Source organism: Rhinopithecus roxellana, chromosome 8, assembly GCF_007565055.1.
Source record: "Rhinopithecus roxellana isolate Shanxi Qingling chromosome 8, ASM756505v1, whole genome shotgun sequence".
Lineage (NCBI taxonomy): Eukaryota > Metazoa > Chordata > Mammalia > Primates > Cercopithecidae > Rhinopithecus > Rhinopithecus roxellana.
In genome coordinates, this window is record NC_044556.1 from 47997320 (window position 1) to 48068986 (window position 71667).

Sequence of the window (71667 nt, forward strand, 5' to 3'; positions counted from 1 at the left end):
CCATATAAGCTTCGCTGAGGAAAAGAGTAGATGAAAACAGGGTGAAACTGGATAATCGCGGGGCTTTCTTCTTCAGAGTGTCCTCCCCAGGCCTCCAGAGCTAACGACTGCCATGGCCTCCCCACCACTCTGCTTCAAGAGAAGCATTAAAAAGAAACCCTTGGACAGAAGATTTGCCTGGTGGAGTGTAAAACAAACAGGGGTGATAGAAATGAGTTTTGGGGACGTGCTGCTCTCCACTCGGGGCCCATCCTTCATTTTGCCGAGATCACCAAAGACTGGGCCTTCCTTGACAGGAAGGTCCAAGACCCCTCTCTGCAGCTCCCCTCATCTGCACCGGGTTCCTCCCCACACGCCTCCCGTTTCCCTGGGTTCCAGTTCCCCATCACTGTGTGTGTCCGCCCAACCCCACTGCTTCTCTCCTTTCGGGAATGCCATTTCTTGAGCCGCACTCCATCGCAAGATGTGCTCCAATGGTCTATCCAAGGTCCAGGCAGATAATTAGTGACCAGCTGACTCTTTGTACTGCAGGGATCCGACAGCAGAGATGATAAAAGTCGCGCTGGTTTTAGTGCCAAATATGTAGAAACGCAGAGACCAACTAGACTCACTTGCAGCTTCACAGAGAGTCTCTGCAAAGTCTCTGCTTAGATAAATTCCGCTCTGGGGCCAGCTCATGCCTGTAAAACCAGCACTTTGGGAGGCCGAGACTGGTGGATCATGTGAGGTCAGTAGTTCAACATCAGCCTAGCCAACATAGTGAAACCCTGTCTCTACTGCAAATACAAAAATTAGCAGGAAATGGTGGCACGTGCCTCTAATCCCAGCTACCTGGGAGGTTGAGGCCTAAGAATCGCTTCACCTAGGAAGGTGGAGGTGGCAGTGAGCCTGGATCGTGCAGCTGCACTCCAATCTGGGTGACAGACTGAGACTGTCTGTAACAAACAAACAAAAATAAATAAATAAAAGAAAAATAAATTCTGCTATGGAAAGAACCGGAGGACTATACGGTGGTTCCCCCATCAACCCTCCCCTCCATTTTTTTTTTTCTCTGTTAGCATGGCACAGCAAGTAACTGTAAAAACCACAGGGCACAAAGACAGGACGGTGCATTTGCCAGAAATGAAATCCAGGTCTCCCCTGTGGGAGGTGAGAATCCTACCACTGAACTGCCAATGCCTCCTGACCCCAAACTCTGCAGCCTTGGAAACAGTTGAGATACAGACTTGGGGAAAGGAGTCAAGATTTTTACCATGTTCTCTTTGGAAGATGTGACTAACAAAAGAGACACCCAAAGCAAAGGCTCACGGTGGAGATTTGCATTGGGCAACACCACAAGGTTACGGCTTCACATCAAAAGAGTTGACTTGAAAAAGCCTTATTCTGAGTAGGCTCTGTGCAACTGGGTAACAAGCCTCTGTAGGAAAACATCAGAAATTCACCCAGCTTTTTGTCTCTGGTCCTGTATCCAGTGTGAGCCTGTGGAAAGTTCTTGCCTTGCTTGTTGATGTGTTCTCTTTGCCTCCCCATTGCTTGGTGCCTCTCAAGCCTCCCAACCTTGACATAAACATCAGTACTTTCCTCAAAAAAGGCCGTCAGAACCCAGGAACTCGAGTTTGAAAAGCTGAACTCTTGGGACTCTGCCTGGGATACTCCAGAAGACCAAGGTGACAATTGAACTTCCCTCCTCCTACACCTCTTTCGAGTTCCTGGAAAACGCCATGGATCAGATCTTGCTTTTAACTTCTTATGCCTTACAGAGACCTAAACAAGAGGGAAGAAATGGACATTTCACACCAAGATTTCTTCCCTTCACCTCTCCCTGGTCGGCCACCCAAGGAGGCCAGTTCAGGGAAAAACAGTTCCATTTGATTCTAGGTAGATGCCTAGCCAACATGGTGAAACCCTGTCTCTACAAAAATTACAAAAATTAGCCAGGCATGGTGACGCATTCCTGTAATCCCAAATACTAAGGAGGCTGAGGCAGGAGAATTGCTTGAACCCAGAAGGCGGAGGTTGTAATGAGTGGAGATCCTGCAATTGCACTCCAGCCTGGGTGACAAAGCGAGACTCTGTCTCAAAAAAAAAAAAAAAAAAAAGAGAGAGACAGAGAGAGAGAATACAATAGTGCCACCATTCTAAAATACTGTCTGATAGTTTCTAATACAGTTAAAAATATACCTACTTCATGACCCAGCCATTACATTACTATGTTTATACTCAACAGAAATGAAGGCACAGGTCCATAAAAAGGCCCATAGTAGGGCCGGGCGCGGTGGCTCAAGCCTGTAATCCCAGCACTTTGGGAGGCCGAGACGGGCGGATCACGAGGTCAGGAGATCAAGACCATCCTGGCTAACACGGTGAAACCCCGTCTCTACTTAAAAAAATACAAAAAACTAGCCGGGCGAGGTGGCGGGCACCTGTAGTCCCAGCTACTTGGAGGCTGAGGCAGGAGAATGGCGTGAACCCGGGAGGCGGAGCTTGCAGTGAGCTGAGATCCGGCCACTGCACTCCAGCCTGGGCGGCAGAGCCAGACTCCGACTCAAAACAAAACAAAAAAGGCCCATAGTAGAATATTTGTAAACACCTTATTCACAATAGCCAAAATTAGAAATATCCCAATTGTCCATCAACTGTAGTATATTCACATGTTGGAATAACACTCATCAATAACCAAAGAACTGAGATACATGCCATAAAACGGAAGTATCCCATACCATTGTTGCATTAAAAAAAAAAAAAACAGTTAAAATCAGTATGGTCCTTTATGTGATTTCTACACGAAGCACAAGTAAGTCACAGAGACAGAAGTCAGAATGGTGGTTGCCTAAATGGGGATGGGGTGAGGATTGACTGGAAAGGGATTCTAATGACTTCTTGGTCTGTTGAAGTTGTCCCATAACTTGGCCTAGGTGATGGTTTCTTTTGTCAAAATGCACTGGGCTGCACACTTAAGATTGGTGCACTTTGGCCTCCGTGGATTATACTTCAGTCATTTACTGATAGCAAAAATAAATAAATAAATAAATAAAAACAAAATTAAAAATTAGAGTTGGAGAATGTCATGAACTTTAGATTTTATTGTATTCTTTAGGTTTTACTTAAAATACCCAGTGGGAGTGCGAACTCTCGTCTTGTGTTGTCTATTTCTGATTTGGCCTGAAAAAGGTCCCACGGATTTTTGAAATATCTGAGCCAGAAAAATGGGGGCGGCCACATCATGTCAACAGTAGAAGATTCCAATAAGGCTGACTGAGAGGGGGCACCTCTCCTTTTGGGTGTTGTACTTGCTTAGAGAGGGGGCAAAAATCTTTCAAGATAACCAGACCCTTAGGTGTGCAGGGTAGGGGTTCCTTCTATTCGCGACACTACAGAGAGTTCCAAAGTCACAGAAAAGTTGTGACCTCTCTAGCCGCAGGTCAAGGCGCAGCCATGACTCGCGTTGGAGCCCAGGCTGCTACCGCCACAAAGTAGAGCACTAACCACAATATGATCACCGCGAACCACAGGAGCTGCTTCCGTTTTGGAGACCTAAGGGTCCGCGTAGATTTCGTTCTTTCTTGGTGTCTCTCCGTTTTTCCTCCCTTTCTTCCCCATTCTGCTACAATAAAAAATAAAAATAAAAAAACAAAACAAACAACCAACAACAACAACAACAAACACTTCTCATCTCTCCCCTGTGCAGTCCTTACCGCTGCACAAAGCTACTGGGAAGTTTCGTCTCCCTGGTCCAGGCCTCTACCGACTTCCTTGCCCTCCTTCTGCCACTCTCTGGTGGATTCACCCCTTGCTCGCCTCCGGCCTCCTGCCCCAGACAGGCACCCAAAAACAACGCAGCTGAGCCCTCGCAGCTCACTGGCTCAGAGTGGCAAGAGAGGCCACGGGAGGCCTCACCCCTTGCGCGCCCCACAGAATGCCGAGAAACCAATCGGAATAAATGCTTTTTAAAAAGAACTTACTTCCCCTTGGTGACGAGCCTCGGCAACATGTCAAAATCTTGTCTCTACAAAAAATACAAAAATTAGCCGGGCATGGTGGGGAGCCCCTGTCGTCTCAGCTACTTGGAGGCTCAGGCAAGAAGATCAATTGGCCCCGGGAGGTCGAGGCTGCAGTGAGCCTTGTATGCACCACGGCACTCCAGCCTGGGCGACCAAGTGAGACCCTGTCGCAAACAAACAAACAAACAAAAACTTCCCCATAGAAAAATAGTTCATGATTTACATTCTCAGGACTCTTCAAAGGACTAAAAGCTAAAGGCGACCATGCATTCACTAGACAAGTCCTAGTCGTGAATCCTGGTGAGTGACAGTCCCTGCTCCCCGCGAGGGGACCACGAGAGACTCTCACCACCATCCCTGCCCTGGTGGAGCCCCGCTAGGGACACAGGATCCGAAGACGGCGGCAGCGGAAGCTCGTAGCAGCCCCGAAAGTGACTGGGCAGGGTGGGCACAGGCTCCTTCACTGGGTGAACGCGGCGCAAAGGACAGAAAGAGCCATCCTGGGAGCCCACCTGGCGTTCAGCTTCCCTTGGGCCCCCAGGTGGCTCGGGCCGGGGGCGTTTCCGGGGGCTTCTGAAATAGGGGAGGGGCGGGGGGGAAGGCCATTCAGCTGTCCTTCCCGCTCCAGAATCTCGAAACCCACGGGTGTGCAACGTGATCAGCGCGACTCACCGCTCTAATCTCTCCGGTTTTCCGTCCTGCCGGGCAGGCCCTCAGGACAGAAGGGATGGGGAGAGTTTGGTGAGTGTGCCCTGCGTATAGTGCCAGGTAGAATCAGTAGTAGCGGTCTCTGTGGCACAATCAATTAGCGCGTTTAGCTGTTAACAGAAAGGTTGGTGGTCTGAGCCCAACCAGGGACTCCTGGCTTTGTTGTTGTTGTTTCTGTTGATACACAATCAACTCCAGCCTAATCCAGAGACACACATGTCCTCTTCCCCACCTTCTTAGGTCTGAGGCTTGGCAAGGGCCATGGTGCCTTGTACCTGTCAAACTCAGGAATCCCAGAGACTTCAGACAGGAACTCACTTCTAGTGTGATAAAAATGTTCTTTGCTCCTATGGAAGACTTGGGGGAGTAAAATGCCTCGAGATTTTCTTGTTTAATAATAGGAGACCTATTACAGTAGTATCCTATCCCCAGGATGTGCCTGGGTTTACTGATTGCTCTATCGATAATGTGACCAGTAGAATCAGTAGAATCCGCCTCATGGTGATCCTCACCACTGTTTGTGAAAACAGTGTTTCTTCTTCTATTTGTGCATGATTTAACGCTTTTTCAAGATGTTTTTGAAATGAGGTGGGTTTCATGACTTTCATGCTGCAGTCTCCACTATTCTTGTACACATATCTTTGGTCACTTGTGCAGATATTTCTATAGTGTAGAGAACAGGATGTGCCAGTTTTACATTACAGCATTTATTTAACGCTTCTAATTTGAGTACATTCTGCAAATTTATCTTCCATGGGAGCGGTAGCAAATCATATTCCAATGTGTTTCCCAATTCTATCAATGTCCCTTTTGTCATTACTTGCCGGCACAACAAACTTTCTACACATTGATGTATGATATTCCACTGAGGGGAGAGGTGTCCTTCTGGCTTAACTGAGGGGGTGCACAACCGAAGGACATGGTGGACATTACACACAGATATTCTGTGGCATAGGATGAGCTGCTAAACTTCTAGGACATTTTAAAGTCCTCCAACGTCTGTAATTGTTTTCTCTGGTGACCAAGTTATGTAGGTCTGGAGAAGATGGGCCACAGTGACTTCTTTGACAGCTTTCTGTCAAGTCATTAATCCAAGGGGAGCAAAATCACAAAGTTCCCAGATGATTTTTTTCTTCTCCCCTTTCCTCTTTTCTTCATAAATCTTGGTTTTGCTTTTATTTGACCAAACCAATCTAATGTCCGTTCTTCCTCCTATACAATGGTAAATGAACATGCAAATCGCTATCCCCTTATTTTTCTTTGATAGATTTCTGAAGCGGTTATGTCCATAAAAATTAGCCCATTTGAGATTCATCATTGGAGCCAACAGAACCCTGCACCCAACAGGCACCTTGTGCAGAACTGGACCCTTAGGGCTATTGGCTCATGTTCCTTTAGTTCTTCTATCAAATATCATTAGTAGAAACTGAACTCTTTGGCTTTTACCCACTATTATGGCTATAGTACATTTTCTCTCTCTCATCTCTCTCATTTTTATATCATGATTTTTTGCCATCAGTGGCACCAGTGTGGGTTCCTGGTTTTGATGTTATCGAGTGAACTTCTGGGATCGTTTTATGACTATATAACAGTCGGTATTAAATTCTTCTATTGGTGAAGATTTGTGTTGTTCCCAGTTTTTCCTTAGTATAAATATGAGGTTAATAAGAACATTTTTGGTAGAAGCCTTGTTGCATGCATTGTTCATTTAATGTGAGTAATCAATACAAGTAAGTGTGCTTCCTTTTCAGGTAGGCTTAACTTAGTGAGAAACTGCCAGTTATTAGAAAATCTGTTGTGCTAAATTGCAGTCCAACTAACATCACACAGCAATATCATACACACTCTGTATGAGGAAGTGATAGAGGAAATATCTGTGCCTCTCTTTGCAGGTGCTGTGTCGCTAAAATCAATTGCTTGCATTTATTTTGTCAAAGATAAAGTCAGACATTAGTCAAAGCTGTGAAAACAGATTTTATTCTGTAACTACTGACCAAAACTCATGCGATGGGCTGAGCTCCATTGCATTTGGGCAGAGGTGATGGCATTCTAATAGGAGTGAGGCAGGGGATAGGGCAGGGGTCAGGGCACAAGTGAAACATTACAAAATATTGGTCATTGTAAGCTTCTGCCTCATCCCGACAGCTGTATCTGCCAGTTGGCAATATTAGACATTAGAATTCTAACCTCCCACAGAGACCGGGGGACAGAGATTCAGTCCTTCCTGAGGATGACACCTCAAAGGAATGGCTTTCAAATCCTGCAGAAAGACACACTGGAGTCCCTAGGAGATACACACATTTCTCAAAGGGATGGAGGAAGGATTTCCTTCTTAGTAAGTGCTATAAGAAATAACCTACCATCATCAGCAGGTATTGGCCAGAATTAAAGTAAGTTCCCCTGGCAGCCTTGAGCTTTTCTAGGTAGGCATTGTCATGGGAGCCTAGGGTCATCCATGGGACATGGTCATATGCTATTAGAAGCCATGATAGAGTCTGATCATCTCTTAGCGCAAAGGTTTAAACTGAGTCTTTGTTTGCTGAGTTTGGTGGTTCTCACTTTTCATCCCTCCATTCCATGGCCAGGATTTTACTGGACTCTGACAGATGGACACGGAACGGGCCATTTCAGTGACGTTCGAGCAGCCTGTGCATTTCTATTGTGATCTGAATGAAAATAAAGAAAACCATGAGATTGAGAGTGGGCCCCACAATAGGTATGTGTTACCAATATTCAGGAGATAAACAAAAATATTTCTACGCTTTGTCAAAATGGAAAGTGACTTATGCAGCCAGGATGAAATTCAAACCTACATTAGCAAAGTATACAGCTTATTAATATTATGTATAAGAAAGCCATGGCAAAATGACAATCCACAAGTGGCAATTGTAGGTGCGGGTAGGGAGAGAGACTCCGTAAGGTCAAAATTATCCTCACGTGAAATGAAACTCCTACGTGTTTCTACAGTAAGGGAACGGAAGCCAATGTTATGCTGGAATATATTAATTGTCATGGGATAAACAAGTAGGACATGATGCTACATTTATTAGTCACTTCTATTGAGAGTATTTGTGAAGGTTAATTTTTGTGTCAATTTGACTGGGCCAGGGAGTGCCCGGATATTTAGTTAGACATGATTTCTCACTGTGTCTATGAGGGTGTTTCTGGAGGAAATTGACATTTGAATCAGTAAACTGAGTGAAGCAGATTGCCCTCCCGAGTGTGAGTGGGCCTCATCCAACCCGTGGACGGCTTGAATAGGATGAAGGGTTAAGAAAGAAGTTTTTTCGCTCCACTGTCTTTGAGCTGGGACATCAGTCTTCTGCCTTTAGCCTTGGACTTGGTCTATTTTCATTTAGAATAAAATTTTCCTGGTTCTTGGTGTAATGAATGATTTTCAATTGAAACTTGGACTTTTGGATATTATGTTATCAGACTCTCGATTTTATTGAAACCTTCTGTTTTAACTACCTTTTTCTGAGTCTGCTTCTGTAGGGGAAGGGGAGTGGCGCCATCTCATTGTAGCCAGGTGTGTGTAGAAATCCAGGTTTCTCACCTGACCTACCTGTGTTGACACCCTGAGTGGGGGGCCGGCCAGGACTGAGCGCGGGGATGAGGCCCCTTGGCTCGGTTGAATGGTTGGCAAGGCGGGTCCTACGGCTCCTGGGAGAACCAGAGAGGTCGGTACCCTGTCAAAGCCAAGAGCCCTGACGGCTGGCGTCAGGGATAAGGCCCCGAGGCGGGGTCCACAGCCCTGGAAGGGCGGCGTCCAAAACTCCTGCGCGCCCGGGACTCGGAAGATCAAAACCTGCCGGCTGCTGCAGCTTCTGGGACCCGGAGAGGGTCAGCCTGGCGAATCCCGCATACTGGCGCTTAGTTCTGGAACTGGATACCCCGCGGAAAGAATCGGGATCCCGGATCCCGGTTATGGGTCTCCAGGGTCTTCATTTCCGGAGCAGGCGGGGAACTCTCAGCCCGGGCCTATTGCGATCTGCAGTTTTCTTGCCTGAGGGATCTCAGGTGCTGCCCTTTTGCCAACAATTTGCTGGAGGCGCGGCAATGTGGAGATGCAGTTGAATTTCATCTGTCATAGGCAGCAATATGCAGTTGCCCAAAGCGGCGCCCAACATTTTCGTGGATGTGTCCTCAAGGGACAGTGCTCGGCTCGTTTAGCTAGAGTAGGGTCAGCAGGTTCTCCTCACACACGAAAGGTGGCTTTCATAATGACTCTTTTCTTTCTTTCTTTCTTTTTTCCTTCCTTCCTTCCTTCCTTCCTTCCTTCCTTCCCTTCCTTTCCTTCCTTCTCTTCCTTCCTTCCTTCCCTTCCTTCTTCCTTCCTTCCTTCCTTCATTCTCCTTCCCTTCGCTCTCGTTTCGCTCCCCCCCCCCTTTCTCCTTCTTTCTCTCTTCTCTCTCTCTCTCTCTCTCTCTCTCTCTCTCTCATCTCTCTCTCTCTCTCTCTCTCTCTCTCTCTCTCTCTCTTTCTTTCTTGGGGAGGAGAGGGGAGGGGAAATGAGGGGTGAGATGGGGGAACTTAGCTGCATCTTTGATCAGAAGAAGCACAGGAGGTGTTCCATTACTACCTGAAACCCTGCCGAGTTTCAGGAAGCAGGCCTGGTTTGCCCGCCTTGAGTTGGATCGGAGACGAGGGCGCCGGATCAGGTGGACCTCATGTTGGCTTTAGATCCAGAAAATTCCAGTCTTCTCATCTATCACCCAAGCTGACAGCTACAATATCTCTGAAACCAAGGAGGTCTGTCCTGTGAAGCCCACTTGGCTTCTTCGCTCCGGGAGCACAGTTGCGGAACCGATTGAATTGCGTGACAGAACAAAAGAAAACGAACCTAAATCTGCACCTGGAGCTCAAGCCAAAGACCGCTCAATTCAGAGTTTCATGCTCTGCTAATTGCGCTAGTTGGAGGCAAAAGGGGACCCCTACACATGTCTTTATCGGTGGAGCCCCTTGAGCCAGCTCAGAGATCAGGAACCAGAAGGACTGGGCTCATCACTCACTGAGAGCCAAGTCTGCACTCTGGTGGCAAAGAAACTGAGGCTCAGAAAGAGAGCAAGTGCTTGGCTCTGCCTCACACCGTGCTACAGCTAGGCTAGAATGGAACACCGCTCAGTTTCCTTGTGGCCTGGCCTCAATACAGCCCAAGGCAGCGGCCAGGCTGGCAGAGGTGAGAGGTGTTGAGCAGCTGTGCAGTGACTGCTTGGAGCCCTGCAGTCCTGCAGCCCCGCTTGGTTCACAGACACTTTCACTTGGGCTCTCCTCCTCTTAGAAAGTTAATCTTTACCTTTTCTTTTTTCCTCTGACATGGAGATTGATGCATCCGTCTTCTTCCCTGGTGGTCTAGTGGCTAGGATTCGGCGCTTTCACCGCCGCGGCCCGGGTTCAATTCCCGGTCAGGGAACACGTTTTGCAACATCCCCAAATTGTGTGGGAAGATTTGATAGAGAAACACACAGGTGATGATTAAAATGCAGAAATATGTTCCCAGCAGTAATGTTTGTAACAATAAATGTTCACCACTTAGGAAACGTTGTATGTTGCAATCCCTCCATACCCTAAAAGAATATGCAATTATTTCAAAGATGGATGTAGATAATGATAATAGCCACCATGAGGCCACCGATGATGATGATAGTAATAATGGCTAATGCTCTTGGAGTGTTTACTATGCATCAGGGCAGGGGTTCAGTGTTTTACTGCCGTGTCTTATTTAAACTTGGAACAACCCATTCAGAAACCCATTCCTATTGGGCCCATTTTACAATGTGGAAATGGAGGCACAGAAAACCTGAGTGACTTCAGAATCACACCGCCACAGAATGAGGCTATCTGCTCGCGTCTACGGCTTCATGAAGAGAAGAGTCCAAAGTTCTCCTGTTCTTCTGCTAGGGATTGTCATCTTCTCAGAGATGTGCAGCCTGAAGAATCAGCGAAGGCAGGTGTGAGGAGGAGGGAGGGAGAGAAAGGAGGTGTGTATTGGGCTTGGGATAGGCAGGTTCTGGAGCTCCAGAACTGAGCTTTTGCCTAAAATGCTTTTGTAAACAACATTCATTTTTCTAACAAACCCTTAAGCCTTCAGGCAGGATTTTCATCATCTAATTTGAAGTAGATGGGCAACAAAGACCCCCATATATCTGGACATGGAAGAATGAAGGTCAGAAAAGAACAGTTACAAGGTTAACTACGCCTCTGGATGGAACAGGATGAGTCTTTAGTTTTTTGCCGATGACTGCCCTGATTGCTCCACAAAGAGACATGTAGCACCTGGAAATTTGAGGACATCTGCCTCAGACACCTGTCTATTATTAAATGCCCCCATCCCCAGGGTGTGCATCCTCACTTCTTTGTGCCATTGCATAGGTTCTAGATGCCTGAGGGCATGATGACACAGAGGCCAGAAGTCGTGTGGTTGGGCACATTTCTGAGTTGACACCAGGCTGCGAGAGTTGGGGCAAGATGCAGAAATGCCAGATCCACGACATTCTCCCCGGCCCACACCTCCTTTTGCACTTCCCCTATCAGAAGCGGCCCCACTGCACGTGACCACCATAGCCTCCTGGTCTGAAGTCACCCACTTCCCCATCCTTCGCTATGCTTTATTTGTCGTGCTCACCGCTTGTGTTCCCTGTGCCCGAATGGGGAAACGCTCGTGAGGAGGACACGAGCCGGTTGTGTTCCCACTGCCCGGTCCCTTCTTGATGCCTCCAGATGTGGGCTCGGTGGGGCAGGACTTGCTCACCATGCAGCTACTCACCTAGAGCAAGGCTTCACACCTCGTGAGCACCCAATGCTCGGTGAATGAAGGTGTTCCAATGCAGGTTTCTGAGAGACATCAAGAATTCTACTGGACTTCCCACTTTTAGTCCTTTGAATAATTCGGGTAATGGGAAGATAGAAAAAGCTTTTCAAACCTGGGTGTTCTTTGTAAGGTTTATTCCAAGTCTAGAAGGCACCTTCTGGAATGAGCTCCCCTCTCTGTAAGGGGACACTCCCTCAGCCTGTGGGACTCTGTAGGTAGAGAGGAAGGTAAACCCTGAACATTGAAGAGGAGGAGAAGAAAGTGGGTAATACTAGGGACAGCCTGGAGTATGAGAGACAGACAGACAGACACAGGCACACAGACACAGATGGAGAGGTTGGAAAGGCTGGGCTGGGTCGAGGAGGAGTTGGGAAGCAAAAGCACCTGTATGTCCAAGAGCCAGATTTAGGGTGTAAAAGTCAGAGTTCAGTTTTGCTGAAGAGAGTCAACAAAAGAACCAAGGCAAAGGGAACCAATAACTCCAAGAATCCAGGTCTGCATAAGAAGCATGGTCAGGTGCAGGATCCTATGGCCCCAGAGATTTGTCTCCAGTGAGATGAGTTTTACAGAAAAACAAAACAAAACAAACACCATCAAGGAAGGAATAACACAGAGGTAGTTATTAGCATGCTAATGCACCCTTGTCTAGAAGGGAGAACAGTCCGTAGATCGTTTGCATTCAACAAAAGCAGAATGCAACTCATAAAGAAAAGAGAAGAGGAACAAATGTCTAGAAGGAGCCATTCTTTCCTCTCCTATTTGATAAGCCTCTTGACAAGAAGCAGTTCAGGGTCCCTCCAGCCAGCTTTCTCTGTATTCAGTTAAGTAAATCACCGGAGGAAACAATTACAATTATTGAAAGATTTTCTAAACATCTTGGAGGTTTGGCTGTGGAGCATGTGCCAGAGATTATCTCTGGGCAATGTCCACCATGTCTTTCTGCTGCGTCTCCTGCTTAGGTAAGTCAGGCAAGGCACCACCCCCTCACTGGTACATCAGACTGATGTATGGAAACTTTGCTGTGCTGGCAAGAGCATTAAGGAAAAGGCTGTCTCACTGAGTTGGAAAAATGTATTGGAAGATAAATCGGCACACCTGTTGAAGTCAAACTAAGAACATGTAAAGAGATGCCTTCGGCTCCCGCAAAACCGAGTAACAGATGCCCGAATTACTCTCCTGCATGAAGTCTGCCCACTGCTCCTCTCTGCAAACAAACAGGTGCCCGTAATCCCAGCAGTTTGAGAGGTCTAGATGGGTTGATCTCTTGAGCTCAGGAGTTTCAGACAAGACTGGGCAATATGACGAAACCTCATCTTTACCAAAAAAATTCAAATAATTATCCAGGCATGGTGGTGTGTGCCTGTAGTCCCAGCTACTCAGGAGGTTGCAGTGGGAGGATCCTTTGAACCTGGGAGGCAGAGATTGCAGTGAGCCAAGATTACACCACTGAAGTCCAGCTTCGGCTACAGGGTGAGACCCTGTCTCATGAAAGCAAGGAAGGAAGGAAGGAAGGAAGGAAGGAAGGAAGGAAGGAAGGAAGGAAGAAAGGAAGGAAGGCAGGCAGGCAGGCAGGCGGGAGGGAGGGAAGGAGGGAAGGAAGGAAGGAAGGAAGGAAAGAAGGAAGGAAGGAGTCAGGTGCCATGGCTCTCAACTGTAATCCCAGCAATTTGGGAGCCTGAGTCAGGTGGATCACAAAGTCAGGAGATGAAGACGATCCTGGGTAACACGGTGAAACCCCCACCTCTACTCAAAATATAAAAAATTAGCCAGGTGTCATGGCACATGCCTGTAGTCCTAGGTACTTGGGAGGCTGAAGCAGGAGAATCACTTAAACCTGGGAGGAGGAGGTTGCAGTGAGCTGATATCATGCCAAAACCGTGATATCAGAGATGATAAATTCGCTGGATGGGATTAACAGCAGATTAGACATTGCAGAAGAAGTGATCAGGGCACATGGAACCATGAATAATTGAAAATACGCAAAATGAAACTCACAGACAATAGAGATTTTTTTTTTTTAATGAAATGATTATCAGTGAACTGTAGAGCAGACTTTAGAGGTCTAAATTATGAGTAATGGGAGTCCCTGAGAAGGAGCAGGGAGGAAAGGAAACATTTATTTTCTTTCTTTGTTATTTTTATTAGGGATGGGGTCTCAATATGTTGCCCAGGCTGGTCTTGAATTTCATTCCTCACTCAACACTTCCCTACTTGGTCTCCCAAAGGTGTGAGTGAGCCACTGTGCCCGGTCAATGTCTGAAGAAACAATAGCTGAAAACTTCTCAATCATAACAACAATTATAAATCCAGTGACCCAAGGAGCTGAGGAAACCAAAGCACAAGAAACATGAAGAAAACCACTCCAGTTACATCAAAATAACATCGCTCAAATCCGGCCAGAAGAAAAAGACATTGCACATACACAGGAACAAAGATGAGGATTGCATCAGTTTCCTTTCTGCTCTTGCCGGCCTCTACCAGGAGCAGCAATGCACGAGAGCAGAGAAGCAACATCTTTAAGGTACTGAGGGCAGGGGAAGTTAGCCTAGAATACTATGCCAGAAAAAATAAATTCTCAAAAGTGGAAGTGAAATAAGGACATTTAGAGATGTACAAAAGCTGAACGAATTCACTACCAGCTGACCCACACTACAAGAAACGTCAAAGGAGTCCTCCAGGCAGAAGGAATCCAATACCAGATGAAAATCCAGATCTACACGAGGAAATGAACACCAGAAATGGGTAACTATACTAGGTATTTTTTTATTTTGTAAATTTCTTTTGTAAAAATTTGAACATTTAAACAAAAGCAATAACAATGGATTGTGGGGTTTATAACATGCATAAAAGCAAAGTGCATGTCAGCAATAGCGTCAAGGCCAGAAGGCGAGGTTTAATATCACTTGAAGGTTGACTGTGATCAGTTAAAAAGGTTTGCTCTAAGCCCTAAGGCAATTACTAAAATAACAAAAGAAAGAGTTATAGCTAATAAGCCAACAGAGGAGAGAGAATGAAATTATATAAAAACCGTGTGAACACTATGATAGAGCAATTGCTCTTCCTATAGTAATTGCACCTCTAGTGACTGAAAATGCCTGTACAAGAATGACTAGAGCATTATATGTAATAGTAAAATCACAGAACCAATGTAACCTCGAAAGTGTATGGAAAGGGCTAAATGAATGACAGTGAGAAAGAGGGGAGAGAGAGAGAGAGAGAGAGAGAGAGAGAGAGAGAGAGAGAGAGAGAGAGAGAGAGAGAGAGAGAGAGAGAGAGAGAGAGAGAGAGAGAGAGAGCACTCCAGCGCCAGGCGCGGTGGTTCACGCCTGTAATTCCAGCACTTTGGGAGGCTGAGAAGGGCGAATCACGAGGTCAGGAGATCGAATCCACCCTGGCCAACATGGTGAAACCCGTCTCTACTTAAAATACATAAATTAGGGCCGGGCGCGGTGGCTCAAGCCTGTAATCCCAGCACTTTGGGAGGCCGAGACGGGCGGATCACGAGGTCAGGAGATCGAGACCATCCTGGCTAACACGGTGAAACTCCGTCTCTACTAAAAACTACAAAAAAAAAACTAGCCGGGCGAGGTGGTGGCGCCTGTAGTCCCAGCTACCCGGGAGGCTGAGGCAGGAGAATGGCGTGAACCCGGGAGGCGAAGCTTACAGTGAGCTGAGATCCGGCCACAGCACTCCAACCTGGGTGACAGAGCAAGACTCCGTCTCAAAACAAACAAACAAACAAACAAAAACCAAAAACAAACAAACAAACAAAAAACAAATAAAATACAAAAATTAGCTGGGCGTGGTGGCGCGTGCCTATAAGCCCAGCTACTTCGGAGGCTGAGGCAGGAGAATTGCTTGAACAAGGGAGTCGGAGCCGAGATCTGGCCACTGCACTCCAGCCTGGAAACAGAGGGAGACTCCGTCGAGAGAGAGAGAGAGAGAGAGAGAGAGAGAGAGAGAGAGAGAGAGAGAGAGAGATCCCAGAACGTAAATTGATTTACGTTCTCTGTTTCCATGAGATCATGTGCTGGATAGAAGAAAGTTACCAGCGGTTTAAGCCTTTTTAAAATGCAAGAAACATTCCACAGAACAGGCTCGAACCACCCATCTCCAGACTTGGAAGCAAGTGCACCACCCGACTGCGACACAGGAACAGTCGGCTGTCGCTCTGGTATCACCACGCAGAGCAAGCGCCCATCCAATGTTAGGTGGAGCCACCACCTTTTGTAGAACGATTGTGCAGGCTCCAAAGCTTCGGAAAACCGGAGAGGCGCATCTTGCCGGCTACGGTTGAAACCCGTGCATTGGGTGATTCTGAAGCTGGAAGGGCAGCGGAATGGCCTTCGCCCCGCCCTGCCCCTCGCAGGCGTCAGACCCAGCATCCCAGGAAACGCCCGGCTCGGCGACTCCCTAGGCCTGAGCGCGTCGGTCCCAAGGGAAGCAAGCAGAACGCCCCGTGGGCTCTAGTGATGGCTCTTCCCGTTCTTGCCTCCGCCTTCACTGACTCTCTGTGCTGTTTGCGCTCTCCTCTCTCACTTCGGCTTCGGTCGGTGGGGCGGGGGAGAGGAAGGGTGGAAAGTAGAAATACGGAGAGGCGGGAGAGAAGCAGAGGACGTGCGGACGAGGACAGAGACCTCCCGGAGAGAGGCTGGTGCAGGGAGGCCCAGGCTGGAGTGGAAGAGATGTGAATTGTTCTCATCACCTATGAGGATTGGGAGGAAGGGAGGGAAAAGCAGAGCCGGCAAGAAAGAAAGAAAAGCGGGAGCCCCCTGTGGCTGTCTGGGAAGAAATCCGCCTAATAATAGAAATCTATTGACGTCAAAGATACTAGAGCAAGCCCCAGAATTGCCACTTGGCCTGTGGCTCGCCGTGATCGTATAGTGGTTAGTACTCTGCGTTGTGGCCGCAGCAACCTCGGTTCGAATCCGAGTCACGACATCGTCGTTTGTTCAGGTAGTCAGTTGTACCCTTTTGCTGGAAGCCCTGGACATACTCTGTCCTGTTTCTTAGACTCACGCAGCAAATAACACAGTCAGCCCTGTTGGTGGCTTACAAGGAGGCAATGGTGTGCTCAGAACCGTTTTTCCGGTCACTGGGGGCAGGTCAGGGGAAGGAAAAGAGACCTCACCTCACAGCTTCATCAACCTGGGGAGGAGTCCAAGGGAAACCCTGGACATGCACCCTCCTGTCTCAGAGCCTCACAGAGCAAATAACCCAGTCAGCCTTGGTGGTGGTGGCTTACATGAAGGTAATGGTGTGATCAGAACCTGTTTTCCAGTCACTGGGCTGTTACACATGAAACGACAACAAGCTTTTAATGACTTTAAACTCGAAACTCTTTGTTGTGGCCTACAGTGGCTTGTCTCCAAGCCTATGGCCAAGTTTGTATGCCAACAGGAAAGTGTGGGGAAAGACAATCTCGTGCCAGGAGTCTTTCCACCTCCACTCTGCCTGGTGGAAATGGGCCTTGGGCCTGGAGCACTTCCTTCCCAAGAGACAAGGGGTCCTCACAGCCGGTGCTGGGCTCACCTCCTTGTGTGGGAGTATCTTTCCCGGATCAGACTTAGTGTGTACCCCTTTGTTCCACTTAAACATGTGCAACTGGCACCTGGTCAGCTGTTGTATCTGCCCTCCCCCACCCCCACCCCCGAGGGGAGGGGGCAGGACCCTTTCTTCTGCTTCTCAAGAGGCTGTGTGTGCAGGCCAAATGGAGGGACCTGCTGACCATGGGGAACCAACGCTCACGACTGAAGCAGAGCCCACACCCCGCTCTGTCTCCTCTCTGTGTGAATAATGCATTGTTCTTCCGTCAAGTGCTTAATTACATTGTATTTTCCTTGGTGACTCTGATACCAAAAGACTGTGACCAGAAGTGTTCTGACTTCTACTCCTGCTGATAAGAAACACATTCCACTTGCTGGACAAGATGAACGCAGATTCTTCTTGCGTGAGTCTTTTTGTGGCCACGTGTGTTCATTTCCCTTGAGGAATACCAAGTACTGGAATTGTTGGGTCATAGGGTAGATGTAATGTTTACTTTATTAGAAATGGCCAAATGGTTTCTTCCAGAATGGTTTCTCACCAGCAAGGAGAGTTCCACTGGCTGCACACCCTTGACAGCACGTGGTGTTTATTGTCTTTTAAGTACACCTGTTCTGGTGGATGTAAAACGGTACCACATCATGGCTTCAATTTGTGTTTCCTTTAATGAGTAATGCTGTTGAGCAAATTTACTAATGCCTTTCACCATTTAGCAATCCTTCTTTGCAAAGAGAGGCTATCGAAGCAATTTCCCTAATTCAATTGTGTTGGCTTTTTATTACTGATTTCTAAAAAGTACTCTCTACATTCAAGATTTGAGGTTTTTTTGTTTTGTTTCGTTTTGTTTTTCAGGTAAACACAGTGCAATTATCTTCTCCCAGTCTCTGGCTCGCCTTCTCACTTTCTCATGGTGATTCTTGATGAGCAGAAGTTGATAACTTTGGTGAAATTCTACTTTGCTTTGTTTTTTCCTGTTATCTCTTAAGGTAGAAATGTATTCTGCTACATTCTCTTCCAATAACATTCTGGTTTCGTTTTAATGTCTAAATCTATGACATCTCAAATTCATCTCCTGACCACAGCAAGCTTAGCATCTGCTAATGTCCTGATCGCCAGAAAACTTCTTAATATTGTAAATACACTATTTCCTTTGCCCCATTGAATGGCTTGTATTGAAAACCAGTGACCGGTCATGGTGGCTCATGTCTGTAATCCCAGCACTGTGAAAGACTGAGGCCAGTGGATCTCTTGAGTCCAGGAGTTGGAGACTAGTCTGGGCAACATGGCAAAGCCTCGTGAGTACTAAAATGCACCTGTAGTATGAGCTACTTAAGAGGCTGAGGCAGGAGGATCACTTTAGTGTGGGAAGCAGAGCTTGCAGTGAGCTGAGATCTGGCCACTGCACTCCAGCCTGGATGACAGAGTGAGATCCTTTCTCAGAAAACAAAAAGAAATTAACAAACAAATGAAAAACCTATGAACCTTATAGCTGTGGGTCAGTTTCAGGTCTCCCAAGTCAGTCTGTTGAAGTATTTGTGTCTCCCAATGCCGCTTGCACACTGCCTTGTTTATAACAGCTTAGAGTGAGTCTGAATGTCAGGTTGTGCAAGTCCTCTGGTTTTGTTCTTTTTCACACAGCATAATAAGCTTGGAAATAGGTCATAACTCATGTAACCATCACATAGATCAAGATATGCTGTCACTTCATCCCTCTCATTTCAGTGTGGGACGCAAGTCTTCGCTCATCTATGCTGATTGCCCCCTTGGGGCCAAGGATCCTTGTTACCAGAAGTCAGGGACCTGAAACAGAGGGACCAGCTGGCGCTACAGCAGAGGAACATAAATTGTGAAGATTTTATCTTAATATGGACATTTATCAGTTTTCAAATAATACTTTTATAATTTCTTATGTCTGTCTTTAATCTCTTAATCCTGTTATCTTCATAAGCTGAGGATGTATGTCACCTCAGGATCACTGTGATAATTGTGTTAATTGTACAAATTGATTGTAAAATGTGTGTGGTTGAACAATATGAAATCAGTGCACCTTGAAAAACAACAGAATAATAGCGATTTTTATGAAACAAGGGAAGACAACCATAAGGTCTGACTGCTTGTGGGGTCGGGCAAAAAAAGCCATATTTCTCTTCTTGCAGAGGGCCTATAAACAGACGTGCAAGTAGGAAACTTATCACTAAATCCTTTTCCTAGCAAAGAATATTAATATTAATACCCTGGGAAAAGAATGTGTCCCTTGGGTGAGGTCTATGAATGGTCACTCTGGGAATGGCTGTCTTCTGCAGTTGAGATAAGGACTGAGATAAGCCTTGGTCTCCTGCAGAACCCTCAGGCTTACCAGGGTTGGGAAAACTCAGCCCTGGTAAATTTGTGGTCAGACCGGTTCTCTGCTCTGGAACTCGTTTTCTGTTGTTTAAGATGTTTATCAAGACAATACACGCACCGCTGAACACTGGAACTCGTTTTCTGTTGTTTAAGATGTTTATCAAGACAATACACGCACCGCTGAACATAGACCCTTATCAGTGGTTCTGCTTTTGCCCTTTGCGCTGTGATATTTGTTGGACCCTTATCAGTGGTTCTACATTTGCCCTTTGCCCTGTTCCCTCAGAAGCATACGATCTTTGTTACACCCTTATCAGTGGTTCTGCTTTTTGCTCTTTGAAGCATGTGATCTTTGTAGCTACTCTCCATTCTTACACCCCCTCCCCTTTTGAAACCCCTTAATAAAAACTTGCTGATCTGAGACTCAAGTGGGCATCATGGTCCTACCAATATGTGATGTCACCCCTGGTAGACCAGCTGTAAAATTCCTCTCTTTGTACTGTCTCTCTTTATTTCTCAGCCAGCTGTCACTTACAGAAAATAGAAAGAACATTTCTATTTGAAATGTTGGGGGCATGTTCTCCCAATAGATCTTCTCTTCTACCCTCCGGAGAGAATAAATCTTCGGTTGTCTACAGGGAGGATGAACATGCAAAAAGTTCATAACACTCAGCACAGAGTCCAGATTTTAGTGGTGGGATTGGTTGGGAGGAAGCTCACATTTTAGGCCTTTTAAAATCTTAGAAAAAGTTTTCTTTATTTCAAAGCTTTGGGTTATTTATAATTTCTTTGTTTCAAAGCTTTGGGTCATTTATAATTTCTTCTTCTTCTAGAAAGATCACAGGAGACCTAATGTTTGTGTCCCCCCAAAATGCCTTCGTTGAAACCCTAAGTTTGCCCCGCCCACCCCAGGAAATGTGTTAAAATTAGGAGGAGGGGCCTTTGGGAGGTAATTAGATACACATGGTGGAGTCCTCCTGAGATTAGTGCCCCTATAAAAGGGACACTGAAGCACTCTCTCCCCCTCTTTCAGCCACCTGAAGATACAGTGGGAAGATGGCAGCCTACATACCAGGAAGAGGTTCCTCACCATAAGCCTTCCATGCTGGCACCTTCATCTTAGACTTCCAAACTCCAGAACCGTGAGAAATGTCTGTTGTGGATGAGCCACCTAGTTTATGGTACATTGTTATAGAAGTTCCAACTAAGACAGAGAAGGAGTCCCATGGAGGGTGTCTAATTTTTGATGCTAGTCATTGCGTTCTTTGAGTGGGATGTTGCAAATTAGAAAGTGAGGGAGAGCTGAACTTTCCTGCATATGAAAGAAGAGAGTGGAGGGGCAGAGATACAGAATGGGGAAGAACAAACTGGTGCCAGAAAACTGATTTCAGGGTCTGGCACTTGAATGTCTTTGGAGAAAGAGAAGACACTGACAGGTGTATCCAGAGAAGAAGACCTTCAGCGGAAACAGCAGATATTTAAAAGCCATTTGATTACATCTTTCACTTGTTTGTGTGTAGTCCCTCTTTTCCCATCTTTGTAAGTTTGGCATAGGTGAACTGGATGTGTTTGTCCAATGTGTTTTTGGAATGCACGTGTAAATAAAAATGACTGTGTTATACTTCAACTATTCATCCTGGAAACTCCTAGAGTTCCCTTAGGTTCTGACAACTGTGCATTGAAAGCACAACTGGCCCAACGTGGGGACTAATTTTCATTGCACACTTCTAGGAAGAGGGAGGAGGAAGGAGAATGTGACAGTCTCAGCAACAGTTACTATACTCTTACGAAAGTGGTTTTCCTAAGTGCTTCTCAACATATCAGCCCTTTCTTCAAATAAGAGCAGATGGAACAACAAAAGCTCTTTAGTTGTACCGTTGGAATCCACGGAAATCCTGCGTAAGAAAGCTCCAGTACCACCAACTGGAAAGACTGGGGATGCCTAGTAGCTGGTACTGGCCGTTGTCGTAGGCTTTGTCCACTTTGACAAACTGAAGATGGGGACTCGACTCACCATTGCCAGCCACAGGAGGACCTCCAGACAAGGTTAGGTCAACTTCATGTTAACTTTAGATCCTGAAACCTCACACGATTTTTCTTCTCTTTCCTTTGATCTCTCTTCCTCTTCCTCAACAGGACAGGACTCCTGTCAGAAAGGGATCCCTTGGGGACAGGACCGAAGTGAGTAGCTGGTTTCCCCTATGTGTCCTTCCGGGCCTGGGTGTCTCGGGAGCTCAGGCAGACGGAAGACCTAATTACCAGCAAGTTGGACCAGCAGGAGCCTGGGTGAAGGTTTGGCGCCAGGAGTCCAGAACAGCAGTCAAATCCTCTTCTTACCTGTGCACTGTGCACCTGCTTCCCCAGGATGTGGAAGGAAGTGGTCCCTAATGTTTCTCTGCAGGCCCAACCTAAACAGGCCTGAAGCTCTAGGAGGGGCCAGAGGATCCTCTTTGAGTGAAACCACCCTTCTGCCTGGCTGGCCCTGGTCAACACACTCAGAAGAGGCCGAATTGGCAGACAGAACGGAAGAAAAGACCTAAAGGTAGAATCTCATGATGTTCAGATGTTAAAACCTTCCAATTTTAAGGTCCGACTGTGCGGGGGAGTGAGGAGTTCTAGAGCTGGATGGACCCCTGAGCCTTTATCTGGAGAGTCCTCTGCACAAGCTCAGAGGGCAGGACTATGTATACCAATGGTTTTCAACAGGCGGCAACTTCACCCTCACATGCCTCCCCCATCCCTGCTGGGACACTAGGCCACGACTAGGGAAAGCCGGGAGGGAGAATGTTAACCCCTGGCATCTCTCTAGTCAGCGGAGGAGGCGAGGGATGCTGCTAAACACCTTACAATCCACCGGAGGGCCCCTCCCCAACCCCGAAGTAGCCATTCCGGGGAGGTGGAGAAACTCGCCTGTAGATCAGTGCCTACCCACTTGGCCAATGGGAAATCACGAATTGGCGACCAGTTGGATCTTGGATATGAGGAAAAAACTCCAGCATCAGAGGAAACTCTCGGAGTTTTGCCCAGAGTATAAAGAAGAGTAGCATTGCCTTCGCCTAAGATGGGAAAATGGCAGGTGTCACTGATTGCAGGGGAAGGTCAGAGATCAGTTGAGGGCCACGGAGTCTCTCCCTGGAAGGAGTTTTCCATGCAGCCCGTCTCGGTTTCCACATGCGTGTGAGTCCTTTATGATGTTGGGGATGCCAAGGTCTGAGTCCTTTTTGATGTTCGGGGTGACCGGGTCTCATCCCAGGAGCCTCCTCGCTCCTGCCTGCTCCTGGCTACCCGGTGCGGCGCTCTGGCCCCGGCCACCCACGACTGTTTCTCCAGGCGCTGCCGCTTCGCAAAGGTACATCTCTAGGTCAGTGGTCAGGTGCAGCCTGGACGCTGCAACTCGCTCCAGAACTCGGGACTCGTGGCCTTTGCGGACCTCGCGGAGTGCTGGGTGCATCGCCTGCTGGCTTCTCTTTTGGAGAAAGGAGGAAGGGAAAAGCCTTGTGAGAAGACTCCAGGAGCGACCAACGACGCCCACAAGTCCCAAGTCCTCCCAGCGCACAGGGAAACAATCACTAATATGGCAAGAAGTTTGAGAAAGTCCCTTCCGTGCGCCCCTACTGGTCTAGTGGTTAGGATTCAGCTCTTCCACCACCGCACCCCCAGTGCGATTACTGGTCAGGAAATTGTTTTGCACTGACCGCCCACCCCCAGGAATCTTTCTTTACTCGGCTGTCAGCCAGCTTGCTCCAAGGGCCAGAGGCAGAACAGTCTCGCTGCGAGGTGCAAACCCTGGTGAAGGAGGGCAAGTCCAGCTGAACGGCCTCTCACGACACACCGCTTTTATTTATCTCCGTGTCCATCATCCGCAGAAGGGGCTTTAGAGAGCGTCTCCCTCGGGTGTACACCGCCGTGCAGGGTTGCCAGCCCTCGTGGAGCTGCACCCAAGAAGCCCACCGTCTTTGCCGCCTCCGCCTTCCTGGAGGCGCCGATTGGGCTGAGCTGCAAATAACTAAGAGAGAGGCTAAGCCCAGCTGTGGCGTTTGTGCGTGCCATACATTGTCAGCTGGCACAAGCGGTCAGCTGAGCCTCCCCACCTCCGTTCGTACTTGTGCTTCTTAGGCCTTAGGAAGAGGCGAACGGAGGAGATGTCCGCAAGGTTGGGAGGGGGGTGAGCGGCCGGTGAGGTCCTCCAGGACCGCCAGTTTGTTGATTTAGCGGTAGAGGGGAGCGATGTTCCAACAAAGACAGCAGGTGGAGTTGACACACATGGAAAAGTGTGGCTGGTGCCCTAAGCAGAAGGCAGGTGTAAAAATCACTATGACGTCAAAGCGATGGTACCACAGTCAAATCCCGCAATGTCTGTCACACTCTACCAAGCAACTGCGCACGCTCCCCCTTTTCCATTCAGTACTCCCAAGAAGGGTTGGGACGAACCCCGTGTTCACTGTAAGCTCAGGAGAGAGCGGGAGCCAGGGAGGTGAAGTGCACAGACTCAGCAGAGGCCGCGGGCAGAACCGCGGGGGTGAGAGGGCGCGGTGGCTGCCGGGCGGGAGCCGCTGCTGAAAGGAGGCCTGGGTTGTCCTGTGGGTGACTGCCGGTGGAATCTTTGGCAGAGAGTGGTTTGGCAGAATGGTGACGGGCAAGCAGAGGGGAAGGTGGTGACCCCGAGCGTCCGGCTAGGGCAGAGGAAGCTGTGCTGTCTTTCCTCTCCCCTTACCTGGTGGGGGACAGACCATAGTCAGGAAGGGGGTTCTCCCTGAACAAGGCTAGTCCACCGCACTCCGGCTGCGCTGACCCCTGCGATTTCCCCACACGCCGAGTCCTAGTCTGCGGTGGTGTCGATGCTACCCGGGGCCTGGGTTCACACTCTCTTCTGACGCAGCCAGAGACCCTTCGCTGCCCTCCTAGGGATCTTGAGGGCCTTCCTTGTTGTTCTCACTGAAGCTCACGAACAGACAGATGTGAGCTCACTGTGTTTTACACCCTGAATTTGTCTATTGGCAAAAAAAAAAAAAAAAAGCCTGACCCAGAGCTTGGGTCTCCTTCAGGCCTGCACACAACTTCCCGACTCCTGCCTCCTAGCGCGGCTCTTGGCTTGCGAGCAGGAAGCCTCCACCCAGTGTGAAACAGCTGCAGCCCCAGGCCCCTCAGGCTGGCGGTCAGACACTTGCAGGAAAAGGGACACAAGGCATCCGTGGTGGGAAAGCATGGGAGATGTGTCTTTCCCACCGGATGAGAAGGTCTCCCTACAGTCTTTGGAGACAAGACGGATGGAGACGCCGCTTCCAGGAACAAGGCAGCTGCTCCTGAGGCCTGGCTCGGCATGGAGGCTCCTGAGTCCCGCGCGCCCTCTCCCTACCGCTGTGGCCAAGAGCTGCTTCACACATCTCAGCCGGCTTCCTCTTCCGCCTCTGCCTCCTCTTCCTCCCCAGTCTTCCTTGGGACAGCAGGCCCCCAGCCCATGGGAAAGACCTAGCCTCCTCTCCAGTACTTTGTAGATAGAGTCGGATGCACCTCTCTTAACCCCAGGAAGACAGAGACACTGAGGCAGGAGGGGACCCCTTTTCTTACCAGGAGAGGGTAAGGAAGTGAGTCAAGGACATACTTTTCTTCAGCAAACAGTATAAGGGGAAATCTGGGGACGCTAAGAATTTTTAAAACCTTTGCACCGTTACCGAAGTAATGTATGATTTTCCACTACACAAATCAGCACTCCTACTCCTTCCTCCTTCCCCACCCCCAATCCTGATTCCTGTTTACAAAGAATGCTCAGCCGGGCGCGGGTGGCTCAAGCCTGTAATCCCAGCACTTTGGGAGGCCGAGACGGGCGGATCACAAGGTCAGGAGATCGAGACCATCCTGGCTAACACAGTGAAACCCCGTCTCTACTAAAAAATACAAAAAATTAGCCGGGCGAGGTGGTGGGCGCCTGTAGTCCCAGCTACTCGGGAAGCTGAGGCAGGAGAATGGCGTGAACCCGGGAGGCGGAGCTTGTAGTGAGCTGAGATCTGGCCACTGCACTCCAGCCTGGGCGACAGAGCGAGACTCCATCTCAAAAAAAAAAAAAAAAAAAAAAGAATGCTCAAAAACACAGAATTATGTATAACAGTTCCCAGTTTACTCAGGAAATTCTGAGATTACAAAGAGACTTTACATATAAACAAGTGAAGAGAAGAACGTTGGTGGGTCCAACATAGTATGACCGTGGATTTATACTCAAAATATAGAAAGACAACCTCAGAATAAGGAAACTTTTAGAATTGAATTACTCAAGTTTATCTTTAGAATGCAGAGAAAAACAACTCTCCAAATGTTGATCTTCTGTTTTAAACTACTGTTGGACTGGGGAGCGGGAGAGCACGGGAATCCGCCAAAGATTTTTGGATGAGAATTAACCACCCCTTGTCCACCATAGTCACACCCCAGTGTTCCTCAAATTGGAATCCTTTGGAAGGAGCATCCAAGAGGTATAAAGCAAAACCAGAATAAAAGCAAAACTCACCAATTCTGTAGTTTGTTTTCTCTCATTAAAAATACAAATATCAGGCTAACACCTGTTGACACACAATACCAGGAACACAGAATCCCTCCAGGAAGACCGACGGACCCACGGAAGGTGCTGATGACAAGGTGGTTGACAAGGTTAAGTAACTAGGTGTTTGGGCACACCTCTGGGTGAGACTGTCTCCACCGCGCCATTCATCTCTACATGGATACCCCTCTACAGGCTTCCCTTTTCCTTGGTTTGCATAGGAAATTCACCCAGGCCTTTGTCTCTGGTCCCGATCTGGCGAAAATTTCTGGAAATTTCATTTCCTCACTGATGAGGTAATCTTCTTGCCAACTCCTGCCTTGGTGCTTTCCAAACCCTTTCTTCCCAACCTTGAGACAAACCAGCTTTCAAGGACCCAGGAGCTGGAGATTTAGGGATGTGTCCAGGATACTCCAGAAGATCTGTGGGATGAGCAAGCTTCTCTTCATCTATACCTCTTTTGAGTCATGTGAAAAAGCCAAGTATCTTGCTTCTAAACTCATGTTTTTAAGAAAACTATAAAAGTGGGAGTGAGTGAAAGTTCACTCCAATATTTCTTTTCTTAACCACACTCTCTTTGTGTGTCAAGTGGCATAGTCATCCCAGAGTGGCATTTTCTCCTCAGATGCGTCTTTGGAGTATCTAGTAAAGTCTAAGAATCAAAATGACTGTCATCCAAACTTTTGTGCCTAACAGAGATCTACACAAGAGAGAAAGTGAAAATTTCACTCCAATATTTCTTCCCTTGGCACACAGTGGAAGGTTTAGGGCAGGCCTTTGCTTCAAGTGCCTGTTGCTTTGTTAGCTCTGTTTTCCAAGACATCTGTGTAAGCCTATTATAGAACTTTCCCACCTCCACCCTCCCTGTCCCCTCATGCCTGCCTATAGCACTAGAGATTCTCTTTTTAAAAAAGCAACACAAAACAAACAAACAAACAAAAATGATAGGTTATACCACATGGAGCATTGCTGGTTCAGTAATAGAATTGTTAACTCCCACGCTGGAGACCAGGGTTCACCTCATAGGGTGAATGCATCTCATGTCTGAATCTCCTCTTGCTCCCTTCTTTCTTTCCTCCCTCCCAAGCTTACATATCTTTGTTACCGGCTGGTGTTGTGAAGTACCAGGTTCTTGGTGTCTGGAACAAAGAATTGGACGTGACACGCACACACATAGCAAAGCAGCAAAAGACATTGAGCACAGTAACAGTCTCAGAGAGGGGAAAATGGGATAACTTCTGCAAAATGAGATCAGCCTCAGTTTGGTGAACTTTGGGCTTTGGGTCTTTTTATATGTTTTTTTTTTGTTTGTTTGTTTTGTTTTGTTTTGTTTTTCTCCTCTTCCTGGAGCTGCCTAGTCTCTACCCAGCATGTGCCTTCTGATTGATAGGTGGGTTGCTTAGTTATTTGGCCCCTGTGTGCTTCCGGGTCACCTCCATCCCATAATTTTAAGTACACCCATGACATGCAGTCCATATGTATTAGCTTTAATGAGCTGATTATCACATGGGGTCATTTTAAGGCTACTTTTTCTCTCATACCCATGCCTATCTCTGAGGAGCTGCCCCTTACTGGTTTGCTCTGGATCCTGCCAAGCTTTTACTCACTACTCCATCTCACTTTTGTTTTTGCTCCTCAACTTCTGCTTATCTTGCTTCTCGCTCACCCATCTCTTTTTTATTTTATACTTTAAGTTCTAGGGTACATGTGCACAACGTGCAGGTTTGTTACATATGTATACATGTGCCATGCTGATGTGTTGCACCCATTAACTCGTCATTTACATTAGGTATATCTCCTAATGCTATCCCTCCCCACTCCCCCCATCCCACGACAGGCCCCGGTGTGTGATGTTCCCCTTCCTGTGTCCAAGTGTTCTCATTGTTCAATTCCCACCTATGAATGAGAACATATGGTGTTTGGTTTTTTGTCCTTGCGATAGTTTGCTGAGAATGATGGTTTCCAGCTTCATCCATGTCCCTACAAAGGACATGAACTCATCCTTTTTTATGACTGCATAGTATTCCATGGTGTATATGTGCCACATTTTCTTAATCCAGTCTATCATTGATGGACATTTGGGTTGGTTCCAAGTCTTTGCTATTGTGAATAGTGCCACAATAAACATACGTGTGCATGTGTCTTTATGGCAGCATGATTTATAATCCTTTGGGTATATACCCAGTAATGGGATGGCTGGGTCAAATGGTATTTCTAGTTCTAGATCCTTGAGGAATTGTCACACTGTCTTTCACAATGCTTGAACTAGTTTACAGTCCCACCAACAGTGTAAAAGTGTTCCTATTTCTCCACATCCTCCCCAGCACCTGTTGTTTCCTGACTTTTTAATGATCACCATTCTAACTGCTGTGAGATGGTATCTCATTGTGGTTTTGATTTGCATTTCTCTGATGGCCAGTCATGATGAGGATTTTTTCTTGTGTCTGTTGGCTGCATAAATGTCTTCTTTTGAGAAGTGTCTGTTTATATCCTTCGCCCACTTTTTGATGGGGTTGTTTCCTTTTTTTCTTGTAAGTTTGTTTGAGTTCTTTGTAGTTTCTGGACATTAGCCCTTTGTCAGATGAGAAGATTGCAAAAATTTTCTCCCATTGTGTAGGTTGCCTGTTCACTCTGATGGCAGTTTCTTTTGCTGTGCAGAAGTTCTTTAGTTTAATTAGATCCCATTTGTCAATTTCAGTTTTTGTTGCCATTGCTTTTGGTGTTTTAGACATGAAGTCCTTGCCCATGCCTATGTCCTGAATGGTATTGCCTAGGTTTTCTTCTAGGCTCACCCACCTCTTTATCCTGCTTCTGCTCCTACTCAGTTCACCCTTTATCCAACTTCCACTTCCCTCTGCTGTTCTCCTGCCTCACCTTGACTCCTCGTTGCTTTGCCTGTTGCACACTGAATTTACTGCAAATAAAACTGTCTCTGAGGAGGATGCTTCTGCGCACTGCACCCTGCATCCTCCATCTTGTACTCCACCTGTGGAGTTCCGCAGTATGAGCAGTAGAGTAGCAGGAGCTGGAGCAGAGGTGGTGTTGGGTGAAACTCACACAGTGAAATTTCCCTTATGCAAATGTTCAAGCACTTGTGAGAGGTTAGAATTAGCTCTTTCTTTGGAATGAGCTATTTCAGTGAGATGTTAAAGTGTAAACTCTTTCACCAAATAAATTGATGTGCTCAGGGTGAGTGAAAGAAAGGGGTAAATCAGGATTAGTGATGCAGTGTCGGTGCTAATGACACAAGCTTCTCTCCTCAGGCCTATTCATTTGAGATACATCTCAGGCACTTAAGCACAGCAATGCTAAGTTGGTGCCAATTATATACATACACACATATAAATACATAAAAAGCATATAATATAAATATTACATATGTAAATATAAATAGTAGCAATAAAATCAACACCAAGCTTGTTTTTAATCATTCACTCAAAATACATTGAACAGCTACTGTGCAGTGTTGGGACTGCTTAGAAACCTAAGACAAAATTATTGGGTGTGATAGTGTGTGCCTGTAGTCCCAGGTACTCAACATGCTTAGGCAGGAGGATGGCTTGAATTCAAGAGTCCAAGTGCAGCCTGGGCAACATACTGAGATTCAGTCTTGTCTTTTCTTTCTTTCTTTTTTTTTTTTTCTGAAATGGAGTCTGACTCTGTGGCCCAGGCTGGAGTGCAGTGGCACAATTTTGGCTTGCTGCAACCTCTACCTCCCAGGTTCAAGCGATTCTCTTGCCTTGACCTTCCAAGTAACTGGGATTACAGGTGCGTTCCACCACGCCTGGCTAATTTTGTATTTTTAGTAGAGATGGGTTTCACTATGTTGGTCAGGCTGGTCTCAAACTCCTGACCTCAAGTGATCCACCCACCTTGGCCTCCCGAAGTGCTGGTATTACAGGCATGAGCCACCGTACCCGGCCGAGACTCAGTCTTTAAAATAATGAAATAAAATAAAAACACAAACCTCAAACAAACTAAAAGACAAACTATGATTTCAATCATTGTGAAGCTCTTGATCTAGTAGATGAGATATATATACACACACCAAAAATATCATAATTTCAGAGAAGTGCTATGGGGTCTAATGTTTAACAACTTCTGGCATTTGACTGATGGTGTTTAAAGCTCTTCCACCATTTCCCAGGGGCATAAATCGAGGCAAGTTGTTTGGTATTTACTACATTTTGGCTTCTTCATATGCAAGGGGGTTATGACAATAATACCTACTCCATGAGGACGGTATGAGGACGAAACAAAATCGTGTATGTATAGCCTGGGCTAATACCCATAGACACTGAGTACTCAATCAGGTGTTAGCTAGTAGATTTTAAATGTGTATTTATTCTTATAGTTTTTAAGGTAAAATTTACATTCATTGAAATGTTAACTGTACTTTTTTGGCAAATGAATACACTTACATAACTCATATCCCTATCAAGACAGAGACCATTTTTACCAACCAGAAATTTCTCTCATGTGCCTTCCCAGTCAATCCCCTGCCAGCTGGAACCAGTTATGATTTTTTCACCACAGATTGATTTTCCCCTTTCTAGAATTTCAAATAAATGGGAAGGTATGCGCTGCTTTGTGTCATTTATCTTCACAGACTTTAAAATAAAAAAGTTACAGTTTTAAATCTTTTGGGCATTTAGTAAAAATCTCCTTCCCACCAGTTGCCACCAGACACCAGTCTTCATTTCTCTCTCTCTCTCTCTCTTTTTTTCTTGAGACAGGATCTTGCTCTGTCGTCAGGCTGGAGTGCAGTGGCATAATCATGGCTGACTGCAGCCTCAGTCTCCTGGACTCAAGCAATCCTCCCACCTCGGCCTCCCAAATGGCTGGGACTACAGGTGCCCGCCACCACACCTGGCTAATTTTGCTTGTATTTTGTGTAGAGACAGGATCTCACCAAGTTGCCCACGCTAGTCTCAAACTCCTGAGCTCAAATGATCTGCGGGCCTTGACCTCCCAAAGTGCTTGGATTACAGGCATGAGCCACTGTGCCTGGCTCAGTCTTCCTCTCTTGAAGCAACCAATGTTATTAGTTTTATGTGGACCATCCCATGGCTTACCATTATTAATTCAGGTGTTTATACAAGGCTCTTTGAGAACTCGGTTTTAAAGATTACCCAAAGCATCCTGTGACAACCCAGTCTAAAATGATATAAAATCAGTTTTAATATAACTGAAGTTTCTACATTCTGACTCCAAATGTCAGATTGTGACATTTTACCTTTCTCTGACTTTATGCCAGATTTACTTCAACTTCTACCATCTGTCATTCTCATTTATGAACAAATATATATTTAACAAATGTGGAAATACAAACCATGAGCCAAACAAAACCAAATCCTGGGCTTAGGTAGCTGATAGTAAAAAATTCCCCAGAATAAACCACCCAATTACAGTTTCATGCAATGTGATGGGAGTAAGGGACCATCGTAGGGAGGTCAGAAGGTGCTTTTCAGAGGTGGAGACTACAGCTGTTTTCATAAGGATAGGGGTTAGAAGAACCTTCCAGGCACAGAGTAAAGCATGAGCAAAGGCCTGTGGAGGCCAGGAAGCTGGTAAATAGGGACTAAAATAGGCCAGTTTGGCTGGAGCAGAGAGAACAGAATGGAATTGGTCTGAGTAGTGAGAAGAGATGGAGGGCAAAGCGCCTGGCCATTCAGGGCTTGGTTAGTTAGGAGGTTTGTCTAAGACAATGGGAAGGTGTTGAAGTGGTTTGGGCTGGGAAGTGACAGGGTTACATTATATTTTGAAAAAGCCACTCTGCCTGTTGTGTTGAGATTAGAAAGGCGATAAAGGGGATATGGGTAAACCACAAGGAGACTAGGTCAGTAGTCCCTCCACCCCCACTCCCCAGGTGAAGATAGCCTAGACTAGGGTGGTGATGGAGGAGATAGAAGAGGACAGATTCAAGGAAATTTTGGAAGGTAAAAACCAGTAGGATTTGCTGATGGATGGAATATAGGAGGGGTGAGGTAGAGTATCAGGGATGTATCTTAGTTTTCTTATACAAGATGGATTCAGTTGCAATGAAATTGTTTATTGAAATTGACTTTAAATAATGGCATGACCTAAAGTTATGGAAACATTTGCCTTAGATGAAATTTCAAGCTTTCAAAGTTTTTAGCTGCGTGGATAGCGTGGCTTTACTTCCTATTTCTTGGTATTTCCTAATCTTGTTGGAAAAAAAAGTTTCTATTTTTCTCAAAGGGTTTGTTCATGGGAATCCCATGTGCCCAATCGGTCTAAATTTAAATTAGAAAAATAATTGCAAGTGCCATTGACACGTTTGTGATTGTTTTTGCAAGTGACTTAAGGCCACCTCTCAGGGGAGCTGGGGGCTGCCTTGTGAAACCTGGGCGTGTGCACCGCGTGCCCGGGCCTGGAAGTCAGACTTGAGGTCGGTGAGGCAGCGCCAGGCCTGCAGTCCTAAGCGCTGGGTTGCTCCGGGCCCCCCTAGGGGTGTGTCTCCAGCCTCTTTAACCTGGCATGGGCGGTTCAAGTAGCCAGGGAAATCAGCAATTTGCAGGGTGGAGTGCTGGTGCTTTGAAAAAGAGGCGGAGGGGAGAGAGGGATTTCCTGGTCCCCGCTGCACTCGGTGCATCCTCTGGGTTACTCCTTTTCTTGGCCCGCGCTGCCCCTAACCTTTGTGCGGTAGAGGCGACCGGGTCCTTTTAAGGCCCTGCGGCGCCTGCCCCTTGGGTTCTCTTGATGCGGCCAAGCGGGACGCTGAGGAGCCAGTGGGCCGCGGGCGAGGGGTTAGGTGGCGGTTGAGGCAGCAGCGGTACTGGGAGGGGTAGGTGGGGATGGCGAGGCTGCCTGAGCTTCTGAGTGAGGGCGGTGCTTTTGGGAACACTGGACCGGCGACGTGCTGCGCCAGGAGCTGGGCCAAGGTGCGGCCGCTCGGCTGCCGGCTGCAGTCTTGATGGGAAGTTATGGCAAAGTCCACCCAGCATGTCCGAGGTTCAGGGCGCCGCGCCAGGCTGGGCGGGCGGTGATCCGGGACCCGAAGGTGCACAGCTGGGTCAAGGCAAGGCCGTGTGGCAAGTTTTGTTGCGCGAGTGGCTGGGGGGGTGGGGGCGCGCACCGTGGGGGCCTAAGTTCCCTGCGCGCATTCTTCGCCTGCCGCTGCCGCCGGCAGTCCACCTCTCGTGGGCGCTGGGGAGGAAACTCGCTGGCGGGTGTTCTGTGGCATCCCAGGGGGTGGAGGGACGGAGCAGCTTTGGGGTGCGTCCTCGAAAATCCTGTGGAGGACACCGACCCCATACCCCACTCTCAAGGCGAGAACCTGAGGGGCAAGAGCGCTCACGCCCATGACTTGCAAAGTTGGGGTCTCTATTGGCCTCTGGCATTCTGCTCCTGGCGGAGTCTCCAGGCTGGTGATGGGCAAACCAGGTGTGCCAGGTCCAGGATGCACATGAGGAGCGTTTGTAGCCATCACTGAATCACCTCATGACTAGCGGGACAAGCCTCAAATTAACCGCAGGATTTCCGGTAGGTTGGATTGTGGGGTTGGTGTTTGCACTCCAAAGAGTTACTGTGATTTCCCTGTGTCTGTCTGTCTGTCTTTCTGGCTTCTTAGATCATCTCATTTGGCGTCCTTTCACCGAAGAGTTAACCAAGACGTTTGGCGTAGTTTCCTTGCTTTCCTCCTGTCTTTTGCTGCTACAGCTGCTTTGGAAAAGAAGTCTTTTCTTGCAGTGGTATCTTTTCTTTGGGTTCCAGTGTTGTTCATCCTTTCTTTGCCGAAAGAATGAATCCCAGTGCGTCAGGAAGTTAAAGAAAAGATCTGCTGGTAGTGTTTGTTCTGAGCTGACATGCATTAGTAGCTTTATTTTTGTTTTTAAATTTTATTAGTAAAATTTCACCAGTGAACCAGAAGCTCTTTTTTTCTATTCTGAAATACTAGCTTTAAGATTTCTGAGAACGTTGTGTCAAAGAAATCTTTGAAGAGTTACTGGAGTATATAGAAGAAGTTCACAATTTTAAATGTGCAGGTGGTCCGGGCGCCGTAGATCACACCTGTAATCCCAGCACTTTGGGACGCCAAGGTGGGCGGATCACTTGAGCCCAGGATTTCTAGACCAGCCTGGGCAACGCGGCAAAACCCTATCTCTGCTAAAAACACAAAAGTTAGCTGTGTGTGGTGGTGTGTGCCTGTAGTCCCAGCTACCCGGTAGGCTGAGGTGGGAGGACCACCAGAGCCAGGGAGGTTGAGACTGCAGTGAGCCGTGATCATGGCAGTGCACTCCGGCCTGGATGGCAGAGTGAGACCTTGTCTCAAAAAAAAAAAAAAAAGAAAAAAAAAAGAAAAAGGTACAGATAATGAATTTTTACCAAGTGAACCACCACAAATCAAGAAATAGAACATTACTAGACTGGGGTATATTTCTAGGAGTGGCATTGTTGGTTTTAGAGGTACATGAATGATAAAACTTTAGTATCACATATTGTTGAACATTTTCCCAAAGTGGTTGTACCATTTAGCAGGGATATTCTGGTTACCCCACATCCTTGCTGATGCCTGTCAGTTAAAAATTATTTTGTTATTCTAGTTGGGGTGCAGTAACATATCAGTGTGGTTTCATTTTGCATTTTCCTGGTATTGAGATTGAGTATCTTTTATATCCATTTATATGTCCTCTTTTATGAAGTGCCTGTTAAATCTTTTTATCCAGTTTTCATTGATATGCTTGTTTTTCTGTTGATTTGTAATACTTTTTTCTGGATATGTATCCTTTCTAGGATATATATGTATTGTATTTACCTTTTTTCAATTTGCAGCTTGCGTTTTCACTCTTTTAATGGTGTTTTTTCATGAATGGAGATTCTCTTTTTTTTTTCTTTTTGAGACAGGATCTCGTTCTGTTGCCCAGGCTGGGGTGCAGTGGCACAATCACAGCTCACTGCAACTTTGACCTCCCAAGGCTCAGGTGATCCTCCTGCCTCAGCCTCCAAGTAGCTGGGACCTATAGGGGAGCACCACCACACTCAGCTCTTTTCTGTATTGTTAGTAGAGATGGGGTTTGGCCACATTGCGTAGGCTGGTCTATCAGACATTATTAAGCACCCCCACTGCTGTTAAATTTCAAAGTTAAGTTTTTGTTTTGTTTTGTTTTGTCTTTTTGAGATGGAGTCTTGCTGTGTGCCCAGGCTGGAGTGCAATGGCTCCATCTAAGCTCTCTGCAGCCTCCGCCTTCTGGGTTCAAGCAATTCTACTGCCTCAGCCTCCTGAGTAACTGGGATCACAGGCATGTGCCACCATGCTCATCTAATTTTTTTTTTTTTTTTTGTATTTTTAGTAAAGACGAGGTTTCACCATGTTGGCCAGGCTGGTCTCGAACTCCTGACCTTGTGATCTGCCCGCCTCGGTCTCCCGAAGTGCTGGGATGACAGGCATGAGCCACTGTGCCCAGCCTCAAAGATTCTTATGAGTCTCGCAGATGCCAGAGAAGATGCCATGACCTACACTTGCAAACTCCCAGAAGACTTAAAGCTATTGTTTTGCAAATGCACAGATAAGTATAAATAACATGACGCTGTGGATGAGCATGAAAGTTTTTCTCTTACTCCTAATTATGATGTTTTCTATCTTACCACTTTGCCCTGCTGATGGAATTCAATAAAGGAATCTCTACCAGCAGGCACTTGGTTTTTACCCTTCCTAGGACCTTTAACAGATATCTTGTTATTACTAATCTTTGATCCTTGCTTGTTTAACCTCCTTGTAAAGTTTGTGTCTTCTAGATTACAATAATTTCATGTAAAGATGATGCTGGCACAAGGCTTCCAACCCATCCCCACTTCTGACCCAGAAAATAAAGACATCCTGCCTTTGGGCCTTTTAGAACAGGTATCCAGAGATTATACTTCTCCAATGCTAAGCAGGGTCTACGCCCATAACATCAACAGGAAGCAGTTACAGAAGATGAATCTCTACCCTTCTGCAAGCCCATTAAGATTAAGGAGGAGTGTATAATCTCTGACGGGGAAATGAGGTAGGAGACCAGTAGGACTTATTTTCCAGTCACAACCCCATTGAACAGAGCAGGATCTGGTCAAAACAGGGCGCAGTGAAGAAGCCTGCTGAAACCAGCGGATGATGATGAAAGTGACCTCTAGTTGCCCTCACTGCTTGTGAGCATAAAGACACTACCACTGGGACATGGCCAATTTACAAATGTCATGGCAACACACCTTGGCAATGACCTGGAAGTTACTTTATATGGTTCTGGAAACTCCCTGTCCCTTTTCCAGAAAGTATTGAATAATCTACCCCTTAATTGGCATGTAATTAAAAGTGGGTCTAAATACAACTAGCTAGCAGCCCACAGGCACCAACTCTGGGCACACTGCCTATGGATTAGCCCTGCTCTGCAAGAAGCAGCACCAGTTCAATAAAAGTTGCTTTCTCTCACCAGCAGCTTGCTCTTGAATTCTTTCCTTGGCAAAGCCAAGGAAACTGCAGTCGGGAAGAAATTTCCCAGGCTACGAACCAGTTTTGGGGGTCGCCTGCCCTGCCAATCAGAAATTACCCCCATCAGCCTGCAGAGACCTGGCCCACAGGGCACTCTCCCAGCGGCCCCTCAGCCAGCACCATGGCCCAGAACCCCCAGCCCCACCCCAGGGCCTGCCATCCAGTTTTCCTTCCACTGGTAGAATGGCTCCAACCCCATACACAGATGGAAGGCCAGGAGCCCCTGGTGGGCTTGGAAGCAGCAAGGGTGAGTGCCTTAAATTGTCTTCTGCTGCTTATAACAGAATACCTAAAACTGCAAAATGTATAAAAGAAAGGAATTTATTTCTTACAGTTATGGAGGCTGAGAAGTCCAAGGTCTAGGGGCCACATCTGGTGAAGGTCTTCTTGCTGGTGGGGACTCTATGTAGAGTCCCGAGGTAGCACAGGGCATCACATGGCAAGGGAGCTGAGGTGCTAGTCCAGATCTCTCTTCCTCATCTTGTAAAGCCACTAGTTCCACTTCTATGATAATCCATTAACCCATTAATCCATGAATGGATTAATCCATTCATGAGAACAGAACCATCATGACCCAATCCCCTCTTAAAGGCCCCACTTCTCAATACTGCCACATTGGGAATTAAATGTCAACATGAGTATGGAGGGGACAACTATTCAAACCACAGCAGAGGCTTCCTCTGGGCCCACCCCTTAGAATTCTTTTCCAGCACAGGAAGCCCTTGATCAAACTCCCCTACAGCCCACCTCCATCCTTCCCACATGCCAGATTTGCCTTCTCAGATCCCTACTGTGACCCTGTCCCCTGTCTGCTCAAGAGCCTGCAAGGACTCCCCAAAGAGTGGGGGGTAAAAGCCACATTTTAAACCTGGTATTCAAGGTTCTTTAGACCCGCTCCCAAGCTGTCCTTGGGGTCTTAGCCCACGTCACCAATGTAGTTGCTCTTGACACCTTTCTCTCTGCCTGTCACCTCCCTACTCACCTTAACCTAAGGAAGCCCTTAAGGACAAGCTCAAAATCTATTCACTCTGTGCAGCTTCCCATAAACGATGAAGGCCTTCCCATAAGCGTCTGCAGCCCTTAGCCACCTGCCTCTGTGTTCCACCTGCCCGGGCACATCACTTAACTTCTCCACAGCCCACTGCCTGCAATTGGCCTGTAAGTCCACAGGACAGGGACCTGGTGCCCTTCGCTCCAAGATCCCCAGGCTGGCAACAAGGAGAAGGTACAGAATCATCATCATTATTGTCATGTACATCTGTGTGAAGAGACCACCAAACAGGCTTTGTGTGAGCAATAAAGCTTTTTAATCACCTGGGTGCAAGCAGGCTGAGTTCGAAAAGAGAGTCAGCAAAGGGAGATAATGGTGGGGCCGTTTTATAGGATTTGGGTAGGTAAAGGAAAATTCCAGTCAAAGGAGGTTGTTTTCTGGTGGGCAGGAGTGGGAGTCACAAGGTGCTCAGTGGGGGAGCTTTTTGAGCCAGGATGAGCCAGCAAAAGGAATTTCACAAGGTAATGTCATCGCTTAAGGCAAGGACTGGCCATTTTCACTTCTTTTGTGGTGGAATGTCATCAGTTAAGGCGGGGCAGGGCATTTTCACTTCTTTTGTGATTCTTCAGTTACTTCAGGCCATCTGGGCGTATACATGCATGTCACAGGGGATATGGTGGCTTGGCTTGGGCTCAGAGGCCTGACATTCCTGCCTTCTTATATTAATAAGAAAAATAAAACAAAATAGTGTTGAAGTGTTGGAGCAGCGAAAATTTTTGGGGGGCAGTATGGAGAGAGAATGGGTGATGTTTCTCAGGACTGCTTCAAGCAGGATTAGGGGCGGCGTGGGAACCTAGAGTGGGAGAGATTAAGCTGAAGGAAGATTTTGTGGTAAGGGATGATATTGTGGGGTTAGAAGAAACATTTGTCGTATAGAATGATTGGTGATGGCCCTGGATATGGTTTTGGATGAATTGAGAAACTAAAGGGAAGATACAAGGTACAAATAAAAGGAGAAAAAACAGGTATTAAAGGACTAAGAATTGGGAGAACCTAGGACATCTAATTAGACAGTGCCCAAGGAAGCTCAGCATAGCTCTGCCAGCAAAGATTATTTATTTACTTTAAGAGGGAATTTTGAGTGGCAGTTTGGGATAGCACCAGGAGATATGAGCTGTGATGGCTTGGAGAAACAGTATAAACCAGCAGTGTAAACGTGAGCAGGGCATTTATGAGTATTTGAGCATGGTGAATAGGAGTATGACTACACAGAAGATAGCAAGGATGACAAGTTTTTTGGGGTGCAGTCCAAGTTGGTCTGGTGTCTGGAATGAGACTGGGACCTAATAAAAAGGAGTGTCCACCCAGGAGCTCAGATGGGCTGGAACCTGTCGCATTCCGAGGACAGGCCTGAATTCTGAGAAGGGAAAGTGGTAAAAGTATTGTCTAGTCCTTTTGAAGTTGGTGACTGAGCTTGGTGAGATGTGTTTTTAAAAGACCATTAGTCCGTTCTACCTTTCCTGAAGACTGAGGATGGTAAAGGATATAACGGTTTCACTGAATACCAAGAGCCTGAGAAGCTGCTTGGGTGATTTGACTAGTAAAGGCTGGTCTGTTATCAGATTGTATAGAGGTGTGAAGGCAAAACCACCTTCTCAGACCTTGTGGGAAAGGCCCCTACCTATCCAGTGAAAGTGTCTACCCAGACTAAGAGATATTTTAGTTTTCTGACTCGGGGCATGTGAGTAAAGTCAATTTGCCAGTCCTGGGCAGGGGCAAATCCCTGAACTTGATGTGTAGGGAAGGGAGGGGGCCTGAGAAATTCCTGAGGAGTAGTAGAACAGCAGATGGAACACTGAGAAGTGATTTTCTTGAGGATAGATTTCTAGGATGGAAAGGAAATGAGAGGTTCTAAGAGATAGGCTAATGGCTTGTAACCTAGATGGAAGAGGTTATGAAATGATGACAGAATAGAATGGGCCTATGAGGTTGGAAGGAGATATTTTCCTTGGTCTAAGAACCATTTGCCTTGTGTGGGAAGAGATTGATAGGTGGGAGTTTCAGCGGGGGAGTAGGTGGGAGTGACCAATGTGAAGGAGGAAAACTGCCATGAGGTATAGAAGTCGGAAGGCTAGCTGCTTTTTTAGCTAACTTATATTAAGCATTGTCCTGAGCGATGGATCTGATGCCTTTTGATGGCTGCTTTTTTAGCTACCTTATCAGCATAAGCATTGTCTTGAGCGATGGTTGGGGGAAGAAAATAGATTTTGGAAGTTACGAGAACTGTAAAGAGTTGAGCATAGTTTGTGATTTTTAGGGCCTCTAAAAGTATTAAAGCAGTGGCAGCCATTGCATGCAGACATGAGGGCTAGGCTAAAACAGTAAGGTCAGGTTGTTTGAACAGAAAGGCTACAGGATGCGGTCCCAGCTCTTGTGTAAGAATTATGACTGCACTAACCACTCCTAGGAAGGAAAGGAGTTGTTATTTTGTAGAAGGGTTTGGGGTTTGGGAGATTAGCCAGACATAATCAGCAGGGAGAGCACGTGTGTTTTTATGAGAATTATGCCGAGATAGGTAACAGATGAGGAAGAAATTTGGGCTTGACTGAAGTAATGGGGCTGCCTGTGAAGTCTTGTGACAGTAGAGCCTAGGTAATTTGCTGAGCCTGGTGGGTGTCAGGGTCAGTCTAAGTGAAAGCGAAGAGAGGCTGGGATGAAGGGTGCAAAGGAATAGTAAAGAAAGTATGTTTGAGATCTAGAACAGAATAATGGGTTGTGGAGGGAGGTATTGAGGATAGGAGAGTATATGGCTTTGGCACCATGGGATGGATAGGCAAGACAATTTGGTCGATAAGGTACAGATCCTGAACTAACTTGCAAGCCGTGTCTGGTTTCAGGACAGGTAAAATGGGGGAATTGTAAGGAGAGTTTTTAGGTTGTAGGAGCTCATGCTGTAGCAGGCGAGTGATAACAGGCTTTAATCATTTTAAAGCATGCCGTGGGATGGGATATTGGCGTTGAGTGGAGTAAGGGTGATTATGTTTTAATGAGATGGTAAGGGGTGCATGATCAGTTGCCAAGGAGGGAGCAGAGGTATCTTATACTTGTGGGTTATACTTAACACACAAAAGTATAAATATACTTAACCCACAAAAGATAAAAGTATAATGTGGGGGGATATGAGGGGAGGATGTGAAGGAGACTTTGAACTGGGGGAAAAGGCAGCAATGAGGTGTGGCTGTAGCCTAGGAATAGTCAGGGAAGCAGATAATTTAGTTAAAAAATCTTGGCCTAATAAGGGAACTGGACAGGTGGGGATAACTAAAAAGAAGTACGTAAAAGAATGTTGTCCAAGTTGGCACCAGAGTTGGGGAGTTTTAAGAGGTTTAGAAGCCTGGCTGTCAATACCGACAACAGTTGTGGAGGCAAGGGAAACAGGCCCTTGAAAAGAAGGTAATGTGGAGTGGGTAGCTTCCGTATTGATTAAGAAGGCGACAGACTTACCTTCCACTGTAAGAGTTACCCAAAGCGTCTGTGATGGTCCAGGAGGCTTCCGAGGTGATGGGGCAGAGTCAGTCTTCAGTCGCTAAGCTGAGAAGATCTGGGAAGGAGTCAGCCAGAGAGCTTTGGGCCAGAGCTCCAGGGGCTCTGGGAGTGGCTGCTGGGTGAGTTGAACAGTCTGATTTCCAGTGGGGTCCTGCACAGATGGGACACAGCTTAGGAGGAATCCCGGGCTGTGGGCATTCCTTGGCCCAGTGGCCAGATTTCCGGCACTTGTAGCAAGCTCCTCGGGGAGGAGGTTCTGGAGAAACCCCTGGCAGCTGTGGTTCAGGCATTTGGAGTTGTATGCTGGAGATGTGGCTGGGATTTGTCTCACAGTGGAGGCAAGGAATTGCAACTCAGAAATATGTTGCTACTTGGCTGCCTCTACTCTATTATTGTACAACTTGAAGGTGAGGTTCATTAAGTCCTGTTGTGGGGTTTGAGGGCCAGAATTTAATTTTTGAAGCTTTATTTAATGTCAGGAGCAGATTGGGTAATAAAATAAAATGCATATTAAGAATAAGATGGCCGGCCGGGCGCGGTGGCTCAAGCCTGTAATCCCAGCACTTTGGGAGGCCGAGACGGGCGGATCACGAGGTCAGGAGATCGAGACCATCCTGGCTAATACAGTGAAACCCCATCTCTACTAAAAAATACAAAAAACCAGCCGGGTGAGGTGGCAGGCGCCCGTAGTCCCAGCTACTCGGGAGGCTGAGGCAGGAGAATGGTGTAAACCCGGGAGGCGGAGCTTGCAGTGAGCTGAGATCCGGCCACTGCACTCCAGCCTGAGCGACAGAAAGAGACTCCGTCTCAAAAAAAAAAAAAAAAAAAAAAAAAAAAAAAAAAAAAAGAATAAGATGGCCTTCTGACCTTTCAGGGTCTAGGGCTGAAAAGCATCTCAGGGTTGCTGCTAAACAGGCCATGAACTGGGTTAAGCTTTTTATATTTGATGAAAAAGAGCCTAAACACTAACTGATTTGGGAGAGGTCGGATAAAGAAAAAGGAGCATTAACCTTGACTGTGCCTTTAGCTCTAGCCACTTTTTAAAGAGGAAATTGCTGGGCAGGTGGGGGAGGGCTACTCGAGGAACAAAACTGTAAGCCAGACCGGGTGTGAGGAGGGGAGGTGATAAAAGGATTATAGGTTGGGGAGCGGAGGCTGAGGAAAATTGGGACCTAGCTCAGCCTGGTGAGGAGGGGAGAGGTCAGATGGGTGTGCAGAAAAGGAAGACTGGAAAGACTCAGCGACACTTGGGGTTGGGACTGAGGGGACAGGCAGGAGGGAAAGAAGGAAAATTTGGGATGAGTTGTATTGGGAACAGAGACTAAGGAGGGACCGATGTGTAAAGCAATGCCTGGACATCAGGCACCTCAGACCGTTTGTCTATTTTATGACAAGAATTATTTAGATCTTTTAGGATGGAAAAATCGAAAGTGCCGTTTTCTGGCTATTTGGAACTACTGTCGAGTTTGTATTGGAGTTAAGCGGCATTGTAGAAGAAAATAAGGCATTTAGGTTTTAGGTCAGGTGTGAGTTGAAGAGGTTTTAAGTTCTTGAGAACACAGGCTAAGGGAGAAGAAGGAGGAATGGAGGGTGGAAGGTTGCCCATAGTGAAGGAGGCAAGCCCAGAGAAAAGAGAAAGTAGAGACACGGAGAGAAGGAGTTTGGGAGTTCTTGCCCTCCAGAAAAGCAGAAAAGGGGTTGGGGCATGGAAATAAGGGGTTGGGGCGCAAAGATAAGAGGTTGGGGTGTGGAAATAAGGGGTTGGGGCACAAAAATAAGAGGTCGGGGCGTGGAAATACAGGGTTGGGACGCAAAAATAAGAGATCGGGGCACGGAAATAAGGGGTTGGAGCACAAAAATGAGGTCTGGGCACGGAAATAAGGGGTCGGGGGTTCTTGCCCCCCAGAAAAGCAGGGAAGGGGTAGAGGCAGGGAGGGAAGGGGTTGGGTTCTTGCCCCTTCCCCAGAAAAGCAGAGAAAGGGTAGAGACAGGGAGAGAAGGGGTCAGGGTTCTTCCCCTCTTTTTAAAAGAATTTTAATAAAGCTGCGATAAGAGCAAACCCGGGAAGGGTGAGGGAACTCCTGGTTCTGAGACTTCCTGTGCCCGCCCTGCTGTGCACTCAGCACTTTCTGGGCATCGTTGCCTCTTCCTGGGTTTTCCTGGACTGGTGACTGAGGCAGGGCAGGGGCAGGGAGGCCTGGGCGGCACCAGCCCGGGGACGAGGAACAGGGGAAGTAGGGGTACTTCCCAGGACTCAGGGTGGGGTCGCTCCTGACCTTTCAGAGGAGGCTGAGACTCTGCAGCTGTGTGCCCCACCCCCACCCCCTGATGAGCCACCGCATCCTACAACTCAGGACTCTCCTCCCTCACTGCATCCCTGGATCCCTCCCTCTCCCAGCCAGGCCCCACCCTCACTAGCTTAATGAAGTTCCCAGCTGACGTTTCTTAATTTCCTAATGATTAACTTCCAGCACATTAGAACCGGGACAGCTATTCAATTAACATGCAGGTCTGAGATTACTTGGGACTCATTAAGACTCCGTGATTGACTTGTTAATGTGCGAGAATTCAATTTCTTTCCTGGCACTGAACTCCTGGCCAGGGCCTGGGCGAGCAGCCACAGGGCAACAAATACCCCGCCCTGGGAGCCCTAGTCTGAAGGAAGAGACAGTCCAGCCCAGGGGCAAGGGGCTGGGGAGGTCTAGTCTGCGGGAGGAGACACAAGTTGATCCCAGGGGAACCCCAGTTCCTCTGAGGAGGAAGACACAACCCTTGTCTCTGGAGAGCCCCAGACTGCAGGGGAGAAGCTACAGCCTCTCTTTGAGCATCTCAACCATGAGGGCAGAGATACATTTCTGACCCTCAAGGAGCTTCCTAAGGGGGAAGCCCCAACTCATGTCTTTGGGGGTCCAGGTGTGGGGAGGCACAGCCTCTCTTTGGGTATCCCCCATTCTGAGAGGAACAGCACATCGCTGCCCTGGGATAGCCCCTGTCAGAGGGCAGCCTTGCACGTGTTCTGGGAAGGCTCTGTTGAGGGGAGAGGCAGTCTTGTCATTGGAGGCCCTGGTCTGAATGGAGGTGAAGTCAAGGCTGGAGGAGTCTAGTCTGAGGCAGGACATGTGGTTCCTTCCAGGGGATCCCCTGGTCTGAGAAGGGGCCAGGCAAAGGACCGGTGTCTCCATAGGACAGACCCAGAAGCCCCAAAAGACCACACAGTCACAGCGCCAGCAGGGGTGCGTCTGGGAACCATTCTCCTTTGGGAGGAGCCAAGGGACCCCTCTTCCTCAGAGGACAGAGCAGGCCAACCCAGACTTCTCCTCTCCAGGTCTCAGCTCCCCCATCTGTCACTGCCTGGGTCTCTGGTTGTCCCACCCCCAACCCATACCAGTAACCTCAAGGGTGGCCAGTAACCAAGCCCACCCACCACTGCAGACCCAGCAATGCTGTGCCAAGCCCAGGACTTGAATTGTGCCATCGGAGAGAAACTAATTGAGGAAATTGATAAGAGAGGAGGGTCCAGGCCACCGAAGTCTGACAAATGAGGCTGGGATGATGGTGCATTTACAGAGCACCTCCTTGACACTGGCCATTTCCCATACATCGTCTGTAATTCTCCCCACTGTAGAGATGTAGGGACTGGAGTTCAGAGAGGTTAAGTAACTTGTCCAAGGACACACAGCAGGAAGGGATGGAACCTGGCTGGAATCCACGAGGCCTCACTCTGAGCCTGTACTCTTAATCATTACCCCTTACTACACTATCCCCAGTCTCCATAAGTCCTGTTGGCTGTGACCACCAGACTCACACCTGCTGCTGCAGTTCCTGTGAATTAAAACTCTTTCCACAAAACTGCTCTAAGAAGATTCACCGGGAGAAGTGTGGTCCACCCAGCGAGTGAAGCACCCTCTGGAGCCCAGTGAAGAGGAGACCCCATCAAGAGGCCTGGATCACCGTGCCAAGCAGGCCCAACAAGATGGTGGTTGTGCCTGGGCAGAAACTTCGGGCCAATCCCTGGCAGAGCTTTATAGCACATTATTCCGCTGATGTGATAACACCAGCAAAGCAGCATATGCCTCCTCCAAGCTGTATGGCCTCGGGCAAGTTACTTGACCTCTCTGAGAGTGTTTCCTTACTTGTAAATTGGAAACGGCAATAGTACCTTCCTCATAGGCTGTTTGCCGGGGTAAACAACATAACGTATGTAAAGATTTGGAAACCATGCCTGGCAAGTGGAGAGCACTCGCTATGTTCACCTTTGGGTGGTCATCATCATTTGTTAACACCTCAGGGAGAAAAGAGAAATCACCAGGAATCAACAATGGTTCACTTTAAAAGGTTACATCCTGCTAACGTCCACTTGGAATAACATTTCTGGGACGAGCACCAGAGTTATTTCAGAAACACGTTTGGCGCTCTCCGGAGAGAGCAATGTTGATTTCTGTAAAATGCAGGCTGGGTAGAATATTATCATATGTTGGTTGAAGCTGTGCTGTGTGTTGATTAAATGTTTCAGAGGCGGTGTCATTGGAAAGGTTTGTTGCGGATTTGCATGACAAATACATCTGAAGATGAAAAGATGCCAAAAAGCTGGAAGGGTCAACAGAAGAATGTAAAATGACTCCCAAAGTCCAGAACAATGCATTTAGACCATGAAGGGAAACAGCCAAAAGGTAAACAGTCTGCCCTTTGAAAACTGATAGAAAGAGAGTTCCAGCCAGCAGCGGTGGGTCACGTCTGTAATCCCAGCACTTCGGGAGGCAGAGGCAGGCAGATCATGAGTTCAGGAGTCTGAGACCAGCCTGGCCAACATAGTGAAACCCCATCTCTACTAAAAATGCAAAAATTAGCCAGGTGTGGTGCATGCACCTGTAGTCCCAGCTACTCGGGAGGCTGAGGCAGAAGAATCGCTTGAAACCGGGAGGCAGAGGTTGTGGTGAGCTGAGATCGCGCCACTGCACTCTATCCTGGGCCAAAAGCAAGACTCCATCTCAAAAAAAGAAGAAAAGAGAGTTCAACCATATGCTCTTTAGCAAACAAGGGGGCAACCACAAGTGAGGGCTGGGGAGGGAAGACAGAGAGAGAGAAAGAGAGAGCCCGTGTGTATGTTAAGATAGCCTTTAGGCCGGGCGCAGTGGCTGAAGTCTGTAATCCCAGTACTTGGGAGGCTGAGGTGGGTGGATCACTTAAGGCCAGGAATTTGAGACCAGCCTGGCCAACATAGCGAAACTCCATCTCTATTAAAAATACAAAAAAATAGCTCGGTGTGGTGGTGCGTACCTGTGATCCCAGCTATTCAGGAGGCCTCCTATGCAGGAGAATCGCTTGAACCCAGGAGGCAGAGGTTGCAGTGAGCCAAGATAATGCCATTGCATTCCAGCCTGGGCAACAGAGCGAGACTCTATCTCAAAAAATAATAATAGTTTCTTTAAAATCTTTTAAAATAAACTTATAATATCTTAAAAGATCTTAAAATAGTCTTCCGTATCTTAAAATATCTCTGGAAATATACACAAGAAATTAATGACTTTTTAAATCTGAGGGGACGGAAACTAAGGCCAGAGAACAGAGATGTGGGAGGAAATGTTTTCACTGATTAATACTCTTTTACAATTTTTAATTTTGAACTCTGCAAATGTATTGCCTCTTCAAAAATTAAAGAATGTGAACCCTGGTTATCTCTGGTTGCTGCAGTGATGGGTGGTTTTGCTTTCTTCTTCTTCTTTTCCTGTATTGTCTGAATTTTTTTAATGACCATGTATTACATTTTTAAATCAAGAAAAATAACAGAATTGTTAATATTTTTCTTTAAAAGTCTGCCTCGCTTGTATAGGCTGGGCTTCAACTCATGTGACAAAAGAAGTAGTGGAGGCCTGCTAGTAAAGGGAAACAGTTGTCCAGGCACAGTGGCTCACACCTGTAATCCCAGCACCTTGGGAGGCCGAGGCGGGTGGAGCATGAGGTCAGGAGTTCAAGACAAGCCTGCCCAACATGTTGAAACTCCGTGTCCATTAAAAAAAAAAAAAAAAAAAAAAAATTAGCCGAGCAGGGTGGCGCATGCTGAGTCTCAGCTGCTCAGGAGGCTGAGGCAGGAGAATTGCTTAAACCCGGGAGGTGGAGGTTGCAGTGAGCCAAGATCACACCACTACGCTCTAGCCTGGATGACAGAGTGAGACTCCATCCCAAAAAAAAAAAAAAAAAAAGGAGGCAGGGGAAACAGTTTAGAAACGGGAGCAGGTTTGCTGCTGTGTGGCAGCAGAGGGCAGAAGGAGAAACAGTGGGCAAACTGACTTGAGGCAGCTCAGGGCTGCAGCCAGAAAGGGCATCTTGTCAAGGCCACTCTGGGGAAAATGAGCTCCCCATCACTGGAAGTGTGCAAACAAAACTTGGCAAGTGCTTGTTAGAGGGTTATGGAGAGAGTTCCTGCTTAGCAAAGGGGTTGGAGAGCCTAGGAGTTCCCGGTTCAGGATTAGCTCCTTCAGCACAGATGTGGGAGTACTTTCTTTTTTCTTTTTCTTTTTCTTTTTTTTCTTTTTAGACTGAGTCTTACTCTGTCACCCAGGCAGGAGTGCAGTGGCGCGATCTCGGCTCACTGCAACCTCCGCCTCCCAGGTTCAAGTGATTCTCCTGCCTCAGCCTCCTGAGTAACTGGGATTACAGGTGCCTGCCACCGTACCCTGATAAGTGTTGTAAGTACTTTCTAATCTCATCACTGCTGAGCAGAAAGCCCACCTCAGGGGCTTGCTGCTTGAGCCTCACTCACAGTCCCTGGCTGCCTGGGCCCACCATTCATGACAGGTGCAGCCTCAGAGCTGCACGTGCCCGCACGTGTGCCGTGTGGGGACATGGGCATGAGCACACACTGAGTTGGGTGCACATGTGTGAGCACAGGTGTGACGTGAAACCACAGGGGCAGCCATGTAGTGGGGTACATATGGACACCCAGGTGTGTGCAGTTGTCCATACACAGGCGTGTGTTCATTCAACCTGGCCTTGAAACAGAGAAAGATGCTGTGCTGTGCGCACACACACACAGGCACACGAGTGCCCATCCACAGTGGCCTCCCCTGCTGTGTGCCAGGATGTCATGATGTGTAAAGCACTTCTGCACTACCCTGGCATCGAATACCAATCCTGTGGAGTAGCCAGAATGAGGTGTGTTATCCTGGCACATAGTAAGCACTCGCTAAACACCGCTACAGCTGTCACTACCACTTTTATCACAGTTTGCAGATGAGAAAATAGAGAGCAGGGCCTGCTCAGTGCCACAGACGTATTAAGTGTGTGGTAGAGATGGAAACCAGACTCAGAGGACCCAGTTCTCAGTCACGTGCTGTTGGCTTATGTTCTGCCCTTTCACATTATTCTACTATTTCAGTATGTAAATAGTACGTACTGTTTCACATTCATACCTCCACGTGCACAGACATCCTCCCGTGGAGGCACCTCACAGCTGTCCATCACATACACACCCACGCGTGGATGCCTGTCACATGTACACACATACGGAGGTGTCATACACATCATAGACCCATACACACAGATACTCATCACATACACACACATAAGTCCATCACAACACAGACATAGGCAGTGTTCCTGACATACACACACACGTGTCTGTCATATACACACACACACACAGTCATCCATCACATATACACACATGTATCCATCATGTATACATGCATGTGTTCATCATATACACAAATACATACAAATATTCCTCACAAACACACACACGAAAGCATTCATCACACACACACACACACACACACACACACACACACGCATGCAGACACCTGAATGTAACAATATAATACTAGCTAACATTTTACCCCACAATGAACTGAACACTTTATTTGCATAATCTCATTTCATACTCAAAAACCCTGGAAGTGCCATTCTTGTCTTACAGATGAGGAAACTGAGGCACCGAGTGGCTGAGTCCTGTGCCCAAGGCTGCCCGCTGTTCAGCAGAAGAGCCAACGTCTGTGCTTTTGACCCCTCTGCTTCCCGCCTCCCTGTGACCACTTTCGTTCTGTCTTCCCTTCGCTCTGTTGAGGTATGTAATTATTCATCATACAATGGTGTAATATTAAAATGAAATTAGTAGCGACCTAGGCATGGGCAGACACTTTCAAATGTGGCTTCCTCCCCCATTCTCTTCCAAGGAAAGCCAGAGTGGTTTTAAACGATCCGACATTTGCATAATGGCTTCCCTTTGTTTGGACTAAATTGGCCAGAATACACACCTCTGTTCCACCTAGAGGCCTCCAGACCGAGGCTTAATGATGACACCCTTGCTGTAAGCAAGGCTATGGCTGGGGCAACTGGTCATGTGCATTTCCCTCTCTCTGTTACCCAAGGTCTCAAATTCAGGAATATTCAAGGGAAAGGTCAGCTGCTGGCCTATTTGGAAGATTCAAGGTTGGGCCAAGAGCCTTCAGGACGAAGAGCAAAAGTTATAGCTCCAAACTGTCTCTCCTGCCCAGAAAGTCATATGGAGATGGAGATGAAATTGGTAGAAGGAACCCCATGGAAGTTTTTGTTTCTTTAGGGCTTAGAAACGTTGTGTGAAAACCTTTATCTGCTAATCAGTCTGGAGCCAGGACTTTGCTGACCTCTATCCTGTGGAATACTTTACCTGCCTATAAATGCTCCAGAACACTCTCCAGCAGCCACGCAATCTCAGCCTTCATTTTTGTCATGCCACACACAATGCCAGAAGCCACAGGTGCCGATGGGTCCTGTATCATAACACACTCATGAAGCAAATATTTACTGAGCAGTGCGAGGAAGCAGGGATGTCGCTATGAAGAAGCCAAGGTCCGGGCCCTCATGGGGCATAAAGTCCTTGCAGGCTCTGTACAGTGGGCGCCCCACTGCCCGGGGACAGGTTGTGGCCTCCTTAGGAGACAAGATAGGCTTTGTCCCAATCCACAGCCACTCCTGGGGCTTGCTGCCTGAGAGGCAAGACAGATGGCAAGAGCTTCCCTCTGTGTGGGCAGTCTCTGCACACGAACTGAATCACCGAGCACAGACAGAGATGCAGGAAGAGTCCCAGAACGCGCGGCAGAAGGCCCATGATGTCTCTGACAGAGAACTGAGAGGACTCAGCTTGAGGGAAGAGGAAAAGGAATAGTCTCTCTCTGTGCCTTCTCCATAGCCCTCCTCTGGAAGGCTGTTACTACCTCACTGAGGTCACAGCTAGTGAAGTTAGCAGCTGTAGGACTTGAACTCAGGTCTCCAAAGCTAAGGCTCATGCAAACTTTGCTCTGCAACCTCCCTTGCCTGCATACAAGCACGTGCGCGCGCACACACACACACACACACACACACACACACACACACACACACACATTTCAGCCTCTGGCTCTAAGGACAAGTGGACACCCAAACAGATAAAGAGGTGAAACAAAGATACCAAAGTGTGCCCCACACAGCTGGCAGACCCGGAGAGGACCCTGGCACTCACTGCTAGCACCAGAAGACCTGGCAGAGGTGGTGTTTGGCTCCATGGGTGCTGGACGCGGGCCAGGCACTGAGCAAGCACTTTCCATGGCATGCCTCACGTGTCCTCACCAAACCCTGGTGCAGGGCCGTGGTAGCCGGCCCTGCTATTTGGGGAGAATTTAACGAGCCACCCCTGGCCTAATGATTACAATGAGGTGCCACCTGGAAGGGCACGCAGCTTAATGAGCAGAAGGCACCTTTGTGATTTAATAAAAAAAAAAGTGTCCTGGCCGGGCGCGGTGGCTCAAGCCTGTAATCCCAGCACTTTGGGAGGCCGAGACGGGCGGCTCACGAGGTCAGGAGTTCGAGACCATCCTGGCTAACACGGTGAAACCCCGTCTCTACTAAAAAAATACAAAAAAACCCAAGCTGGGTGAGGTGGCAGGCGCCTGTAGTCCCAGCTACTTGGGAGGCTGAGGCAGGAGAATGGCGTAAGCCTGGGAGGCGGAGCTTGTAGTGAGCTGAGATCCAGCCACTGCACTCCAGCCTGGGAGACAGAGCGAGACTCCGTCTCAAAAAAAAAAAAAAAAAAAAAAAAAGTGTCCTGACAGCCCCTAACCAGAGCCCTAAGCAGTGCCCTGACTTTGTGGAAGCTGTTACTCCTCACTGAGATCACAGCTAATGAAGTTAGCATGTGTGAGATTTGAACCCAGGTCTCCAGAGCTAAGGCTCATGCAGACAGCTCTGCAGCCTCCAAATCTGCAACCAGATATGCACTCATGAGCGTGCAATACACGCATAAACCAAGCAGAGGGTGCTCAGGGGCTCAGTCCTCATAGGGAGACTCGGCCCTCTCTTGAGGGGTCTCCCAACCTTAGGGGAAACATCCTTGCTGGAGAGAGCCCGGAGACGAAGGCAGAACTCTGCCCTCTGGACATCCAGTCTGAGAAAGGAGACATGGCTCTGTCCTGAGAGAGTGCAGTCTAAAGGGGGAGGCATGGCCCTGTCCTGAGAGAGCCCAGTCTGAGGAAGGAGACACAGCTCTGTCCTCAGAGAGCCCAGTATGAGAGGGGAGACAGGACCCTGTCCTGAGAGAGCCCAGTCTGAGGAGGGGAGACAGGGCCCTGTCCTGAAGGAGTCCAGTCTGAGTGCATATGACAGGGATGGGAAAAAGCCCTGCTCTGGGCGCTCCACCTGAAGACAGCAATGGGACAACGGTGAAGGGATGGAGCCCTGCCAGGTCCCCTCTGTCCTTCACTCCTCACAGGCTGTGGAAACGGGTTCTCCCGAGTCTCCCAGGCTGTGGTCATGATGAGTGTCTTTGGCCCCAGGGTCTCACAAGGGTGAGCCAGGCAGGGAGGCGGGAGCCAGCAGGCTGCTGTCACTCAGCTGCACAGCTCCCCAGGGAACACTTTACAACTTCACCTATTCTGCATTGCCTGCTTGACGGAGCATCCAAAGCAACTCCAGGACTATATTTCATTGCCACATTTATTTGCAAGGGATGTGGTCAGTCAGGCCCCAGAAGCCAGTGGCCCTGCTGGTCCTTGCATTTTGTCACATGTAAACACACATAGGCACACACTCACTGGCACCCACCTTCAGGTACACCTCAAAACACACAAAAGACACCCAGAAACCCAGAGTCATGCACACATCAAGGACATGAAACTTGGGGTCTGTGAATCAGGGCCACCATGTCACACAACTCCAGGGGGCACCATTCATATATCACTATTATATATATGGCCATTTATATGCACGCAGTGTGGTTCGGAGTGTCCCTTGTACATGCGCACAGACACACACACACACAGAGTAGCACACTCTCAGTCACACACAGATTCCTAGAAAGCCACAGTCCTCAAGCTAAGGGCACCACAACCAGGTTCTTCCCAGGCAGGCTGGCTGGAGACCCACCACATTCCCAGCCTCCTGGAACCTGTAAGATCAGGAGACAGGAGCAGGAGAAGATTGGGGAGCTCTCAGAAGCCCCTCTCCACACCCCATAAGTTTCTGGAACTGAGAAGGCCCTGCTACCCACCCCCCTAACACACACACACACACACACACACACACACACACACACACACACACACGGCAGGAACCTCTCCAGCCTCTGAGGGGAAGTGGAACCATTAGCACTAATTACCACACTTGTTGGGAAAGGGATTTAATTAACTCTGCTGGGGCTCGGAGGGGAGCCAGGGACCAAGGCACGCCGGCTGAGGTTCCTCCTCTTCCTCCATCCCGTGGCTTTTCAGGTGTGGGGGAAGAGCCTTGGGAGGGGGTGGGAGGGGGTCACAGGTCTGTACATCTGAATATGTCCTGACACCCATCACACACATTCGGATTATGCACGCATGTGCACAGACACACCCGGAAGTAGCCACATACCTGTGACCCCACACTTAAAAACAGATGATGGACTAGGGCGCAGTGGCTCACCCCTATAATCCCAGCACTTCAGGAGGCCGAGGCAGGCGAATCACATGAGGTCAGGAGTTCATAAGCAGCCTGGCCAATATGGTGAAACGCCATCTCTACTAAAAATACAAAAATTATCCGGGTGTGGGGATGCACGCCTATAGTTCCAGCTACTCGGGAGGTTGAGGCAGGAGAATCGCTTAAACCCGGGAGGCGGAGGTTGCAGTAAGCCAAGATTGCACCACTGTACTCCAGTCTGGACAACAGAGTGAGACTCCATTTCAAAAAAAAGCAGACGATGGATGGATGGATAGACGGACGGACGGATGGATGAACATGAGTGGGCGGCTGGGTGATGAAGGCGTGGATACATGAACCTACAGCCAAGTACATGCAGGACACATGCAGCTGTGTACCACACACAGTCCGGCCCAGGGACATGCATTAGATGTGCTCACATCCTTCCTATGTGCATATTCTCGCCCTCTCCCTGCCTTCTTCCCTTTCTCTTTCCAGTGAAGGAAAGCTTTAAAGAGTCCCAATTGAGAAGTGAACTCTGGAATTCAACTACTTGAATTTGAATGGTTGAAATTTGAATGGTGAACTTAGACATGTTTCTGAAGCTTTCTGTACCTAAGTTTCTTCAGCTACAAGAAGGAGAAGATGGTACCTAAATACAGCATTTGTGTGAGGAGTAAAAGAGATGAAAAGTCCTTAGAAGACATGAGAAGTACTTGGAAGAGTATCTGGTACATAGTAAAGCCTCGGTACACCCCGGCTATTATTGCTGAAGTCGGTATTTCTCCTACAGGGAACAATCTGGAGATCCCCCAAAGAACCCAGAAAATGCTCATATCCTCAGGGAAGGAGGTTGAGACCTCTCTTCTCTACAGAATCCCCTGCACATGAGCGTGTATACACACACACACACACACACACACACGAGACCAGATCCCAGACTGAGCCCCAAAGGCAGGGAGGGAGTTCCCCTGCAGATTCCCTGGAGCCTGCAATCAGGCTGTGTGCAAAGATAGGCTGAGTCAGGCCCAGGAATAAGCCCAGGGAGAGCCAGCCTCCAGGGCCTCTGCACCCCCAACTCCAAACAATGATACATATTTTCAGTTTTCTCAAAGATTATATATATATATATGTTTTTCCTCCAGACGTTCATCTTGTGTTTTTTGACCAGGATAAACTGAAAAATAATAGAATCCAGATAGGAAAGAGATACTCACTCATCCTGTACGGATTGTGGCGCTGGCACCAGCCCTCCCCCGACTAGCTTCACCCCGAGGTAGGGGGAGCTAAGGAGCAATTGGTCACACTGGAACGAAAGGCAGATTGGGTGTGGGGCAGCTTGCAGCCCCCACTGGCCTTACAGCCTGGTGATATGGGAAGGTCCCGGGTCTGAGCCACAGCTCCAGGGCCTTGTCTCTGTGTGACCTTGGCTGACTCACTCCCCTCTTGGAGACTCACTCTCTCACCTGCAAAATGGGAATAACAATTTCTCAGTTGTCTGCCCCAACAGGTGGATGGGAGATGTAAATGAGCTGCACATGGGAGGGCTTTGTGAGCTGTGACCCCCTGCCCACACGAAGCAGCGTCTATAACTGTGCTGACTCAGGAAACCAACCCCGGCCTGAAGGGCCCTGGCTTCCCCTACCCACACTGGGCTTCCAGGCTGGGTCTAACATATGAGCAGGGCTCTGGGCTTTAGGGCTGGGTCTAACATATGGGCTTCCTTATCTCTTCTGCAGTTTACCTTGTCAAGCCTCCCTGACTCCAGCATGTTTCATCCTCAAATTCCACTGGCTGGATTCCATAGCACCAGCACCGTGTCTATCTTGAAAAGACTGCCAAGATGGCCCCTCTTGTTGCGAAAGACCATCCAAGGAAGAAACCACAGACTCTCAATCGTCTATTTTAGAGCCCACTCCTTTGGGAAGTCCTTCCTAATGTCTAAAATTCACTTTGCTTCAATGTGTTTTCGCTGCAACCTCTGCCTCCTGGGTTCAAGTGATTCTCAAGCCTCAGCCTCCCGAGTAGCTGGGATTACAGGTGCTCACCACCACACCTGGCTAATTTTTGTATTTTTAGTAGAGATAGGGTTTCACCATGTTGGCCAGGCTGATCTCGAACTCCTGGCCTCACATGATATGCCAGCCTTGGCCTCCCAAAGTGCTGGGATTACAGGCGTGAGTCAGTGCACCCGGGCTTGTTTACTGTTTTTGTGGCCCAGTAGGATCCAAGCCTAGTTGACCAAGGACTATCATTTTCTGGCAAACAAAATTTCTCATGCCCCTTTCTCACGCCCCGTTCACAGAGGGGAGGCTACCTAATGAATTTTTAAAGCACTGGAGTCTGGAGTTCAAGTACCCACTCTGCCACTTACTGGCTGTGTGATGTGACCTTGGGCAAGTTACTTTGGGGGCTACATGGCAGCTCTAGCTCCTTCCCCTCACCCCAGCTCCAGTCTCCCCAACAGGGGTGAGACTTTGTCTCCCAGGAGCAGGAGGGAGGTGATTTGAAGGAGACGAGAAGAACTGCTCACTCTGCCCAGAGTAACTGGTGGTAATCCCGCAGCCCGGCCTATCTCCTCACTCACAGCTGCGCAGACACTGTGGCCTCATCATCCGTCATTAGCTGGGCTCTCCTGGTGGCTCAATTGTACAACATGATTTTAATAACTCTGGCAGGAGGGGATTTTTTTTTTTTTTTTTTTTTTTTTTGTCACTTAACTCCGATTCTGTTGGAGAAAGACGAGACACGAAAAGAGAGAAAGACAGGCTGACAGAGTAAAATGGGGTACTAGGGACAGAGTCAGGGAGGGAGACACATTTAGACAGCTGAGGAGGAGGAAGAGGGCAGAGCTAGGGAGAAGCAGGGTGACGAAGAGGCCCGGTGTGAAAAAAGTGGACAGAGAGAGGAGCTGGGCACTTTCTTTCCACCTGTGGTTCCCAGGGTTGCTCTCTCATCCTGGTCCCCATCCCTTGTACCAACAGCAGAATGGAGTGGTCAGGTTGCGGCATCCCCTCCCTCATCACACAGGCACACTCCTCTCTTGGGCTCAGCTTAGGGCCTTGAGTGGCTGGACAAAGAATCCCAGTGTTGGGGTGAGGGAGGCTAGGAGAGTTCCTGATTTGGGACTTTTAGTCTAAGAGCTATAATTCCTCTGGAATGCAGCTATAGTCCAGTGCAGGGGTTGATAACACACATGGGCATCCGACAGGCGTGGGCGGCACTCCCAGCCCTGCCACATGCTAGCTGAGTGGCTTTGCTGGCCTTTCCTGACCTTGGTGTTCTCATCTGTACAACGGGCACCTACTTCACAGAGTTCCTGGTGAATATAGGATCTGATGGGTGTGCCGCGCCTAACACAGTGCACGTTACAGAGAACAGACACTCTGGGCAGCCGAGAGGCCTCTCGGGACAGCATGAGCTGGGGCAAGGAGCATGCAGGGAACCTGTATTCAGACTTCTTGAGGCCTGGTTCCGCTAATCCTGAGAGGCATCCCACCCCACCAGATACCACCAGCAGAGGCAGTAAGGGGGCCATAGAGGGACTTTGGCAAGATTCAGGGGGCCCTCCAGGGCTGCAGCCCAGCCCCCGGCCTGGGCAAAGCAAACTTGCAGAGCCGAGACCCGAGGCCTGCAAAGCTGGGGGCCCAGCGCCGCCTGCTGGCCATTAGGAGGAAACTACACGAGACCTTTGTCTCCCAGTGGCCAGCTAGGATGGGGAGACTGGAGGTTTAGGAAGGCACTAGATTGGATCCCTGGGTCCTTCTCCCTGCCTCAGACCCCACCAAAATCTCCTGGACAGGCCCAGGGGAAGGTGGTGTCCAGGCTCATGGGGCAGGTCACAACTCTCCCAGTCTGCATATTTCCTTCCAAGTCCCAGGGTCTGGGCCCAGCCCTGGAAAAGAAACATCTTGCATTCAAGTCTGAAAGACTTTTCTGTGGACAGGGGGCCACCCAATTTCTAACGTGGGGGAGCCACAGTCTGGTTTGGGAGAAGAGACTGAAGGCAGCACCTGGGGGTCAGGGGGTTCTGAGGCGTGCAAGCCGGGGAGCACACAAGCAAAGGCCTGCCTGGAGGAAGAGCCTGGACCTGGGGCAGTCGGGGTGCAGCTGGGGATGTTGCAAGGAAGAGGGACCCCATTGCGAGTCACTAACTCAGGAAGACTCATTTCCTCCGAGGGCTAGGCCTGTGGATGGGTTAGCCCCAGCACTATCTGGTGACCTGAAATGACATCCCCTCTCTAGGTCTGTGGAATGGGTATGATGGGACAAGGTGGAGGCCGAGGTCTGTGTCCTGGGCCCAGGGCTCATAGCCCTATGGTGCCATCTCTGATTTCTGCGCTGTCACGTCCAGGAGGAAGCTGTGCTGCTCTCAGACCTGCAGGTAATTCCTCTTTCCCAGGAAAGGCAGGCAAGCGCTGCAGTGGGCTGAGAACCCTGGGCGGGGAAAGATGCAGGTCACGAGGGGAGTGGCTCTGATGTCCATCAGGGCCGAGGTCTGAGCAGGGGTGGGGAGGGACTGACCAGCGTAGCCACAGGTCAGGCAGCAAAGGCTGGAGGCCTGCAGACCAGTGGAGTGGGGTCCCTGTGCCTGAGGAGCATGGGTCAGGGTATCCTAAGATGCTGGAGAACTTCAGGGACCAGATCGGAGCACAGGCATCTGGCCAGCTGAAGCCTTTATCCCCAGGCTCAGGCCAGTGGCAGGCCTTGCCCTTGTCAGACTGGGACCAGAGCTCCAAGGGCTCACCCATACCTTTCCATCTGGTGTGGGGCTCCCCTGGGCCCCCCCACCTGCCCCTTGACTCCAGGGATCTGGCAGCCCAGAATAGGGCGGGAGGCAGCCTCCACAGCTCCACTTGCCCCTCCCCCAGAGCCTGCTCTCCCTGGAAGCTTCTCTGAACCAGGCATGATGTGTGACATAGGGAGTTGCCCTTAGAAGCCCCCAGGGGATGTGGCTGCCTCCATCACACATGGGTACCTGGGACCATCGTTATTCCCTCCTTCTATTTGACGGAAAATGTATCCTGTGTCATGTTCCCCTGGTTGCATCCAATCAGTGTCTCAGTCCTACTGATTCTCCCTCCTTGAAATCTCTCAGATCCATGATTTTCTCTCATCCTATGGCCTGGGCCACCTACAATCGCCTCTGTGTCTTGTCCAGTGCCTCCCTCCACACCACTACAGAGGTACCTTCCAACTGCTGTGCCCCTCTCCAGCCACAAAGGACAGCTCCTGGAGCTCCTCTGCCACCTCTCCCAGGCCCACCAGGTCCCTGTGGTCCCCTGAGGGTTTAGGGCATCCTGGAGGATCGCACAATCATGATGGGTAAGGACTGCGTGACCTGGAGAATCACACACTTGCGGTGTGTAAGGACTGTGTGTCCCAGAGGATCACACGCTTGTGCTGTGTAAGGACTGAGACCAGCAGGGACCTCATCCCCTACCAGGGAGCAGGGCACCCCCAAGACACGGCGGGCATGGGGCTGGGTCAGTCCTCTGGTCCTAGGCCTTGGCAGGACACTCCAGCAGCCCACAGGCAATGCCCTGGTATGCACCACAGTCGGGAAATAGCCTGCACTGCCAGTATCCCCAACAGCTTCTCTTCCTGTTTCTCCCCATATCAGTGCCAGACCTGTTTGCTCACAGAGCCCCTCCTTGGCCTCTCTGTACTCTGTAGCGGGAAGCTGACCCCTGTAGGCTATGTGTCCCAGGCTCCTGGCCTACGGGCTTCTGACTGGATTTGGCCAATCAGAAAGGCCTTGGTGGGAGATTGGAGGATGGGAGGAAGGGCTGGGGCATTTCCCAGCCTCCCTCCGGCCTCAGGTAGCACCTCTGACAGCCACTGTTTTCCTCCTCACTGCCAGGCCCACCACGAGGCTAACTCAGCCTTTGCGTTCCAGGAACCTGGCCTCCCTTTGTCTCTCCTGCCTGAGAGTGGCCATGGCTTCCAGCTGTTCACAGCTCTGGGTTTGCCTCTCTGTCGCCTGGTTGGTCATTCCCTCTGTAGGGCTGCCCCCCACACAACCCTAGTTCTGCTTCTTTCCTCTCACAAAAATGCTCGAAAGAGAATTTAAAGGATCATCAGAAACCCCCACGACCCCCACTCCTCCCAATATGAGTGTGCACACGCACACACTCGCTTCCTGAGTGCTGAGGGAAAGCTGACCCTTAGAAACAGGAAGGATCCTGGCTCCTCCGTGGAGATAAAGGAATATCTTTCCATTTCTTCCTGCCGATTCTCCACCGCTGCTGCTGCCACCACCACCTGACCAGGACAGGTGAAAGGGCTCCAGAAGAGAAGAAAAATGCTCCCACTGTGTTAGACTGTCTGCAAGATATCATCTCAGTACCCTGCAGAGAATGTCCACTGCCTCTCCCATAGGCCCTGGGAAGAAAGAACGAAAAAGGGTGGTCGTCCAGGCTGGACACCAGAGTCCCTGTTCTCAGCTGAGTCCCCCAAGACAATCGCTGCCACGCAAAACAGAGGACCTCGTCGTGTGGCCACTCTGCCCCGAGGCCACGGGGAGAAGAAGGATCCTTGTTGGCTTTTTCGGCTCCCTGATCTGGAGGCCTTTCCTCGTTCTCACTGTGAGGAAAGACTCCCCTATCAGCTGTGAGTTCTGCTATGTTCCCATCCACCTAGGTGTGCACTTCTGTTCAAAAAGGTTAAGCCGGCCGGGCGTGGTGGCTCACACCTATAATCCCAGCACTTTGGGAGGCCGTGGCAGGCAGACTACTTGCAGTCAGGAGTTCGAGAACAGCCTGGCCAACATGGTGAAATCCCATCTCTACTAAAAATACAAAAAAATTGGCAAAGCATGGTGGTGTGTGCCTGTAATCCCGGCTACTTGGAAGGCTGAGGGAGGACAATCGCTTGAACCTGAGAGGCAGAGGCTGTGAGTCAAGATAGTGCCACTGCACTCCAGCCTGGGAGACAGAGCAAGACTGTCTCAAAACAAAAGCAAAAACAAAAACAACAAAAAAAAGTGGGGTTAAGCCACTGCATGGAGAGCAGGAGGTGCCCAGCCTAAGAGGTCACTGCCCCCATATCACAACCCTGACTCTCACTGGCCTGTCCTCACCTTTCGCCTTCCACTCCCTACAGGGTTGGGGTAACACTTCTCAGGTTCTATCTAGGGGTACCCCCATTGTCCACCATAACGGACCTCATCCACCCTGAGTTACTTAGAGGTACTTTCTCATCCTCTGGGCACTTCGTCACGTTTCCTGTGGCTCGCCCCAACCTGCAGGTTGTCCCCCTGCACCAGCCCTTGAACACAGGCAACGTCCCAAGTCTCCCTACCAGGTAAGGGGCAGCTGCCAGTGCTGAGTGGCTTTGTGCTTCCTGGGCAGCCCCAGGTTCTGTGGCAACACTCATAGCCCTTCCGGCAGTGACTGGCATCACCTGGGCTTGTCTTGTTTAGGCTGCAACAAGGGACACTCAAAGCCCAATAGCTCAGTTTCTTAGCTGATCCCAGAGGTTGGTGGCCTGGATAACCCACCCCCCAGCCAAGTGAAGGGCAGCAGCGGAGTCCTATGGCAACAGCCCCATGTGGGTGACAGAATAGTGCAGGAGATGAGAGCACACCTTAAAGCGACTGCCTGGGTTCCAATCCTGGCTCAGCCACTTACTTGCTGTGTAACTCCAAGTATTTCACTTAAACTTCCTTGTCATCTATAAAACAGGAGCCAGCCAGGCACGCCTGTAATCCCAGAAGTTTGGGAGGCTGAGGCGGGCAGATCATCTGAGGTCAAGAGTTCCAGACCAGCCTGGCCAACATGGTGAAACTCTGTCTCTACTAAAAATACAAAGAAAATTAACCCAGCTGTGGTGGCAGGCACCTGTAATCCCAGCTACTTAGGAGGCTGAGGCAGGAGAATCGCTTGAACCTGGGAGTTGGAGTTTGCTGTGAGCTGAGATTGTGCCATTGGACTCCAGCCTGGGCAACAAGAATGAAACTCCAACTCAAAAAACAAAATAAAATAAAAATAAAAAAATAAAAATAAAAACAAGGCCGGGCGCGGTGGCTCAAGCTTGTAATCCCAGCACTTTGGGAGGCCGAGACGGGCGGATCACGAGGTCAGGAGATCAAGACCATCCTGGCTAACACGGTGAAACCCCATCTCTACTAAAAAATACAAAAAACTAGCCGGGCGAGGTGGCGGGCGCCTGTAGTCCCAACTTGGGAGGCTGAGGCAGGAGAATGGCGTAAACCCGGGAGGCGGAGCTTGCAGTGAGCTGAGATGGTGCCACTGCACTCCAGCCTGGGTGACAGAGCGAGACTCCGTCTCAAAAACAAATAAAAATAAAAAAAAATAAAAAATTAAAAAATAAAAACAAAACCAGGAGCCACTGCTAGTTGTTCCACAGACTCTTGAAAAGGTTAAACAAGTTAATACATGGAAAGTGCTTAGTTGGAATGACTTAACACATAGCAAGCAATATACGAACATCATATGAATTTTAAAAACGATGGCAATGGGTCCCATTGTTCTATTTGTTGAATATGTCTTCTACGTATTTATCAAAATTCCATTAAGCTCCCCCAGTTGACACATGTGCTCTCCTCCCACATAAAACCCACATGTCCCAGCCTCTCTTGCAGCCAAGTCTGGTCATATCACCATGCCCCTGGATCTGAGTGTTTTGTTCTTTGGGGGTTTTTTTTGGGGCAGTGGAGGATTAGGGGGAAGGGTCTTGCTCTGTCACCCAGGCTGGAGTGCATTGGGGGTGATCATGGCTCACTGCAGCCTCTAATTCCTGGACTCAAGTGATCCTCCTGACTCAGCCTCCCAAATGGCTGGGATTACAGGTACACCACACTGCCTGGCTAATTTGGGTGGGGGTTATGTTTTATTTTTGTAGATATGGGTTCTCACTATGTTGCCCAGGCTGGTCTTGAACTCCTGGCTTCCAGTGATCCTCCTGCCTCAGCCTCCCAAAGTGCTGGAATTACAGGTATGAACCACCAAGCCCAACCTGGATCTGAGTGTTGTGTGGCAACTTCTGGAACCTAACTACAAAGAAGGCTGGGGCTGGCCTTTTGCACCTCTTCTGCACACTATCCTCCAAGCTGTTTCTGGAGTAGCCATCTGCGACCACAGGAAAGAGTCCGCACCTTGGGGATGAGAACAATAAGCTGGAAGGAGCCCGTGCCAGGGACACTGCAGAGCCCCTCTCCAGCCCTGGGCTGCTCCGAATGGGCTTCTACATGACACAGACAGAAGCTTTCCTTTTGTTTAAGCCCCCAAGCAAATACACTTTCCCAGTAGCCACGAAGATGAAAACAGTGGCCCCAGACTTGGGCATTCCGGCTGGTAATGCCAGTCGGGAACCCACACGCCAAAGGACAACTCTCTCACACCACAGGAGCCACTGCACATGGCTTCCAAATCCCGGAAGGACAAACCTGGGCATTGTAGGCAAGCCATCCGCCTCAACCCATGGGCTTTGACTCTCACAGACAAGAAATGTGAAAGGACTCATGTAAGGACTCATCCTCTGTGGCTCACTGCCTCAATGAGTTTCTCAGGTGGGCCTCTGCCTTTAGAATTCAGGTTTTGGCTGAGTGTGGTGACTCGTGCCTGTAATCCCAGCACTTTGGGAGGCTGAGGGCAGAAGGATCGCTTCAGCCCAGGAGTTCAAGACCAGCCTGGGCCACATAAGGAGACCCCTATCTCTACCAAAAAAATTTTAAAAAAGAAAAGAAAAAAAAAATTCCCCATAAGTTTTTGGGGTCCAGGTGGTGTCTGGTTATGTAAGTTCTTTAGTGGTGATTTGTGAGACGTTGGTGCACCCATTACCCGAACAGTATACACTGCATCCTATTTGTAGTCTTTTATCCTTTGCCCCCTCCCACTCTTCCCCCGAGTCCCTAAAGTCCACTGTTATCTGTCTTATGGCTTTGGGTCCTCATAGCTTAGCTCCCACATATCAGTGAGGACGTATGATGTTTGGTTTTCCATTCCTTTTTAAAAATTAGCCAGGTGTGGTGGCATGTGCCTATGATCCCAGCTAGGGAGGCTGAGGCAGGAGGATCATTTGAGCCCAGGAGGTCAAGGCTGCAGTGAGCCATGATTGTGCCACTGCACTCCAGCCTGGGCAACAGAGCAAGATCCTGTCTCAAAAAAAAAAAAAAAGAAAGAAAAAAAGAGGAAGTCAGGCTTCTTCCCATTTGTGTTTGACATTCTCTGTCACCTGGGAACAGAAAAACTGAGGCTGAACTTGCTGGTGTTCTGTCCCTCTTTAGATGGTCAGAGTCATCTTGGGCTCATAAGGTCAAAGGATGGTATTTGGGGGCATCTCCATTGTTCCCCCCACCCTTGACACAGTTTCTCATTGTGTGACTTTGTCTGCCCCAGTGCCCACAATGACATGGCAGTGCACCTAGGGAGGGTCCTGAGCCTTCTGGCAGGGCCCCTGCCCCTCCCTTTGATCCACACACTCAGAACAGAAGAGAGCGTGAGGGGTCTGGCAGCTCTGAGCAGCTGCTGTCTGACCACTCCTGAAACTCTTGCTTTTTTTTTTTTTTTCTTTTTTTTCGACAGAGTTTCTCTCTTATTGCCCAGGCTAGAGTGCAAATGGCACAATCTCAGCTCGTGGCAATCTCTGCCTCCTGGGTCCAAGCAATTCTCCTGCCCCAGCCTCCTAAGTAGCTGGAATTACAGGTATGCTCTATCACATCCAGCTAATTTTTATATTTTTAGTAGAGACAGGGTTTTACCATGGTGGCCAGGCAGATCTCGAACTCCTGACCACAGGTGATCCACCCACACTGGCCTCCGAAAGTGCAAGGATTACAGGCATCAGCCACCATGCCCGGCCAACTCTCACTCTTTCAAGAGCCCCATTTACCCTGGGGATTCCATGAAGGGCCTGTGAACAAGTCAAACAGAACAGAGCGGCAGCACCCCCATTTCCGAGCCTACACTGACATGTTTGACAGCCCAGGAGCTTGCTGGACCTAAGAACCCTCGGGTCCAGGATGCCCCTGAAGTGAGTGGAGCCATCGCTCTTCTGTGTCATGAGACCTCACCCACCATCCTTCTAGTCTTCACTTGAGTGGAATCCACACTCTCTGCATGTGTCAAGTCCCTGCTGCTTAAGCTCTTTGGCCTCCCTAGAGGACAGCCTGGCAGGACTCGCCAGGCACTCATACCCTAAGGGTATCAGCAGCCACTTGGCAGGATGGCTGGAGGAGAGGACCCCTGTATCCATCACAGGTGCCACAGTTAGGCTGTTAGGGGACCTGAGGATCTCAGGGGGCATCCAAATGACCATGAATGTGCACATCTTGCCACCACCCCTTATCCTGCCCATCAGGGTCCCCTGCATGGAACCATCCTCCTTGCTTCCTTCAAGCTGGGCCTTTGATCACTAGAAGATGGGCAGGGAATGTGGATAGCATTATTCATGCTGTGCTGATTGCGGGGAATCAACTAACTAGAATCATGTCTGGGCGAGAGCAGAGATGTGGAAACTCTCCACAGGAACTAGCTTGTGGCAGGAGGTACTAGCCACTTCGTGACTTGCAGGGCTTTATGTGAGGTGTGTCAGGCTATTGGCCCCATAACCCTACCCAGGAATCTGTTAAATGGGAAGCCATGAAAAGTGAACTACAAACTCTTCCCTGTTGAGGTGGTGATATGGTCTGGCTGTGTCCCCACCAAAATCTCATCTTGAATTGTAGCTCCCATAATTCCCACGTGTTGTGGGAGGGTCCCAGTGGGAGATAACTGAATCATGGAGGCGGTTTCTCCCACACTGTTCTCATGGTAGTAAGTCTCACGAGATCTGATAATTTTATAAGGGGAAATCCCCTTTCGCTTGGTTCTCATTCTCTCTCTGCCTGTAAGACGTGTCTTTTGCCTTCCACCATGATTGTGAAGCCTCCCCAGCCAAGTGGAACTGTGAGTCCATTAAATCTCTTTTTCTTTATAAATTACCCAGTCTTGGGTATGTCTTTATCAAGAGTGTGAAAACCAACTAATGCACGTGGTCTGCCTAAAAAGGGTGATCTCATTTCTGGCTGATAGAAGGATAGAAGAAGTTTTGTTGTATTAATTCATAGTTGGTCCAGTGGAGATACCACTGCACCAAGACCTCCCTCAGATAAATTATTCCTCTTGACTTCTCTCCTCATACAGAGAGATGTTTATGGGAAACGTTGAGGCTATTTTCTTTTTTCCCCTTTAACTCCTAGTCTGTTGCTTGTCTTTTGACTTTGTTTATGGTGTTGTCTTATTGAAGATTTTTATTTTTATGAGGTCAAACCTGAAAGTACTTTCCTTTATGACTTCTGAGTTTGTGTCTTGCTTAGAAAGGCCTTCTCTATCCCAAGAAGACATTTTTCAGGAAGCACCACTCCAGGTCCAGGGGAGGTACCTGAACCCTGTCTAGGGCAGACAGGCTACCAAGATGCTGCAAGGGGGCTCCCCTGGGACATTATGGAGGCTGATGGAACATCTCAGGGGCCTAGAAATGACAGTGATTGTAGCAAAATGTGTGTTCTTCTTTTCAAAAAACTTTTTATTATGGAAAATTCCAGACAGCAGGATAGTGGAGGACTCTGAGCTCCTATGTTATCCCTGCTGTCACAATTATCTGGGCAGGTGAAGTCCTCCTCATGTTACACACCCTGCCTCACACTTCCCCTCACAGTCTTTCTGCAATTCTGTGGCTCACACTGGCCTTCCTGCTCTGATCCACACTGACACCCAGCTCTTTTGCTTCTCCCCTGTGTCCTGCCTTGGAGCACCCAATCTCTGCCCCAGCAAGGACCTCTCTGATGGTTTTGTTCCCCACATGTCACCTGCTGGAAAAATTCTGCCTTTTCAGCACCAGGCTTGGGTCCAAAGGGACTCCTGATCCCATTCTCGATTTCTCAGAGTTGCTCCACCACCCCCCACCACTCCCACCCCACCAGGCTGCCAGTCAGAGGAGTGTCCCATGCTTGTCTTCCTGGTTTCCCTGGATCCCCATCCACCATCAGACCATGAAGAGCTTGCAGCCTTGGGGAGCCATTGGAAGGTCTGGGGCATGGGAGTGGGCCCCTCCACTGGGGCACTGGCGATAGGGTTGGGACTGTTGAAACAGGAGCAGAATGACGTAGGCCTGGCCCTCTCTGTCAGCCCTCAACTCGCCCTCCCCAATACCAGCAATCTTTCTAAATTAACCCCTTCCAAATGGGGTTCACAGTCCTCCATCTCAGTGCTCAGCAGGTTCGATGGGCACCTACTCTGGGCCACACACTCAGGGGGCAGGAGCCACACTCCAAACTGCCCCTGAAACAAATCACTTGCCCCATCACCCACAGCTTTGCTGTTCACTCTGAGCCTGGCGTGGACGACTCCCCTCTGTTCTACTGCCCCACATCCTCTCCCACCTGTACCAGAAGACTTCCTTCAAAAAGCCAGCTTTGCTCAGCTGCCCCTCTCCTCCAAATCCCGAGGGTACCCTGGGATTCAGCCTATGGTGTCTGCTGCTCAGTTCCTCTAGAGACTGCCTGGGTCACCCAGTGAGACTGCAGATTGCCCTCAAGGGCAGTGGAGGCCTTCTACCTTTTCATGTACCTGTCCCCCCAAGTCCATCCCCTCCACCATCGCCCCCACATATCTTGGCCACACCACTGAAAGAGCCGTTGGTGCAGCCATAGCAAAACCAAAAACCAAACCCAAGGCCAGATGAGGAATGACTCTGACTCTCCGTTATCCACCCCTCACAAGAAAGAGTGGCCCAGCTAGGAGTTACAGGAGGGCTGAAGGGCACAGACTGGGAGGGGCAACTCACTCCAAATGCCCATTCCCCACACCCTGTCTAGCAGGAGCTCTAGACTTTTTCTCTACCTCTCCTCCCGCTCCTTCCCCTGCCCCACGAGGTCAGCACCTGTGACCCCTGATTCCTCCCCTTCCGTGTCCAGAAATAGCTCTTGCCTAAGTCACCTGCTCCTCACTAAAGGCGTTCTCTTTGTCTTTAATATCCTTTGCTTCTCTTCAGAATTCTAAGAGCTTATTTTACAGATGTGCTGAGGCCCAGAGGGGGCTGCAACTAGTTACTGGCTCCCTGGTATATTAGCTGAAGGGCTGGGGCTCCACCAGACACTTGCACACAAGCCCTGAGTGAGAGGTAGAGCTAGGATTTGCACACAGGCAGTCTGGCTCCAGCTCTCAATAGTATCCTACATGGCTTCCATTGACAATGCTGTTGTCACAATTTTGAAACATATGTATTCTTTATCTTCTTCTCAAAAGGACATGAAATGGCATTACAATAGGAAAGATTAGTTCATTCAATGGATTCTTACTGCTCAAGAGGAAAAATGCAATCTTAAGGGTTGCCACAGTTGTTGTGATTAATCTGGAAATTTGGAATTGAGCTTCCTGGCAGCAACGGCAAAAACTGAAACACTCTTACTATCAGAAAAGAGGAAGCAGATCAGTTCCTCCACAGGGACAAATATTTTCAGGAACAAATTCTGAAAGAGGCTTCTCACAGGGGGCCTCATGTTGGGACATGGTGTGACATCATAAAATCTTCTAAATCTTCTAAACAATTTGACAACAAGAACAGATGGAGGATTTTCAGTATAAGCAGAGGGTAGGGACTGTGTAGGGCAAGATTGGAGATAACAGACTCAGGGATCCCAGCATATGGACTGCCTGTTGCCTAGAGCTCAGAAAAGCTAGAATTTTCTCAACGTGTTTCAGCTCTTGGCTAGATTTTATCTTTTGAGAACAGACAACTGTAGTCGGTCTTCTAACAGCTTTCAAAGTACTGCCAAGGGTGGGGTGGGGACTGCAGAACCCCAGGCTACGGAAACTAGAAATGCTCCAAAAAGGGTAGTTCTGTTTGGAAAGGTGAGATGTCATGTGCACATTCACTTATCAGATCTCTGTTAAAGGTCCCTTTGTGCCAGATGTTGCACTAGGTGGAGTGGAGACCAGTGAAATAAATAACAAAGGATTCCAGCCAGGCACAGTGGCTCATGGCTGTAATCCCAGTACTTTGGGAGGCCAAGGTGGGTGGATCACCTGAGGTCAGGAGTTCGAGACCAGCCTGGTCAACATGGTGAAACCCTGTCTCTACTAAAAATACAAAAATTAGCAAGGCGTGGTGGCGCATGCCTATATTCCTGGCTTCTCGGGAGGATGAGGTAGGAGAATCACTTGAACCCGGGAGGCGGAGGTTGTAGTGAGTCGAGACTGTGCCGTTGCACTCCAGCCTAGGTGACAAAAGAGAAACTCCATCTTAAAAAATAAAAATAAAAATATTTTTAAAATAACAGGGTTCCTAACCTCAAATAATGTAATTCTTAACAGGAAAAAACAAAACAAAACATATTTTTTGAGCAGCTACTACGTGTCAGGCATTGAGCTGAGTGCTTTGCATCTAGTATCTCATTTATTATTTATTTATTTATTTATTTATTTATTTATTTATTTTAGACAGAGTGTCACTCTGTTGCCCAGACTGCATTGCAGTAGTACAATCTCGGCTCACTGCAACCTCCACCTCCTGGGCTCAAGCAATTCTCATGCCTCAGCCTCTTGAGTAGCCGGGATTACAGGTGTGCACCTGTAATTAGCACACCCAGCTAATTTTTGTATTTTTAGTAAGACATGGGGTTTCGCCATGTTGGCCAGGCTGGTCTCGAGCTCCTGAACTCAAGTGATCTGCCCTCCTCAGCCTCTCCAAGTACTGGGATTACAGGAGTCAGCCACCATGCCCAGTCCCATTTAATATTTCTAACAATCCTATATAATAAGCACTATTATTGCTACCCACAACATAGCACCAGGCAGCAAACAAAGCCTCTCTGAAGGATAGCATCCCCAACTTAGGCACTCAAGATTGCCAAAGAATATACAGTTTTCTCTTGGTATCCATGGGGAATTGGTTCCAGGACCTCCACAGATACCAAAATCTGTGGATATGCAAGTCCCTTATCTTAAGTGACATACTGGCTGGGCATGGTGGCTCATGCCTGTAATCCTAGCATTTGGGGAGGCCAACGTGAAAGGATGATTGAGCTCAGGGGCTTAAGACTAGACTGGACAACATCATGAGACCCCCGTCTTTAAAAAGAAATTAAAAGTTAGCTGGATGTCGTGGTGTGCACCTGTGCCCCTGTAGTCCTAGCTACTTGGGAGGCTGAGGTGGGAGGATCACTTGAGCCTGGGAAGTAGAGGTTACAGTGAGCAACTGGATTGTGCCACTGCACTCCAGCATGGGCGACAGAGTGAGAGTCTGTCTCAAAACAAAACAAAACAAAACAAAGCAAAAAGCCATAGTATTTGCATATAACCTACACACACCCTCTCATATACTTTAAATTATCTCTAGGTTACTTATAACACCTAATACAATGCGTATACATTACTCTGTTCTGATGGATTCAAAATAGTACTTGGCACACAGCAAATTCAAGTTTTGCTTTTTGGGACTTAGTGGAATTTTTTTTCCAAGTATTTTCCATCCTCAACAGGTTAAATCCAAGATGCAGAACCCACAGATACAGAGGACCAACTATATATATAAATCCACAATTTAAAAAAAAAAAAATCACCAAACACACAAGAGGCAATTGTTAGCAGAAACAACATATAATAGATATAGATCCCTAAGGATAACAGAAATTGTAATTATTATAATTACATTAAATGAAATAACTATAACTGAAGCTTTTAAAGAAATAAAAAATGAAATCACAAAAGTGATCAAATCACAAGAGATAATTTTTTAAAATAGATCTGGAAAAGAACAACATAGAACTTTTATAAATGAAATAACTTGTTGAAACAAAAAATTCAACAAATGAGTTAAACAGCATATTAGACACAGTTGATGAGACTGAGTGAGCTGGAAGATTAATCTGAAGACATTACACAATTTTCAGCACAGAGAAAAGCAAATGGAAAATATGAAAGAGAGGTTAAAAGCAATAGCAGGTAGAATAAAAGTCCCAGAAAGAGGATAGAGGGAGAAAGAGGGAGAGATAATATTTGAAGAGATAATGGCTGAGAACTTTCCAGAACTGGTGAAATGCATGATTTCACAGACACTGGAAATGTAATATACATCTAATAACGTAAATAAAAGGAAATTCACAGCTAATCACAGTGTGGTGAAACTGCATAACACCAAAGACAGAGATCTTAAAAGCAGCCACATAGAAAAGACATGCCACCCACAAAGGAAGGATAATTAGATAACAGGACACTTCTCAAAAGCAACAGTGAAAGCCAGAAGACAGGGATGAGCTTCAAAGTTCTGGGAGAAAATAACTGTCAACCTAGAATTGTGAACTTAGCAAAACCATCTTCCAAAGCTGATGGTGAAATGGAAACATCTGGATTTTTTTTCAGAGAAAGAAAAGCAAAAAGCATTTACCAACAGCAAATCTTTACTGAAGAATGTGCTACAAGAAAAGAGGGAAATTATCCCAGAAGGAAGGACTGGCATGCACAAAAGAATAGTAAACAAATCAATGGATAAACAGACAAATCTACACAAATATTATATAAAATAATGACAACAGGCGGGAACAGTAAGGAAATAATTCAAAAACTGCACCAAAAAGAGAGTATGTAAACCTGTAGGGGAAGATCACAGCCAAAGGGTTCAAAAGTCCTCCTATTATTTAGGAAGGTGGTTGAGATACTAATAACCTGAGACTTCTTTAGGTATGCAGGATAGAATTTCAAAAGCAATCAAAAGAATCTATCTATTTCAATAGAAATATAGAAACAATCTATTTCAAATAGAAATATACAAGTAGGGTATATAAATTCCAAATCAATAAAGGAGGTAGAAAAGGATAGAGTAAGAAAATAAACAAACTCAATAAATCCAAAGGAAGGAAGAACAAGTAGGAAGAGAAAGAATAGGGGGAGGGGGAATAGGATAAGAAAGATTACAAAAATAACTCAAGATGTGTCTGTAATCACAATAAACTAAAAATCTATGTGTGCTATTTAAAATCCATTGTTAGATTGGATTTTTAAAAATCCAGCTCTGTGCTGCATATGGTGTCATATCTAAAACACTAAAACATAGATAGATTGAAAAGACCACACACACACTAATCAGAAGAAAGCTGGAGGCCAAATGCAGTGGCTTTACGCTTGTAATCCCAGCACTTTGGGAGGACGAGGTGGGAGAACTGCTTGAGGCCAAGAGTTTGAGGCCAGCCTGGGCAACATAGCGAGACTCCCATCTCTACAATAAAAAAATAATTAGCAGGCATGGTGGTGTGTGTCTATAGTTCCACCTACTCAGGAGGCTGAGGTGGAAGGGTTACTTGAGTCAAGGAGTTTGAGGCTGCAGTAAGCCATGATCACACCACTGCACTCCAGCCTGGGTGACAGAATGAGCGCGATCCTGTCTCTAAAAAAAAAAAAAAAAAAAAAAAAAAAAAAAAAAAAATTAAGAAATTTTTTAAAAAAGAAAGCTTGGAGAGCTACACTAAAATCAGAATAAAAACAGAGTTTAAGATGCAAAGCATCTTAAAAGGGATAGAAAAGTTAGCTTTTTCTGGAAGGCATGGCAATTCTTAATCTACATGTAAAGTAGCCTCAAAAATTAGAAATTAGCAGTGTGGATCCTGACAAGTTAATTCTAAAACAACTTAGGAGAGCAAAGGCACAAGAATAGGCAAAACTGAGGAGGAAAACGAGGTGGGATAGCATGCCCTATCAGATATCAAGACTTATAAATATAATATAATTGAGACAGAATGAGATTGACACAGTAGACCAATGGAATAGAATGAAGAGCCTCAAAATGAGCCATAAATATATGAAAATGTGA

The 71667-nt window shown here is 48.0% G+C and overlaps 1 long non-coding RNA gene and 2 other non-coding genes across 3 annotated transcripts; all 3 read left to right on the forward strand.

The window, feature by feature from the left end:
• The first annotated feature begins 10050 nt into the window (after positions 1-10050).
• TRNAE-UUC lies at positions 10051-10122 on the forward strand. Its single transcript has one exon. It is a non-coding gene; the product is annotated as a tRNA-Glu (tRNA).
• A 6267-nt stretch (positions 10123-16389) lies between these two features.
• On the forward strand, positions 16390-16461 carry TRNAH-GUG. The gene has a single exon. It is a non-coding gene; the product is annotated as a tRNA-His (tRNA).
• Positions 16462-29580: 13119 nt separating this feature from the next.
• Positions 29581-36365, forward strand: LOC104677394. The gene is made up of 2 exons (XR_750042.1): positions 29581-29704; positions 35079-36365. It is a non-coding gene; the product is annotated as an uncharacterized LOC104677394 (long non-coding RNA).
• Positions 36366-71667: the final 35302 nt, after the last annotated feature.